Raw genomic sequence first — 72,089 nt, 5'->3', positions numbered from 1 at the left:
CCATAGGATCACACTTCATCTTCTCATGTAACTCGTTCTGCAATTGCTCAACCTCTGAGTTCAGGACATTCTTCTAATCTTGCAGCACATTCTTCTCCCAGTAACCTGCTTCAGTACAAGATTAAAAAAAAAAAGAGTTCATATCAAACTCGATCCTTTTGTCCATAAATTATGTGGGCTGTATCCATTTATTTTTATTTTGATTTTTATTAAGTCTCTCTACGTGAAAGAGATGATAAACTGTGTTCTGGATGATACAATTGTTTTCACCATATAAATACCTAATTCATTTTTTTTTTTAGCTTCCAATTTATCTATTGTTTACCTTTCTATATAGTTCAAAACCATCATTTAAATTGTAAAACTTGCAACTAGTACATGTTAGTTTGACAAGTCTCATAGTCGGAAAATTAGACTTGTTATCTCCTATTGCAACTATAAATAAGGGCTTGGACTTTGAAGTCAGATGCACCACAAGAAAAACTAAGTATTTACTTTGGTTTAAGTCCACATTCAGTTAAATAGTTTGGACTTATACTTTAAATTTTTCTTGTTTAGTATTTTCTGGTGTCTTATGGCCTAGGAACATCTTCCTAAGGCATTTGTAAGTCTCTTTTCATAGTAGTGATTTGCTCCTCTTTCGTCCGTGTATGTAGGTCAAAGTTAATTGACCGAACCATGTAAATATGGTGTTCTTGTCGGTTTTATCTTTTCGTTTTATTGTCTTTGTTGTGTTGCCAAAATTACCTTGTGGTAAATTTCCTAGGGCTAGCTCTAACAAACTAATATCAGAGCCTAGTTTATGGAGGCCATTCTGGTTCAAGACGGAGTTGATTTGGTACTACAGGGAGCCGAGAGCATTCCAGATGATATGTCAAAAGAAGAGCTTGCGGGTATGGATAAGAAGACTCGATCAAGCATCATTCTAAATCTCTCTGACGAGGTTTTACGGGAGGTAGCTACGAAGACTACGGCTAAGAGCATGTGGGACAAGCTTAAAGCCTTGTACATGAAGATGACAGTGGAGAATCGTCTCTACTTGAAACAGAGTCTGTATATGCTTCGGATGATTGAAGGTACATCTATACTCTCGCATCTTGATAAGTTTGATTCTTTGGTTATGGATTTGGAGAATATAGATGCAAAAATTAATAATGAGGATAAAGCTTTGTTACTCTTGTGTTCTCTTCCCCAATCTTTTAAGCATTTCCGTGATACTTTGATTTATGGAAAAGAAATAGTTTTGTATCAAGAAATTAAATCTGCACTGAAATCTAAGGAGCAGATAGACAAGAATATCACTAGGGAAAGTAGAGAGAATCAGGCTGAGGGTCTGGTTGTTAGGGGGAGAATGGATAAAAGAGAATTTGACAGTAGTAGATCTAAATCTAGATCTAAATCCAAACATAGAAATTTGGAATGCAGATATTGTCAAAAAATGGGGCACATTAAATCTGATTGCTTTAAATTAAAAAATAAATTAAAGCAAAAGGAAAATTTTGTTGAAAAAACTACTGAATCCGCTGAAGTTAGTGTAGCAACTAATGAGATTGTTGGAAATATTTTTTCTGCTATTGATGACAGGACGAGGTCTAAAAATGAATGGATTTTAGATTCAGGTTGTTCTTATCACATGTGTCCCAATAGGGATTTGTTTTCCATATATGGATCTTGTAATTGTGGAATTATTTTGATGGGCAATAATGCCGCATGTGATGTTGTTGGTAGAGGTACAATCCGAATTAAAATGCATGATGGTATTGTGAGGACGCTCATTAATGTTAGACATGTTCCTGATTTAAAAAAGAATCTCATCTCTTTAGGCACCCTAGAGGCCCTTGGGTGTAAATACACAACTGAAGGTGGAGTTATGAAAGTTTCTAGAAGTGCCCTTATTGTTATGAAAGCTTGTAGGTCTGATAGCTTGTATATTCTACAGGGAACTACTGTCATAAGTTCGGTTGCAATTTCGTCATCATCATTGTCTGATTCTGACATCACCAAATTATGGCATATGCGTTTGGGTCATATGAGCGAAAAAGGTTTGAGCATATTGAGCAAAAGATGTCTATTTTGCAGACAAAGTACTAGGCCACTGGACTTTTGTGAACACTGCATTTTTGGAAAGCAGAAAAGAGTCAGCTTCACTTCTCCGGCAGTTCACAAAACGAAAGGTACTCTTGACTATATTCATTCAGACCTTTGGGGTCCAGCTCATGTTCAGTCTAAGGGTGGTGCTAGGTATATGTTGACTTTCATTGATGATTATTCCAGGAAAGTTTGGGTTTATTTTTTGAAGCATAAAAATGATGTTTTTCTAACCTTTAAACAATGGAAGCCTTTGATTGAGAAATAAACAGGTAAACAGATTAAGCGGCTTTGATCAGATAATGGCATGGAATTTTGTGAAGGTGACTTTGAAGAATTCTGCAAAAATGAAGGAATCGTTCGGCATCGCACTGTTAGGATAACGCATCAGCAAAATGGTGTGGCCAAACGTATGAACAGAACACTCTTGGAGAGAGCAAGGTGTATGATCTCAAATGCAGGGTTGACAAAGGACTTTTGGGCAGAGGCAATTAATATGGCCTGTTACGTAGTCAACCGTGCTCCTTCTGCAACACTTGACTTTAAAACTCTGGAGGAAGTTTGGTCAGGTACTCCTGCTGATTACTCTGATTTAAAAAATTTTGGGTGTCCAGCATACATGCATGTAAATGAAGGAAAATTAGAGCCTCGGGCTAAAAAGTACATTTTCCTTGGGTATGCTTCTGAGGTGAAAGGATATAAATTATGGTGTTCTGATCCCAAATCCCCAAAATTTATAATCAGTAGAGATGTTACTTTTGATGAATTATCTATGTTATCTTCTAAAGAGGAATCTACTAGTTATACAAATGATAGTGCGCAGAAGTATGTGGAGCTTGAGATTAATAGTTCAGATTATTTTAAGTCGAACTCTTCTACTCAAAGAATGCCAGCAGATGATCCAGAGGAAAAGCAATATTCCATAGCCAAGGATAGACCACGGAGAGATATTCGACCACCACAAAGATATGCAAATTTGGTTGCATATGCTTTGTTTGTTTCAGAAGAGACAAGTGAAGTTGGTGAACCTACTTCCTACTCAGATGCAGTTTCTTGTGATAATTTTGTTAAGTGGTTGATTGCGATAAATAAAGAAATAGAATCTCTCCATCAGAATAGAACTTTGGATCTTGTGAAGCCGCCTTCGGGTAAGAAAATTGTTGGATGCAAATGGGTTACCATTGCTGAGGGGAAAGTCCTTGTTCATAAAATTCATATGAAGGACAATCCAGTTGATATACTTATGAAGTCTCTTCCAGTTTACAAGTTCAAGCAGTGCTTGGACTTGGTTGGTGTTCATTGTGTGATTGCCCGTTGGGTGTTCATTGTGTGATTGCCCGTTGGGGCTTTTATGAAGAAGGTGGAGCAAGTTTTGTTGGGACATGCCAAGGTGGATATTTGTTAGTTTGGCAAGTCCCATAGTCCCACATCGGAAAAATCAGACTTGTTATCTCCTATTGCAACTATAAATAAGGGTCTGGGCTTTGAAGTCAGATGCACCACAAGAAAAATTAAGTATTTACTTTGGTTTAAGTCCACACTCAGTTAAATAGTTTGGACTTATACTTTGAGTTTTTTTTGTTTAGTATTTTCGGGTGTCTTATAGCATAGGAACATCTTCCTAAGGCATTTATAAGTCTCTTTTCATAGTAATGATTTGCTCTTCTTTCGTCCGTGGATGTAAGTCAAAGTTAATTGACCGAACCACGTAAATCTGGTGTTCTTGTCGGTTTTATCTTTTCATTTTATTGTCTTTGTTGTGTTGCCAAAATTACCTTGTGGTAAATTTCCTAGAGCTAGTTCTAACATTACATCATACAGTTTTTTAAAATATTGACATTACCATGACAGTAACCTAAGAAATATCAGAAAATGAAGTATTCCAAAATAAACAGAGAAAACAAAGCATTTATTAAGCGCAATTCATCTTTCCAAAAAGGTCGGAGGGAACCACACTAAACATAAACATGCCCCAAATCCAAAAGAATTGAGATTAAAAGAGAAAATTAAGCTTCAATGCACAATCTGAAGATAATTCTCCTATCCCTGATAAATCAAATAGCACGGAAGATTGACTTTTGGTTTGCACATGCTACGAAAGCTATCTACACAAACTTTAAACTACTCGACTAGAATTCAGTTTGGCACAATATATCCTTCTGAAAACAATATTATAACTATAAAATAGATCAGAACAACTTGAATTATTTTACACGCTTCTAAATTTGGATTAATTCCATAAACCAAAGTAAAGTGATTGCATGAAATAATTATTTTAACTACAAGAGTATAAATTTTGATTTTCAATTAGAAGTACTTACACATAGCGAGATTTATTCACCAAAGCAACATTTTCCTTTCTAAGGGCTTCTACTTGTGCAAGGAGATGCCGCAATAACCGAGCGATAGAGGCTTTTCCATTATCTTTGAATTGAGACAGAAACACATAACAGGTGGTGTGGTCTTTCTTGGTTACTGGGAGTTTGTGGCTGAGTGTGTTTATTTATTACCAGCTTACAGGGAAAGAGAGGAGAAAGAAATATTACATGGAGCTCCACTACAAGGTTATTCGACACTCTTGTACATTCAGTGTTCTGTTTCTCCGTTTGCTACAACTATGCAAGGAAAAGCAGTTCTCTTTAGCCAACTTACCAGGTGCTTTTCTACATTAGTGTTGATTAAATGTCCACTCCATGGCAACTTACCAAGTGACAGACCCAACTCCAGAAATAGCTCATTGGTCTCGTTTCATCTTCTCTCTCGTAGCCTCCTTGTCTTTCTTTGGAACTTTCCTTGAACTTTTTGAGCTTGGAAAGACGGCAGAATGAAAAGTCCCTTAATATGTAGAAAGGTTTAAAAGAGTTATCATGAAAAGATCAAATAGACCAAAAATGAAGAAAAAAACCTCCAATAAATATAATGCAGAGTTAGACTCGTACCGATGGCCAACTATTATCAATGTCCTATGAGAATTGACACATATATATATGGGAAGAGAATCTGATTGAGAAGCTTCTTCCTATAAGTTCCTCGTCCGAAGGAAATTGATTTTTGATATTTTGTGGAGATTTTAGCAGCTTCATTTGACATGGTTTTTGGCCCAATATCAAATAGATTCCATAATGTGGAATTTGTTGCATATACATCATAATATTGATTCTGCATACATACCATATGCTCGATGGGTGAGGCTAAGGTATGCATTTCACAGGAATAAAATAAGTGATCATGACAAAGAAGATAAACATGGAACTAGTTGTCTTTTGGTCATATCAACTTTTTAGCTCTTGGGGCTGGTTGTGATAGATTACAAAACCTTGTTTGTGCATCCTATGTAAGGACAAGATTATGCATGTTGATAATATTACCACATTTGCTGGACTCTTAGGTTTTCATACTTATCAAAAATGACAAACTAATTATATATATATATATATATATATATATATATATATATATATATATATATATATATATATATATATATATATATATATATATATATATATATATATATATATATATATATATATATGCGTGCGCGTGTGTGTGTGTGCACACACATTTCTCCGAGATCAAGATAGTTAAAATTTGACAATACTATATGGTTATTCTTTGAAACAAAATTTCATAGAAATATCCAGATAACACATTTAATTTATCTATTGTACCCAAATTTGAACGATTGGATAAAACTTGATGGATGTTGTAAACACCGTAATAGGTAATTCAAGGAAGGAGACAAGCTTTGTCCAACCTAAGTGAGTTTATGTATCAAAATCTGAAAAATTTATATAGGCCAACAAAATCCATTTACATATTTGGGAATGGAATCTAGTAAACGCTAGTATTTGAGTTGGACATTTCATACATATTATTCACCAATTGAATCTGAATCTGTATCAAATTCGCCATACCACACTGTCTCAATCTTTAACTACAAATTGATTAAATTATATCAATGACATTCTTCATTCTTCATACAAGGACAACTGTTAATTGTGCATAAAAGGTTTGGAAACATCCAACTAGCCTAAGCTCCCATCAGATCTCTAAATTTAAGGCAGCAGTTTTCACAAATATCCATGAACATAAAAGAGGGCCTTACCCACAAAGATGATATCGTCAAGGTTTCGTTGATTATTTGACATCCACGGTACAAAAATTGTCAAGGTAGGTTGTACTCAATTCAGGGGTAAAGATTCAAAATTCTTGATCTTGACAGAAAGGTAGGCAATGGATGTATCAAGTAAGATTCCTTGATCCAAATGTTCTTCAAACACCAAGCCAAAATGTCATACGACAGAATGCATTACAGCGACATACGTTCCCAATCAGAAAACAGAATGCAGCATGATTTCAATCAAAGGTTTCATATAGCAGAACAAGCATACTTTAGTTCAGATTTAAAAGTCGAATATAATCACAAGCACTTCAGGCTCATCTCCTTCAAAAAATATAACCATCTCCATCATCTATCTTCCAGCAGATTGCGCAGCTACAGCACTTGCGCCGTTGGCAATGGAAGAGGGAGGAATCGCTACCATGATGCGGTTAGGTAATCTGCAAAGAACAGAACTCTTCTATCAGAATTTAACTACTTTCTTTCTGAATCTCTGACCGATCAAGCGAAAAGAAATTAACTTTTACTGAAAGAAGAAGAAGAAGGGGATTGCAATTACAAGACCAAACTAGCGACGATCTTTTTGATTCGTCCTCATACTTCCTCAAAATGGAAAATAAAATTAAGAAAACTCGAGATTTACGGAAAAAATAATCTAATCCGAGGATAAAAGATGATGATTAAATTTACTCGTTTCATCTAACTATAACTGACCAATCAAAAGGATGTCAAGAATCAACAAGAATAGAGGGTAAAACATTAACAAGATTATCAAAATAGATAGAGAAAATAAAGAAAGTCATATATCAGTCTTCACCGGAGCTCTAATTGCAATCCAAAAATGAACATATTTTATAAGACGATCTACAACCATAAAGATGATGGTTTGAGATGGTAGAAGTCTATCGATAAAATCCATAGATACATCAGTCAAAGAATTATCAAGAATAGAAAGATGCTGAAGCAAACTAGCAATAGCAACTATCTCACCTTTGTGGCATTAGTAAACATCATATTCTACAACAAACTTCTTGATAGTTTTCTTTATACCCTTCTAATAAAAAAGTTGCTAGATGCATTTATATATATGAAAAAAATCCAAAATGACTCATAGTTGGTATGAAACTCTTCCAAAATTATGTTCTAATAAGAAGAATTTAGTCTAAGATAATTCTGCTCTTATAGTGCAAATCTATGAGATCTTAGCTGTAATTAGGAATAGAAGTTGGGTCTTCTTCTAGCTTTTTAGTAACATCTTGAATTTTAGGATCATCAACAATTCACTCCTAATAAGTTATAATGTTTTGCAAGTAGAAATAGAAATAGTCACTAGCTTGCTCTAGAAGACAAGAAAGTGTATCTCCAAATTCTCACTCTCATTCTTATAAATAATCTCATAGTCAAAACTCAATAGTTAGTAATCCATTTTTGTTGCTCTAAAGAAAAAAATCCTTACTCAATAAAATATTTTAAGCTTTTGTGATCCGTGTGTATTTGAAATCGTCAACCAATTAAGGCATCCACTTAGTAACTACATGAACAATGACTACCATATCCTTAGCGGAAACACAAACTCAAATAAGATAGGGAAAGTAACCTATTAGTATAAGCAATTGGACGACCTTCTTGCATTAGTATAGCTCCAATACTCACTTTAAAAGCATCATTTTCAATTATAAATAACTTGTTAAAATATGAAAAAAAAATGAGAATTAGCATAGTAGTTATTACATACTTAAGAGAAATAAAAGCTTGAGTAGCTTCTCCTATCCACTTGAATGCATCTTTCTTTAAAAGTGATGTCAAAGAAGCACTAATTTTGTCCTAGTTCTTCACAAACTTTCAATAATAGTTAGTGAGTCTCAAGAATCCTCTAAGAGCCTTAATTGAATTTAGAATTAGCTAATCTTTCATTGCCCAAATTTTGGAATGATCAACTATAACACCCTCTCGGGAACGACCAAGATACTTCACCTTAGATTATGCAAAGCTGCATTTTTATTTCTTGACAAAAAGATAATGCTCACGAAGAAAGGTAAAAACAATCCATAAATATAATAAATGACTTTTTGATGATGGGTTATAAATCAAAATAGCATCAAAGAAAATTAAAACAAACTTACAACTCAAAAGACATCATTAATTAAACTTTAAAAAGTAGAATGTGCATTGGTTAACCCAAAAAGGATTATCAAAAATTTATAATAATCATCATGCATTCTAAAAGCATTTTTTGAATGTCATCTTCATGTACACGAGTTTGGCAATAGCTAAACATAAATCCAGTTTAGCGAAAACTTGTGCACCTCCTAATTTATTAAGTAACTCATCCACTACTGGAATAGGATACTTGTCTTTTCCTATAATATTATTGAGTACTTGATAATCTACACACATCTGCCAAGAATCATCCTTCTTCCTTACCAATAAGATTAGAGAGAAATATGGACTAACACTAACTCTTATGACCCTTGCTTCAAGCATCTTCTTAATGATTTTCTCTATCTCTATCTTTTGAAAGTGTGAATATTAATAAGGCTGAACATTAATTGGTGTACTCCCAAGTAAAAAATGAACCTAGTGATCATGTGATTAAAGAGGTGGAAGTCCTTGTGATTCTACAAATACATCCATTAATTCTTCGAGCAATGATTGAATATGTTCATCTTGTTTGAGTATTGTAGTTTCCTCTTTAATACTTTATAATTATACGAAAAATCGATGGTGTGCCTTTAGAAGAACTCTCTTCATTTTATGGCTAGTAATAATTGTGACCTTACTGTCACACTTACTCTTTCGGATCAATTGCTTTCCATTGATAAAAAAATTTATAATTAATTTAACTTATAATATTATTATGAAGATTGTCATGAAGTCCAGGAGCTTACCGGGAGTTCGCTGGAACATTACCGAGAGATCGTCGGAAGTTCGCCGGAAGATCGCCGGAAGCTCATTGGAAGAAACCTAGACTTACGAACTTTATTTAGCTTAGTAAATATCTTAAAATTTATAGTTAGTATATAATTAGGATTAGAATTAGGTCAACCCAATTAGGGGATAGTTGGGCCAAGTTTGGGTAATGTTGGGCCAAGAGAAAAGCTCAAACAATGACCAAACAGGTGAAACCGTTGTGGCATAATCTTTGAGACTGTGCCAGGCGGTGGTACCACTAGTCTGGGCGATGGTACCACTTAAATACAGTCTTCTAGGTGGTGGTACCGCCAGACTAGGAAGTGGTACTGCCTAGTGTCAAACTACAGTCGGTGATACTGCTCGTACCTTGAAATTTTAGGGATTTGAATTTTGGCTCGATTTTTTAAGCCATTTGGGGTCTATAAATACCCTAGCTATTCATGCATAGAGAAGCAAGAAAAGTAAATAAAAAATCTATGTTTCTAGAGTTGAAAACCTTTGTAAACTATAGAGTTTATCTTCCTAAAATTTAGAGACCATTCTAAGGAAGAGTGTAAGAGAAGATTTATAAAAAGGGGGTATAAAGGTTCTCTCCTAAGCTTGTGAAAGGAGAATAGAGTTATAAGAAGGAGGTTGATCTTTGTCTATTAAAGAAAGATCATTAGTGGATGCTGATGCCTCGATGGAAGGGGAATCGGCGGAGTGGATGTAGGTCACGACGACCGAACCATTATGAAAACATGGTTTGCATTTCTATTCGTGCTATTTACCTTCACTGCAAACTACTTATTTGCTTTCTAGAGTTGAAAACCCTTGTAGAGTATAGAGTCCCTCCTCCTAAAGTTTAGAGATCATTCTAAGGGAGAGTGCGAGGGAAGCTTTGTAAAAAGAGGGTGTAAAGGTTCTCTCCTAAGCCTCCAAAAGGAGAATAGAGTTGTAAGAAGAAGGTTGATCTTTGCCTATTAAAGGAAGATCATTAGTGGATGCCGATGGCCTTGATGGAAGGAGAATCGGCGGAGTGGATGTAGGTCATGGCGACCAAACCACTATAAAAACTTGGTTTGCATTTCTATTCTTGCTATTTATCTTCACTACAAACTACTTACTTGCTTTACTTCCATTACGCTTACGAATATGATTTCAAAGTTAACATCTCTCCGAAACTATTTTCCTCGAAATCGGTTTTAATCGAACAATAATTTTTTAAACCGATGTAATCTTTTTACTACACTAATTTACCCCCCCTCTTAATGCCGATTCGTTCCGAACAAATACAAACCGAGTTTATAGTGGTTCGATCATCATGACCTATATCCACTCCCGATTCCTCTTTATTCGAGGCCATCGGCTTCCACTACCAATCTTCTTTCAATGGGCAAAGATCAACTACCCTTATAACTCTTTCTCCTTTTCACATGCTTAGGAGAGAACCTTTACACCTCTCTCTTTTAAACTTAGATCGTTGTTTCTCCATTTAGAAGAACTTCTAAATACTAGAAAAATGTGACTCTACACTGAGAGAGATTTATAATTTTTTTTACAAGGATTCTTTCTCCCTTTCTCTACTCTATTTCTTATTGGTTCAAGTAGGAATAGTTGGGGTATTTATAAACTCCAAATGACTTAAAAAATGGAGCTAAAAATGTCTTATCCTAGGTTTCTAAGGTACTAGTGGTACCACCAGCATTACTAGGTAAGTACCACACCACCATCTACCATACTAACAACTGGTGGTACCATCGTCTATCAGTCTGACATTGATACTGAGCAATACCACCATTAAGTCTAGTAGTATCACCGCTTGACACAGTCTAGAAGATAGTGTTTGGGCAGTACCACCGCCCGATCTAGTGGTACCACTGGTTGACATAGTTTGGAAGACTGTGTTTAGGTGATACCATCGCCTAGTCTAACGGTGCTACCGCCTGGCCCTTTTATGGGTGACCGAATGAGCCTTCCACTTAGTCCAAAATAGCTTCAACTCAGGCCTAATTGACCCCTAATTGAGTTGACATTATATCATCTCAAAATTGACTCAATTAGACCTAAATTAACTTGATATAGATACACAATTACAAGTATGAATCCTATATTGTCCGGTATGTCATTAGTTCATCTAGTGCTTCATCCAATCCTTTGGCGCTTTGTCATCTCCTTCGACATATTGCCTAATCGGCATGTTGAATCCCGCAACTTCTGATTTCCTTAGCGCAATGTCTAATCCTTCAGCCCGATGCCCGAGCTCATGGCACGAAGTCCTTCCGGCACATCGACTATTCCTCCAGCCCGACGTCTAATCTTCTAACATGTTTCACTTTGTCCGAACATTTGATTCATCTTGCTTTAATCGAATTACCTTTCCTTGATCAAGGTTAGTCCTATATCACTCAAACGCACATTAGAACTTAACTTCATCAATTAATTTCATTATTAAAATTCAAGATTCAACATCAAATACCCTTCAACTTTTATATTTTAAGGATTAGAATAACTAGCTAATGCATGAACAACATATGTGATAGATTCCATAATATTATGATAATTACTTTCATGATCGGAGTCTATAACCTTAATCTCTGGTTCTTTAACTAATTTAATCATCAAAAATATTTTTAACTTATAATGATACTCTCTACTCCATTTTTCATCACAATACTAGTACAAACCCTCTATTGATTAAATTTTGAGTTCCTCTTGGGTCAGTCTTCTAGAATAAGGATTTTGATTAGAAATGGTTGGAGTGGTTGACTTGCCAGTCACTTGTTTATTAACACTTCTGGTTTAGTGGTTCTTCATATTAATTTTTTCTTCATGCAATCATATAAAAGAAATTACAACTATTGTAGAGGTTGGCGAGCATTAACTTCATAACAAATATCTAAATTAAGACTTATATTGAATGTTCCCACCAGTTACCTTTCAGAATAATCTTTAACCCAATTTGACTATCATTCAAATCGACTTTGATACTCGAATATAGTAGAAGTTTGACAAATTTTGGCAAGCTACACATCAATATTCTCATATTTAGATGGTTAAAAATGAATAAGAAATCCTTTCTTAAATTGCACCCATGAGGAAACTCTATGACAAGTTTTATATCAATCATACTATTGAATAGCATCTCCATCTAGTTGGATTAACACTATTTCTATTTTAGAATCTTTTAGAGTTTTATGAAAGTAAAAAAAAATTCTCTACTCTAAAAATCCAACCAGTCGGATCTCTATCTTTCTATCTAGGAAATTCTATTTTCATCGAGGGTAGCTATTATCACGCTCTTGGTAACATTTTCCTATGACTTTAGATTGATCTAGTTGTTTACTAGTAGAAGTCAAACTTCTATCTTGTTGAATTTTCCTGAAACACTTAAGCAAACTTTTTTTAAAATCATTAAGAGTTTCTTACAATGTGCTCTCAATTTTTGCTTCTAAGGTTTCAAATTGGGATTCCACATAATTATCAATAGTCATTGCATATAATTATAGATCTATAATTCCTAAATTTTATTTTAAATTTTGAGTTAAGGGCATAAGCACTAGTTATTGGGTGTTGAAGGTGAAGTCGTCATTGGAGATGCGGGCATCAAGGCCAGCGGTGATGTCGAAGAGAAGATTGTGAGAACACTAACGAAATATTGTAAGAACTATAGGAACCCATTGGCAGCAAGCCGTCGGGACCTATGGTGATGTTGAGGAGATTGAGGGAATGTCAAGGTAATACTGTAAGAACTTTAAGAACATTGCTCTGATACCAAATAATAAAACTCTAGGGTTTTATCTAAGAAAAGAGATAGGGATTTGATTACTTTGAGGGGATCAACCTGCTTTTAATCGCTTCGAGGGGATCGACCTCCAAATTAACCAAAGGCTTTGAGTTATATTTAATCCTTAATTAGGACTAGCATTTCTAATAAAAAAATAAATAAATAATCCCTAATTTGCTAGATTAAAAATTTTTATCATAATTAAAAAAATTTAAAATCTCTTACCATAATTAAAAACTAAATAAAAAAATTAATATCAAACTCTCGAATCCTAATATCTTCCTCCTCCCTTAAGGAGAGAGAGAGAGAGAGAGAGAGAGAGCATGACACAAGTGTGTGGTGAGCACTCGACTATTTGATGGTCCAGCTCATGCTATGTTTGATTCCAAGTGGCCTTCCTTCTTCGATCGGACCCCACCTTAGCAGTTACATTTTTATTACCGTGCCTATCACATCTTCTCATGTGTACCTTAAGAAGAAAAGAAGGATCACATGCAAGTGCAACCCTCTCTCAAATAGTAGTAATAAGGTACTATTAGCCCAAGATTAAACCAAATAGAAGAAGAAACAAATGAGAAAAGGAAAAAACTTTATTAAACTTCTTTAAAAAAATATTTATAGACCTTGAACAACTCTTAGACTTGACTTCAATACTTGAGACTTGAATTAATTTACATATAGATGCCACATATTTATATATGTAAAATATAATAGTTCATAATCTCTATAACTCTATCTAATCTTATTTAAAATCTTCTAAAATATATTTTAAACTAAGAATCTCTTTCCTTGAAACTCCATATAATCTTATTAAAAATATAAAATATTAATTTATGATCTTTCAAAATATGCTTTAACTTCTTAACACTCCCCCTTAAAGTATAATTTTGGAGATAAGTCCTAGTTTGATGTGCAACGTCAAACTCATAACTACCACCAAGTATGGGATCACCTTTAGAAATACAACCCCGACCAAAGTGTTCTCCAAAGTGCATGTGAATATTACTATCCAGATCCTTTTTTCTACTACTTGAAAATCTACCTAAATCAAGTTGCTATATTCGAAAACTTTTAGGACTATCTGGAATACCTCTTAACCCAAAGCCTAATTCAAACTAACTCGATGGAAAACTACTAAAATCTCTCACTAGACTTCGTGTAAAAGGCACAACATCCATATGATGATTGAATTCAAGAATAGACTTGTGCAAAGTAGAAATAGTACCAAATTCTTCATAGAAACTAGTAGGTAATGATCTAAATCTTTCATCTGGCAAAGGCCTAAATCTATCTTTCGGCAATCCATGAGCAAAAGTTGAATCATGCATGCCACCAACTTGAACTTTTCTTGTAATCCCATTAGCCTTAACACCTTTGGCTTCATCAAAACAAGTAGGCTCAAGATCATCAATTGATTCAAAAAATAAACAATGACATAAGTTTATATTGTCTCCATCTATGTAACGTGTTGGTTTGATAATTATTTCTTTTTATCATCTTAATATTAGAAATTTCTCTTTATGAGTATCATTACTCCCCTTATCACTTTGCTCCAACATTGGTAATAAAGAAATAACAAGAGTAGATACCGATGAGGAAGGATGTGAGCCAAAATCCATATGAGCATTAGATGATAAAGGAATCTCAACCACAAGTTTTGAACATGTATTACTTTCATTATTAGGACTGATATTTACAAAAGAAATTACTTGTGAAGGATAATAACAAGAAATTTCATCAAATACAACATCTCAAGATATCACATAACTGTGTTTATGGATCCATGCATTTTTTAACCTTCTTCCTTTTATCATAGCTAATAAAGATGTATGTTTTAGCCTTAGCATCAAGCTTACTTATCTTTGAATCTAGTATGTGAACATAGCATGGAGAACCAAATACTTTGAAATATTTAACATTTGGATTCTCACCAAACATGAGCTCATATAGATGTTGAATCTCGTATTTTGATGATGATACTACTTTATATGTGTTTATGATTTAATCTACATTTTTGAGTGATGCAGGATGCTTCGATCAGGATGAGACAATTAAAGCAGGAAAATCATGTGGTGCTGGAGGAACATGTCAGAAGATTGGACGTCGGGCCGGTGGATCAGTCGACGTATCGACAGAAAGCTTCGGGCCGTGGATTCGAGCATCGAGCCAAGAAGAGTAAAGATTGTGCCAAGGATATCAAAGTTGCGGAGTCAACTAGCCGATTAGGCAATAGGCCACAAGAGAGGACGATGTGCCGAAGAATCGGACGAAGCGTCGAGGGACCAATGACATGTCGGACAACTTGATTAATTGCTTAGGATTAATTGTCTCGATCGAAGTGTTGTTTTAAGTGTGCAGGATTAACTACGATAGCTTGAAGACATAAAGCAAGCCTACAGGAGTCAACTTCGATAGGTGTTCGAGAGTCCGTTGAGAGTCCGAAGATTCGTCGGAAGTGCTACCGGAACCAACCGAGAAGAAATCGGAGACTTGCCGAAGTTTTCAGAAGTTTTCCAGAGAGATCGTCGGAGGTTTGCAGAGATCACTAAGAAGGTTCGGCTACTTGCCAAAGACTCGCTGAACTCGCCACAAGACCAAGAGCCTGCTGGGAGTCCGTCGGAAAAAATCCGAGGGTGTATCGGAAGTCCGCTAAAAGATCGTCGGAATGCTCGTCGGAAGGAAACTCGACATTGCCAGTTAAAAACTTACTTAGGACTATGTCTTAATTTCATAGTTTACATGTAATTAGGGTTAGGATTAAGGGTTAATCCTATAACCCTATTGGGGGCCAATTGGGCCCAAGTTCGGACTAGTTTGAGCCAAGTTTGGAGCCCAACCAGTGAGCTGAAATAGTCTAGGCGGTGGCACCGCCAGACTAGGTGGTGGCACCGCTAGAGCCCGAAGGAGCAAGCGGTGGTACCGTCAGACTAGGCAGTGGCACCACCCAGCACCCCAAAGATTGGGCGGTGGCACCGCCCAGAACCCGAGAGTTCTGGTGGTGGCACCGCCAGTACACTGTCAGTGTCAGACACTGACAGGCGGTGCCACCACTAGCACCAGGAAACCCAAAAGCAATTCAAATTTGGAGCCCAAATTTGAATCCTCTTAGGGCCTATAAATACCCCTCAATTCTTAGTAGAGATAACAACCTTTGAGAAGTTAGAGATTGAGAAAAAGTATTTAGCAAGTCTTGTTTTCAATAGCTTAAGTGTTCACCTCCCTCTTTCTCTTTGAAAAATTTGTAAGAGTGTGAACCACTTGTAAAAGGTTGTAAGAGGGGTATTTGTCCTTCTCCTTCAAAGTGATTTGCTAGTAGAAGTTGGGAGCCTCATCGAAGAAGGCTTCGCAAGTGGATGTAGGTCATTTGACCGAACCACTTTAAATTGGTGTGTTCCTTGAATGTGTGAGTGTTTACCTTTCTGAAACCTTTATTTATATAGCAGCAAGATTTTGGTTTTCATCTCCTTACTTTACTCGAGCTACTTTTACCAAGTTATTCTTTGTCGAATCGAAACCTCTACGCATTTACGAAATCATTTTCAAACTTATGAGTTTTAATCCGCTGCACTAATTCACCCCCCCCCCCCCCCCCCCCCTCTTAGTGTCGCTCCGATCCTAACAATTGGTATTAGAGCCTCGTTATTTTTTAGTTGGTTTAATACCTAAGAGAAATGACTCTTTACATCCTTCAAGAGGGGCACTCTCTCATTCGTCCTCCCTTTTTCAATGGGATAGACTACACTTATTGAAAAACTTGAATGAAAGTTTTTTTACTTTCTTTGGATTTAAATTTATAGGACATAGTCGAAAATGGATTTGAAATGTCTTCTCTTCCAATGAACCATTGGAATGATTTGAAGAAGAAGAAGTTTTCTCTAAATGCAAAGGCTATGAATGCCTTATATTATGCACTTGACAAAAATGAATTTAATCGCGTTTCAATTTATGATTCAACTTTTGATATTTGGAGAACTCTTGAGGTCACTCATGAAGACACTAGCCGAGTGAAAGAGTCCAAAATCAACATTCTTGTGCATTCTTACAAAACCAAGAACTTTTGATATTTGATATATATCTGTTTCACGGATATCATCAATGGACTCAAAGCTCTTGGTAAATATTTTTCTAACTTTGAACTAGTAACTAAAATTTTAAGATCCCTTCCAAAGAGTTGGGATCCAAAAGTTACGATTATTCAATATGCCAAGGATCTTAAAATATTTTCACTCGAAGAACTAATTGGGTCTTTAATGACTAACAAGATGAACAATGTAACAAAAAGGGAACTCAAGAATAACCTTCCAAAAGACAGGAAGGATTTGGGACATAGAATACATGAAGACCACTCGAGCATAAGCTCAAGTGGTGGTGTACTTAAACTACAAATGAAACAAAAATTAAAAAGCAAAAAAGAATGAAACTACTTGCTTTGAACGTAAGAAGAAGAACAAAAATTGGGATGAATTAAGCTCCTCCGAAGACGAGGAGAAAATCAAGAAAGGCGAGGTGGCAAACTACGCCTCAACGGCATTCAACAATGAGGTAATCGAAACCCCCTTAATTTATTTTGAAATTACTTGATGTTTTTCATGATGTATTTTCTTTATTTGAATAATCATTTTTCTTGAAAAGTGCATATTTTATGTTAATGGAATAAAATGTTAGATTTAAATCTAATGATCATATGTATGTTTTTCTTAAGAAGAAAAAACGTGTATCTTGATGATTTTCGATTTTGATTGAACCCATGCTTGATGTCTTAATGAAAATATTAAGAAGTTTAATATCATGCTTAATGATGATGCATGGCTTTTGTATGGAAAACTAAGCATGAAAAGATAGATTCACCTAAAAAGAAAAATGCATAACTACAACAAATAACAAAATGATTTTGGTTGAAAATACCTTATGCTCATTGAAACAATGATTGATGAATATGCTTTATAATTTCTTTGCCTTGAATGTCCTCATGATGAATATTTTGAAAAGAAATAAAATCATGTTTGATTTGAAGTAATGCATAATAATCATGCTTAATGAGTTTTCTTTCGAAATAATGTATAATGATTTTTATGATTTATGGATTATCAATTTTCATGATAATAAAAGTGATTTTTTGGTTTAAAAAATGATGCATGTTTTGATTTAATATAAATGAAATATGCATACTTATATGAAATAGTGTAAGTGTTATGCTTGATGATTGTATACTTAATGATGCATAAAGTTGTAATGAAAATATTGAAATTTTGATACCATGATTTGATGATTTTATGCATGATGATTTTTGTGGTTTATTGATCTTGATAGTTTTCATGACGAAATTTATTTTTCGATCCTAAACGTTGATGCATGGTTTTAACATAAGAACAAATATTTGAGCATGCTAATATAAAATCAATCACATAAATTGAAACAACTAAAAAGAGAAAAGTATTTTTCTTAAAAATTTGTTTTATCTATCTTATTGACTTTAATGAATTTATTTGATTATCTTAAAAGTGTTTTTGATGATTTTGATGATTTGAATGAGTTTCATCTAACCACGATTTTTATCTTGATTTCTGAAAATTATAACTTGAAAATTTATTTTATAAATCAAGATTTTCTATTATGATTCTTTATTTTCACTATTTGAGTTATTAAAAAATAATCATAATATGTCTCTTGATATTCAAAATTTATGTTCATTATTTATGCATCTCATCACCAAAATTCTTTTTGATATTCTTCATGTGATGATATAAATGCATGAAACACTCATGATATGATTTTTATACAATTTCATGTATTCATGAAATATTTATCTCATCACCCAATTAATTCTTCTTGATGTTCCTAATGTAATGAAATGATTATTATGATAAATCTATATATACCATTTTGAATCTCTTAAAAGTAATGTTGAGATTTGATGAATTTGATGATTTAAATTTGAATGAGTTTGTATTCAAATCATGATCTTGATTTCTTGGATTTACTACTTAAGATTTTTTTTTAATCACGATCTCTTCTTTGTACACCTACGATTTTTGTTATTTATAAAAAGAAGAGATTTGATAAAATGAATCATTTCTTTTGTAATTCAAGAGATCTTATCTTTCATGATGCCATGGATTTATGGCTTGTATGCCTTGAAATAATTGAAATATTTTATACTATTTTATTCTTCCCTTATTCTTTCTTATTTATAATGATAAAATGAGGAAAAGTTATGATCATGCATGGTAGGATGCAATTTGATAGATTAATACTATGATGATTTGAAATATTTATGATTTGGAATGATGCATATGCTTTTTATTATGATGATGTATGTGATGTATTGCAGATGATGTGTATCATGAATGCTTTAAATGATAAATATTTAGTACCAACAATCATAAAGTGATAAATACTCAAAAATATTGATAAATACTCAAAAATTATCATACATGAAAATAGTGATACATATTTTGAAAATAAATGTTTGTATCATGTTAAATGATTTTACATTTTGAGCATGATGAGTTATAGTGATGATTGAAACAATGATTGAAATAATATGAATGATGATTTGGAATCATGCAAATAATGATAAGTTTATATGTTGATTTGGTATTATGCATGTAATACTTTAACGTATGATAATGATGCACGCAATGATGAAATATTCATGATAAAATAATTGTTTTAACATTCAAGACTTGAATTTTCATCTATGCTATTTACCTTTATCATAATTTAGAAATTAACGTAAAGGGTCTTCCCTTCTTTTTGACAATAACAAAGGGGAGCAAAACATACTAGAAAGCCAATTTACTAATTCGTACAATTTAAGGAAAAAACAAAAATTACACTTCTCAAAAGAGAAAAAATTGCTATCTTGAACATCACCAGGGAATGCTATCTTGCCTATCTCAAGAAGCAAAAAGTTAACTTGCATATCTAGCAAAACTTATATTTCAAGAAGCAAGAGTTGCTTTCTTGAACATCTCAAAATTGCTAACTTGCGTGTCTTAAAATGTTGAAAAAATTTTGCTAGCTTGTATATTGTAAACTTGCTATCGTACTACCATGTATATCTATGATGATAGCAAACATGCATAATAATAAAAATGGATATTATGTTTTTCATGCAATGAGTTGAACTTATATCACAAACACTTGATTATGGTACTTCTCCTTTTTGTTGATGACAAAAGGGGAGAAGTATGTTGATTATATGTCATGATTTTATCATGACATGTTGCTTGGATTTTTGAATCCAAGAGTTTCTATCAATATGGTATATTGATAGGGGGAATTTGTTTAAACTCTGGGAGTTAAGGTTAACTCCATCATCAAGTGGTTGTCATCATCAAAAAGGGGGAGATTGTTGAATCTCGTATTTTGATGATGAAACCACTTGATATATGTTTATGATTTAATCTGCATTTTTTAGTGACGCGGGATGCTTCGATCAGGATGAGACAATTAAAGCAAGAAAATCATATTGTGCCGGAGGAACATGTTAGAAGATTGGACATCGGGCCGGTGGATCGGTCGACGTATCGATAGAAGGCTTCGGGCCATGGATTCGGGCATCGGACCAAGAAGAGCGGAGATTGTGCCAAGGATATTGAAGTTGTGGAGTCAACTGGTCGATTGGGTAATAGGCCGCAAGAGAGGACGATGTGCCGAAGAATCGGACGAAGCATCGAGGGACCAATGACATGCCGGACAACTTGATTAATTGCTTATGATTAATTGTCTCAAACGAAGTTTTGTTTTAAGTGTGTAGGATTAACTATGATAGCTTGAATACATAAAGCAAGTCTACTGGAGTCAAGTTCGATGGGTGTTTGAGAGTCCGCAGATTCGTTGGAAGTGCTATCGGAACCAACCGAAAAGAAATCGGGGACTTGCTGAAGTTTTCGGAAGTCCACCGGAGAGATCGTTGGAGGTTCACGGAGAATACCGAGAAGGTTCAGCTACTTGCCAAAGACTCGCTGAACTCGTCACAAGACCGGGAGCCTATTGGGAGTTTGTTGGAAAAAATCCGAGGGTGTATCGAAAGTCCACCGGAAGATCGTTGGAACGCTCGCCGGAAGGAAACTCGATGTTGCCAGTTAAAAACTTGCTTAGGACTATGTCTTAATTTCATAGTTTACATGTAATTAGGGTTATGATTAAGGGTTAATCCTATAACCCGATTAGGGGCCAATTGGGCTCAAGTTCGGACTGGTTTGAGCCAAGTTTGGAGCCCAACCAGTGAGCTGAAATAGTCTAGGTGGTGGCACTGCCCAGAGCCTGAAGGAGCAAGTTGTGGCACCACCCAGCACCCGAAAGATTGGGCGCTGGCACCGCCCAGAACCCGAGAGTTCCGACGGTGGCACCGCTAGTACACTGTCAGTGTCAAACACTAACAGGCGATGGCACCACCACTAACAGGCGGTGGCACCGCCAGCACCGGGAAACCCAAAAGCAATTCAAATTTGGAGCCCAAATTTAAATCCTCTTGGGGCCTATAAATACCCCTCAATTTTCAGCAAAGATAACAACCTTTGAGAAGTTAGAGATTGAGAAAAAGCCTTAGTAAAGCCTTTAGCAAGTTTTATTTTCAATAGCTTAAGTGTTCACCTCCCTCTTTTTCTTTGAAAAATCTGTAAGAATGTGAACCACTTGTAAAAGGTTGTAAGAGGGGTATTTGTCCTTCCCCTTCAAAGTGATTTGCTAGTGAAAGTTGGGAGCCTCATCGAAGAAGGCTTTGCAAGTGGATGTAGGTCATTTGACCGAACTACTTTAAATTGGTGTGTTCCTTGAATGTATGAGTGTTTACCTTTCTGAAACCTTTATTTACATAGCAGCAAGCTTTTGGTTTTCATCTCCTTACTTTACTCGAGCTACTTTTACTAAGTCATTCTTTGTCGAATCGAAATCTCTACGTATTTATGAAATCATTTTTAAACTTACAAGTTTTAATCCACTGTACTAATTCACCCCCTCCCCCCCCCCTCTTAGTGCCGCCCTGATCCTAACAATATATACTTCAGATTGATTAGACTAAGAGGAGTTCGATTAATAATATAAGTTGGCATGCCAAACCTTTTGCCTATAAGGCTTTAGATAAATTCTTTACATGAAGCCAACATTTATAAGTCGATGAAATGTCAAATCTTTCATTCAATCACACCATTTTGTTTTGGTGTATTGCACATATGTTCTTCATACTTTTTACAAAAAGAGAAGAATCTATTAGAAGTGAACTCTCTATTATTATCAATGCACAATCTTTTAATTTTTCTTTCAAGAGCACTTTCAACTATTAACTTGAACTCTTAAAATTTTAAAAAAACTTTTTATTTTTTCTTCACAAAATAGACCAATTGAATCTTATAAAATCATCAATAAAGAGAAGCATATAATGAGAACCTGAACAAGATAGTACTTGCTTATTAGATTGCTTTGAATAAGTTGCAAGGGAAATTTACATCTTGAAAGTGATTTATCAAAAGATTGCCTATGTGTTTTATTATATTGACACCCTTCACAAATTTCATTACTACTAAAAGTAGTAAGTTTGGAAAGACCATTCACTAAACTTCTATACATCATAATCTTTAATTTAATAAAATCTATATGATCAAGTCTAGCATACTAGATTGATGCAGCATCATTTGTACTCATCTTATTAACATAAGAGGTTGATGTTAACAAAATATATAAACTTTTTTATCGGTATGTACTATATCTACATTTAATTTTTTTATATTATAAAAAAAAGACTTCATTAGGACCAAAAAGAATATAATTTTCAGCATTAATTGTATTTACAAAAAAAAATATTTTGCTTCATACCTGAAACATAGTACATACTCTTAAATGCAATATGATCATTATCTTTATGTGAGATTATAATAATGTCTTTCTTTTTTGCTTAGTGAACAGTATTATCTACCGTGATAATTGCATCATTACCTTTATATTAGTGAAGATCGGTGAATTTGGTACCATCACTAGTGAGATGATGACCACATCTTGAATCAAAAATCTAGTTATTTTTAAAATTTATAGATATCATAGCCTTAGTAGTTTTTGTTAGGAACGAGTCGGTACTAGGGGGGAGGGTGAATTAGTGCAGCGGAAAGATTACGTCGGTTTAAAAATCTTCGTTCGATTAAACCTAATTTTGACGAAAATTATTTCGGAGAGATGTTAACTTTAAAATTGTATTCATAAGTATAACGGAAGTAAAGTAAGTAAGTAGTTTGCAGTGAAGGTAAATAGCAAGAATAAAAATGCAAACCAAGTTTTTATAGTGGTTCGATCGTCGTGACCTATATCCACTTTGTCGATTCCCCTTCCCTCAAGGCCACCGGCATCCACTAACGATCTTCCTTTAATAGGCGAAGATCAACCTCCTTATAACTCTATTCTCCTTTTGTAGGTTTAGGAGAAAACCTTTACACCCCCTTTTTATAAAGCTTATCTCACACTCTCCCTTAGAATGGTCTATAAACTTTAGGAAGAGGGACTCTATACTTTACAAGGGTTTTCAACTCTAGAAACATATAGTTTTTGTTTACTTTTCTTACTTCTCTATGTAGGAATAGCTAGGGTATTTATAGACCCCAAATGGCTTCAAAAATAGAGCCAAAATTTAAATCCCCTAAAATTTCAAGGTACGGGCAGTACCATCGCCTGCACTGGGCGGTACCACTGTCGGCAGCCTGACATTGGGTGGTACCACAACCCAGTCTAGTGGTACTACCGCCTAGAATATTGTGTAGGTGGTACAACCCCCAAACTTGTAGTACCACCGCTTGACACAATCTTGGAGACTATGCCACGATGGTTTCTCTTGGCCCAACATAGCCTAAACTTGGGCCCAACTATCCCCTAATTGGGTTGGCCCAATTTTAATCTCAATTATATGCTAACTATGAATTTTATGATATTTAATACGCTAAACAAAGTCCGTAATTCTAGGTTTCTTCCGGTAATCTTCCGGTGAACTTCCAATGATCTCTCAGCAATGTTCCGACGGACTCCCAACAAGCTCCTGGACTTCACGATGATCTTCTTAATAAGTTTTGATGAGCTTCTTTAGCAAGCTCTAGGACTTCTCGGTCAATTCCGGCAGAACTTCTAAAGAACGTAAGGACTTCCGACGAACTCTCGAACTCCCAACGAAATCACGTTCTTGACTCCGGGACTTCATTTTGCTTTATGTCTTACTATCGAAGTTAATCATGTGCACATAAAAATCAACTTCAATCTAGAAAATTATTACAAAGCTTGAATCATGTTGTCCGACATGTTATTGGTTCATCGATGCTTTGTTTGATTCTTCGACGCATCGTCTTCTCTTGTGGCCTATTACCCAATCGGTCAGTTGACCTCCACAACTCTGATATCCTTAGCGCAATATCTGCTCTTCTTGGCTTGATGCCTGAATTCATGGCCCGAAGCCTTCTACCGATACATCAACCGATCCTCCGGCCCGACGTCCAATCTTTTGACATGTTTGCTCCAGCCCAACATGATTCTTCCTACTTCAATTGTCTCTCCTTGATCGAAGCTTCCTACGTCACTCAAAACACAGATTAAATCATAAACACTATCAATTGGTTTCATCATCAAAATCCAAGATTCAACAATCTCTCCCTTTTTTATGATGACAACCAATTGATGACGGAGTTAACATTAACTCCCGAAGTTTAAACAAACTCCCCCTATCAATATGTCATATTGATAGAACTCTTGGATTTAAAAATCCAAGCAACATGTTATCATAAACTTATGCATAACATCATCATACTTCTCTCCCTTTGTCATCAATAAAAAAGAGAAGTGTAACTATCAATTGTTTGATATATTAGTTCAAATCATTGCATAATAAATATAATCTTCAGTTTCATGCAAGCTAACAAAAATTTAGCAAGTGCTATATCATATTAGAACATGTAAGCTATCATGTTTTAGATATGTAAGGTAGTAAGATAGCATGTTCTACAACATATAAGCTAGCAAAAAAAAATTTCATTATTTTAGAAAGTGTAAGCTAGCAATATTTCGAAAGCAAATGCAAGATAGCTTTCTTGTTAAAGTGTGCAAGCTAGCGATTCTTGCTTCCTTTTGCAATGTGCAAGTTGCAAGTTTTGCTTCTTGAGATAGGCAAGATAGCACTTTTGCAAGATAGGATTTCTTGCTTTTGAGATGAGCAAACTAATAAGTTTTTGCTTCTTCTTGAAGTATGCAAGCTAACAAAATTTACTCTCCCTATGTCATTGTCAAAGAGAAAGGAAGAGTACAATGTTGTAATTCTTTTCCCTTTTTATCAATCTTCACATCATGACAAAGGTAAAGTATCAAACTTATTTCAATATATTTGTGCATCATTATAGTTTCAATTTACATTATGCATAGTTTTAAAACTTTACATATCATCCTTACTCTATGCATGATACTAAAAATAAATCAATCATCGTATCATACATGATATTTATAAGCTAGCAAATTTATATCATTTTAGAGCATCAAAACAATATCATGAGTATTTCAAGCATTCATATCATCACATGAAGAATATCAAGAAGAATTAGGTGATGAGATATACTTCAAGAATACAAGGAATTATACAAAGACAAAAAATCATATCATGAAAGATGAGATTATGTGAATACCAAAAGACATGATTCATTTTGATAAATTTCCTCTTAAATATTCAAAGAGAAATCTTAGGAGATCAAATAATAAAATATATTCAAATGAAATTTTAAGTCATGAATTTCGAAAAAGATATTCTCTTTAGTAAATCGCAAAAGGAAATGTAGGAGAAAAAGATTTCAATTCATGCATAAGAAATCTTATGATTCATATAGAAAATATCCTCTTTAGTAAAATAACAAAAAAAATCGTAGGAGTACAAAGAAGAAATCTTGATTAAAAAATCTTAAGTAATTCCAAGAAATCAAGATAAAGCTCATTCAAATTCAAATCGTCAAATCAAAATCATTTTCAAGTGATTCTAAAAAAAGATAGATTCATTAGTCTCTCCTTTTTGAAAAATCATAGAGAAATTTTTGAAGGAGAAAGCTTTCTTTTTTTTTTAGTGATTCAATTTATAAGATTGATTTTATAGAAGCATGTCTTTTTTATTTATACCAAATAAAAACATGCATCAAAGTTTAGGATCAAAAAATAAGTTTCGTTATAAAAACCATCCATCTTGTTTATAACCGAAAAAGTAATTTTCATTACAACAAAGATCAATAAGCCATGAATCATAAAAATCATCATGCATAATTTCACATTAAGGATGAAATCAAACCTCTTAATATTTTCGTTAAGACATCAAGCACGGTTTCAATCAAAATCAGAAATCATCAAGATACACATTATTTCTTCTTGAAAAACATACATAGGATTATCATTAGATTTAAATCTAACATTTTATTCCTTTAACATACAACATGCAATTTTCATTATCATTTTTAAAATTACTAGCATGATCCCAATTTTTACATTTTCATTACGTTATTAAACATGTAATTTTCAAGAAAAATAATTTTTCTAAACTAAATTAATAATAACTCATGAAAGGCATTATATAATTTCAAAGTAAACTAAAGGAGTTTCATTTGAGTTGTTTACCTCGTTAACGAGAGTCACCAAAGCAAAGTTCGCCACTTCGTCTTCATTAGTTTGCTCCTCGTCTTCGGATGCACTCATTTCATCCCAAGTCACTTTAAGTGCTCTCTTCTTCTTTAACAACTTATTTTTAAGTTCATTTTTATTCTTTAATTCTTGTTTAATGAACTTTTTAAATTTCATAGTGAGGAGTTCAAGTTCACCATCACTTGAGCTTATGCTCAAGTGGTCTTTGATTGTTCTTAGTCCGAAATCCTTCTTGTTTTTAGTCCGAAATCCTTCTTGTTTTTAGTCCGAAATCCTTCTTGTTCTTTGAAAGGTTGTTCTTAAATTTGTTTTGTACCACATATGTCATAAAACTCATTTCATAGGTCATTAAAGACCTAATTAGTTCTTCGAGTGGAAGCTTGTTTAAATCTTTTGCCTCTTGTATGGCAATTACTTTTGAATCCTAGTTCTTATGAAGAGAACGTAAAATTTTATTTACAAGTTCAAAATCAGAAAAGCATTTATCAAAAGCTTTTAAACCATTGACGAAATCCGTAAAATGGGTGTACATGTCAACAACGGTTTCGCTTGGCTTCATTCGAAAAGGTTCAAAATCATGCATTAAAAGATTGACTTTAGAATCTTTTACTCTACTCGTGCCTTCATGTGTGATTTCGAGAGTGTGCTATATATCGAAAGTCGTTTCGCAAGTAGAAACCCAATTAAATTCAATTTTATCCAAATAGAGCGTTCATAGCTCTTGCATTTAAGGAAAAAGTTTTCTTCTCCAAATCATTCCATTCTTTCATTAGAGTAGAAGACTTTTGAAAACCACTTTCGATAATATTTCATAAATTTAAGTCCAATGAAAGCAAGAAAACTCTCATTCGAGTTTTCCAATATATGTAGCTCGTCCCATTGAACAAGGGAGGATGAATGAGAGAGTGACCCTCTTGAAAGCCAAAAAGAGTCATTTTTCTTTAAGTGTTAAACCAAATGAAAAAAATGAGGCTCTGATACCAACTGTTAGGAACGAGTCGACACTAAGAGGAGGGGGTATGAATTAGTGTAGTAGAAAGATTACGTCGGTTTAAAAATCTTCGTTGGATTAAAACTGATTTCGACGAAAACCATTTCGGAGAGATGTTAACTTTGAAATCGTATTCATAAGCGTAATGAAAGTAAAGCAAGTAAGTAGTTTGCAGTGAAGGTAAATAGCAAGAATAGAAATGTAAACCAAGTTTTTATAGTGGTTCGGTCACCGTGACCTACATCCACTCCACCGATTCCCCTTCCGTTGAGACCACCGGCATCCACTAACGATCTTTCTTTAATAGGTGAAGATTAACCTCCTTCTTACAACTCTATTCTCCTTTTGCAGGCTTAGAAGAGAATCTTTGCACCCCCTTTTTACAATGCTTCCCTCACACTCTCCCTTAGAATGGTCTATAAATTTTAGGAGGAGGGACTTTATACTTTACAAGGGTTTTAAACTCTAGAAATATAGGGTTTTTGTTTAATTTTCTTGTTTCTCTATACAGGAATAGCTAGGGTATTTATAGACCCCAAATGGCTTAAAAAATGGAGCCAAAATTCAAATCCCTTGAAATTTCAGGGTACGGGCGGTACCACCGCCTGCAGTTTGACACTAGGCGGTATCACTTCCGATAATCTCTCGACAATATTTCGGTGGACTCCCGGCAAGCTCCTGGACTTCACGATGATCTTTTTGGTGAGTTTCGACGAGCTTCTTTGGCAAGCTTTAGGACTTCTCGATCAATTCCGATAGAACTTCCGACGAACATCTGGACTTCCGACGAACTCTCGAACTCCCAATGAAATCACGTTCTTGACTCTGAGACTTCATTTTACTTTATGCCTTACTATTGTAGTTAATCCTGCGCACATAAAAACTAACTTTATCTAGACAATTATTACAAAGCTTGAATCATGTTGTCCGGCATGTCATTGGTTCATCGACGCTTCGTCCGATTCTTCGGCGCATCATCCTCTTTTGCGGCCTATTACCCAATCGGCCAGTTGACCTCCGCAACTCCGATATCCTTAGTATAATATCCACTATTCTTGGCCCGAAGCCTTTTGCCGATACGTCGACCGATCCTCCGGCCCGATGTTTAATCTTCTGACATATTTGCTCTGGCCCAACATGATTCTTCCTACTTCAATTGTCTCTCCTTGATCGAAGCTTCTTGTATCACTTAAAACATAGATTAAATCATAAATACTATTAATTTATTTTATCATCAAAATCTAAGATTTAACAGTTTCAACCATAAAGTATTTGTCCCAATCTTTAGCATTAGAACAATCTTTTTTATTTAAAATATTTCCTTCTTTAATCTTGATAGTTTATCTTGATATAGCCTAACTTGCCACACTTATAGCACTTGATTTTCTTTCGATTTGTATCATTATTCAAAGAAGACTCTTACTTGCTATTGGTATCATCCTTATTCTCTTTATCGTTATTATTACCTTTTTTTCTTATTTATAAAAAGAGCATCTCCATCTCCCCTAAAGTAGAAACTCTTATCATTTAAAGAGTTAGGGATTCTTGAGAAGCAAGAATATTTTCCAACTCTATTAAGGATGATTGTTAAACCCATCCTTAAATAAATATAATATAAGAAACGTATTCTTTTCGAAGATCATGAATAATATAACGTTTCGTCCATGTATCAGAAGTAGGCTTATTTGGATCTAGTGATATATCTAAACATACATTTTTAATCTTCAAAAAATACTAAGAAATTAAGAGATCACTTTGATAGTGTTTACTAAATTATTCTCTAAATACTAAAGCCAAGCCATATCATTTTTATTGAGCAATGCATCAAGAGTGATCCAAATATCTGAAGCAAATTTGATTCAAATAATGTGTTCAAAGATATCATGAAAAATGGATCTCTTTAATATAGAAAATCAGTCTTTGTATTTAAAATCTTCCATCTTTTCATAGTGTCTCCATCCGTAGCATCTTGTATTGTTGTTGCATTGCCACCAACCATATTCCACTAATCTTTCCCTATGAGATAAGACTCCAAACAAGTCTTCCAAATCTTATAGTTAGACTGATTCAAATCTACTAATTCGACTATAATATTCTATAGTTAAAAAAGATAATCTTCTTCGTCAAGGAGATCTTAAAAACACAGATGATTATCTTTATGGCTCTCATACCATGTAAAGAATAGGAAAACCACATGCAAGGATAACCCTTTCTCAAATAGTAGTAACAAGGTACTACTAACCAAAATGAAGAAGAAGAAACCTAGAAAAGAAAAACTTTATTGAACTTCTCAAAAAGAAAAACAATTACAGATTTTGAAAGAATCTTAGACTTGATTTGAATACTTTGGCGATTTACAATGCCACCTATTTATAAATGTAAAATACAAGAGTTTATAATCTTTACAACTCTATCTAATCTTATTTGAAATCTTCTAGAATATATTTTAAACTAATAATCCCTTATCCTTAAAAGTTTATTTAATTTTATTTAAAATATAAAATATTAATTTATGATCTTTCAAATTATATTTGAACTTCTTAACGTACCTACCTCGTGATTGTAGAATGCTTGTCAAACCATATGAAACACCTATCGGGCTCCACTATGGTACCTACTAAAGTGGCAGGTACATGAATGTCGGTATAGTTTTTTAGTGCGAACTAGAAAGAATCGAGTTCTTGTGATGAAGGGGTGGTTCTATCTGTCGGTGGGACTTCACTATCTCAAGAAAATAAAAAAAGGATAAAAATTAAGAAAAATCTGAAAAAAAATTATACTATCTAACTTTTTAAAAAAAGTTACGAGTACAGCTTTTAAAAATGATAAAAGTAATCCTCTAATAACCTTTTATCTTTTCCTCTTAAAAATTGGTATTTTTTCTTTCCTTCATATCTACTCTTTTTATCTTTTTAATAAGTCAATCCATGCAATTGAATCAATTCAACTTGAATCAGTTCAAAATAAATTATATTAAATATTTTATTAATTTATATTATTAAAAATAATAAAAATATATGAATATATTAAATTAATTTATCTAGGTAAATTTTTGAAAAAATTAATTTTAAAAAATATATACGGAGCACTCCAATTTTCTAAAATTCTTATACAGAACCCTAACTTTTTAAAATAGCAAAGGTAACTATCCAACAACTTTAATCTTTTTCTCTTAAAAGTTTATTTTCTTCCCTCTCTTATTAAAAGATGTTATCTTCTCTTTTCAACTTTTCAATAAACCAATCCATACAAGTAAATTGATTTAACCAATCTAAAACTTAAACCGATTTAGAAGAAATTATATTAAATAATTTACTAATATATATCAATTTTATAATATTAAAAATAATATTAAATATATATTAAATTATTAAAAATAATAATAATAAGTTTAAAACTAATTTATCTAACTATGGACCAATCAAAATACTATGAAATTTTCATGATATTTTTAATGATATGCAGATCGACATTTATGATATTTTTATTTTATAAATTTTTAATTTTTTTGGATTTTTTAGCATCTTAACAATTAAAATTTTTCATATATTTGTTTAATTACTACAAAAATATGATTTATTCCTGCCATGTTTTTTAACATTTGATCTTTTAAAATGGTAAGAATCCTATTCTAAAAATTTGGTTCAAAAAATCTAAGCCATTTATATTTTATTTTTAATTTTTTAAAATATATAATTATTATTATATTATTCTAAGTCATTTTTTTAAAAATTGATTGATTATACTTTTTGTTTTTATTATTTATATAATTTCTTATATATTTATATATTTATTTGATATGTTTAATAATATAAATTGATATATATCAATAATTTATTTAATATATTTTATTTTTGATATTAAGATGACATTTTTTATGTTTTATATATAAATTTAACTTTTGATGGCTCAAAATTAGCAAATAAATTATTTTAAAAAAAATTAAAAATAAAAATAATGGCCATATAGATATTTAAATTTTATTTTTAAGTTTCTTAAATATTTTAAATTTTTTTACTTTTCCATTTTTAAAAAATAAATAAACAATATTATTATATAATGATTGATTTTATAATTAGATAAATTAGTTTTATGTTTATATTTTATTATACTTTTTAATAATTTAATATATTTTTATATTTTAATATATATATATATATATATATATATATATATATATATATATATATATATTTTAACTGATTAAAATTTTGAACTGGTTGAACCGATTCTATTGTATGAGTTAGTTTATTAAAAAGGTGAAGAGAGATGATAGCAGCTTTGTGGCGGACAGAAGATGGCAGTGTTTACAGAAAAAATAAAATTTATTAAAGGACTCTTTTTTATCGTTTCTGAAATTTAGGATTCTTTATAAAAACTTTTAAAATTTAAGATTGCTATACAAAAATTGTACGGACGCGATGCAAGAATTCGCCCAATTAAAAAGTAAAAGCGTTTGCCCACGAATGTACCCAACGACGTCTTCGCGTGAAAAGTCCTGCGGGCCCTACGTTTCCTTTCCAACGACTGCATGGTACGGTGTGTTAGGCAAACAGCGAATAGGTAAAAACATGCGCGTGTGGGGCATCAGCGGACGCGTGTAATGCGCGTGGAGGCTCCTCACATCATGGAAACCCGTCATTCCATTTGATGTTTATCCTTTGACATCAGATTTATACAACAGAAAAAAAAAAAAAAGTTTATATTGTCTCGATAGCCTCCGTGTGGGGCATTTATTGAGCGTATTTTACGGATCAAAGAATTAGAAAAGTATATTTAAGAGGGATATTTATCATAATTTTGAGTTTATAAATAATCTCCCTTCTTCTTAGGATTACAAAATCCTTCGAGTAGACCACGAGCAATTTCTTTTTGTGTTTGATCGATCAATGGCTCATTGGTATCAACGTAAGTTTAAAAAAGAGTTTAAAGCGTTACCAAAGCATCGAAATGATCTATAATGATCAGATCAATTTTCTTGACATTGATATCCTTTGATCGGTGTTATCTCAAGTTATCTTGATAATAGTTTCAATTGACTTCATCCGAAACAATTCATAAATATAAACTAAAAGATTTATCTTCGACTCCTTTATTTTATTAGTGCCTTCATGACTAATTTCGAGTGTGTATCAAATATCAAAAGTCGTTTCATAAATAGACACTCGATTGAATTCGTTTTCATCTAAAGCACAAAACAAAGTATTCATAGCCTTCGCATTTAAAGCAAAAGTCATTTTCCACAAGATTTTATAACTCAAAATCGATTGAAATTAAAAAATCCTCATTCTAGTTTTCCAATATATATAATTCGTCCAATTGAATATGGGTGGACATATAATTGAATGACCCTCTTGATTATCGGTAAAAGTCATCTCTTTTGGATTTTAAACTAAATCGAAAGTAATCGAGCTCTGATACCAATTGTTAGGATCGAGTTGACACTAAAAGGGGAGGGGGGCGGGTGAATTAGTGCAGCGGATAAAAAATGTCGGTTTAAAAATCTTCGTACGTTAAAAAAATCGATCTCGGAAGATTACTTGAAAGCATGTTTATTTGTAAGAGCAGTGAAAGCCAAGTAAGGAGGAAGTGAAGCAATTGCAAAGTAAGAAAATGACAATAATGGAAATACAAACCAGAATTTATAGTGGTCCGATCTGTATGACCTATATCCACTTCTGATTCCTCCTCCGTCAAGGTCACTGGCGTCTACTAATGGTCTTCCTTCAATAGGCGAAGACCAACCACCTCTTTACAGTGCTTTCTCCTTTTCACGGATTTAGGAAATAACCCATACAAGCCTCACACCTCTCTCGAATTATCACAATACTAGAAAGGGAGAAGGACACTTTTCACTTTTACAATCCTTTTAACACCCCAAAATCTCAAGATATTGTTCACACTTTCGTGCCCTATCATGTAGAAAAGGGTGAAGTATTTATAAGCTCTAATGACTTCAGAATTAGATTCAAAAAGTGTCATATCCTTAGATTTCGAGGTACTGGCAATACCACCGTCATTATTAGGCGGTACTACCACCTACAGATTGACACTGGGTGGTACCACCGGTTGACAAAGTCGGACACCAAGCTCTAGCGATACCATTGCTTGATAGGGGCGATATCACTACCCAGACCACTTGGGAGACTGAGTCACCAAACGGTGCCACCATCGGTCATGACTTCAGGTGCTGAATGGGTTGTTCAACCAACCCATTTCAGCTCTTTTAAGGGCCCAATTGACCCCTAACTGAGTTAGTGGGATTACCTCCTAATTCTAACTCAACTTAGGGTCTAACTATAATAATTTAAGATATTAACTAAGTAGTCTTGGCCTGATATATCAATTGTTCTTCTAGCGAGCTTCCAACGAACTTCCGACAATCTCTCGGTAATATTCCAGCGGACTCCTAGCAAGCTCTTGGACTTTATGACGATCTTCTTGGCGAGTTCCGACAAGCTTCTTTGGCAAGCTCCTAGACTTCTCGGTCAATTTCAACAGAACTTCTGATGAACATCCGGACTTCCGACAAACTCTCGAACTCCTAACGAAATCTTGATCTTGACTCTGGCCTAACATTTGCTTTATGTCTTACTGTTATCGTAGTTAATCCTACACACTTTTCTCAATATATAGATTAGATCAAATAATTTACCAATTAATTTCACCATCAAAATCCGAGATTCAACATAAACATCTATCAGAAATTTTTTTTACAATAAAAGATTCTTTAATATGTCATTAGGCAAATAATTATTTATATATAAATTAATGTGTCTAAAATTATTTGCAATAAAAATATATAATAATTATTAATATTCAAAAGATTATTTAGACAATTCCTATAAAGAATTCTATTGAGTTGAAACATCCACAATAAATCTTTTCGATCTTTTACCATTTAATTTATAAAATTAAGCCCACTCTTTTATTACTTGTGGATGATCCAATAAGAATGAAATTGTTTGCTTAAATTGAGTAAGAAAATAAAAAAAAATCATAAACCTTCTTATATACATAAACTTAGAACATGACAAACACACCTAATATAAAAAAAAAATACCACCAAAAGCATATTGATATACTTCTTGAAATTCCAAAATAGAAGCCATATTTGTCGCTACATAGTCAAAATCAATAAAAAATTTTTAAAAATTAAATAATATTCTTCTAAAATTATTTTTATGATTCTATAAATATTATCGACAGTGTGCCATTTATCAAAAACTCTAAAAATAATAATTTACTTTTGTATAATTTAATCACTGTTAATCCAATAATAAATTATTCTTATGTTAGAGTATATTTATCAGTGATCACTCCAAATATTAGTACAAATAAAAACACAGTCATCAAAAGCTTCAAAAGTTTCTTGTAAATCCTTTTTTTTATAAAAATTATGTAAAGTGGGAATATGAGTGATTGGAGGAACTCGTTGAGCAATGAATTCAAAACCTCTTGACAATAATTAATTTAAACTAACTTTTTCATCAAAATCGAAAGATAAGTGTTCTATAAAAGTTAATATAACTAACGCCTCATGATTTTTTCAATAGAAAAATGAAAAATGGGATTAACATAATTTTCCTTCTTTAAATTTTAAAATATGGTCATAATAGTTACATATCACATAGAATGAGTCATCGATATTTCAAACTTTTTGAAGTAAAACTTAAAAGATGTCCAATTTTACTTTGGCCATCGTATCAATTTCCCTTGCCTCATGTATGACGTTAATATATTGGTTTTTTTGGATTGCCATAATGAGACTTTCGAGAGACATGAAAATTATGGAGCGATCTTAACAATGTTTAACGAGTGCTTATAAATGTGAGAGAAAGAATTAACGATTTGAGGAGGTATTTATAGGATTTTTGAATATATTTCTTTCCTAAAATGCTCCTAAAACTAGTTATTATTTAATTATTGAAAGAGACAAATTTATCTTTTTATTTTTTATAATTTTTATTTATGAAATAATCAAAGTATTTCTAAAAATAACCATTTATATGAATATTGAGAGAGATAAATTGATCATTTGCTTGTTAGGCCAAGAGTGGACCGTTGGACCGATCGTTTGATAAACCCCTACTTCAAGAAAAAAAAATATATCAAACCGATGATTAGAACCAGAACTGGTTTGACTCTTGAACGACTAATTTTGGAACCGACGGTTTCGGTTTCTCAAACCTAGGAACCAGAATCGTACAGCCCTATCTGATTTCAATTTGATTTGAGACCGATTCAATTATAATTCGAACCGAACCGAAACGAAACTAAAACGAAACTGGACCCTGGACAACGCTACTTTACTTGTCTGTCTAACGGTCCCAGGACAGGCTGCCAGTCTCACCAACCTGTCTTGTTGGGAGGCAGAAGGGAGTGTGACAAGCCACAAATTTGTAACGACCACACATGGATGGGTATCAAATTATGGTGTCACTGTATTGAGAGAAAAAAAAGTAGTGAACCTGCACTGCTGCTGGAAACATTGTTGTAAGTTGTGATAATAAAGACTTTTACCATTAAAAAAAGAGAGAAAGGTGGAAAAATAAATTAGCAAATCAGCAAACACACGGGAGGAATTTTCCAATCAGTCATGCACTAAAAATAAATAATTAAGGGGCCTCACTTTCGTTGGACTTAAGCTTGATCATAGCAAGTTTCGGCAATTTCAGGATCAACATGTAGAATGGACTTCCATGTAGAATGGCATCACACAAAGGACAGATTCGACTAAAGGATTTGCCAAACATATCAAGAGAGCTTGAATAGACTGCTACAAATTGCTTTACTACTCGATCTGTGGACTGAACAGTGAACCTCATGATTCTGGGGCTCTTTTTGCTCCCTAACTCTTTTAACTTCTGGGGCATCTGAGACTTTCAAGTACAAGACTTCGATCAATATTTCCCAGTACATCATCTAAACAACTTTCCCTCTTGTAAGTTGCTGGCAACTTTTTTCACAGATGATCCCCATTAAGATAAGCTTCAAGCCTTAACTGCATCATCCAAATATACCTGTGCAAATATAATAGAGATAAAATAGAAGGAACCGACATACAACAACATGACTTAATTGGGAAGAACGAATCTAGGATAAACTAGAATTCAGAAGATTTTGCAAGACTGAAATATAAGGGCACTATAACAGAAGGCAGAAATAGGAGAAGAGATTTCATGGGGATACATGAGCAGGAACTTGCATACCAATTATATGGAAATCAGAGTAAGACCTCCATCCACAGGAAACGTCATATGACATTCAAGCAAGATAGCGATATAATTTTCTGTCCACTTTATCCCTTTCTAAAAACTCACGTTCAATGAGAGACTCAATTCGCTTTTTTATGACAACAGGGTTTGGCAGGAAGCGAGATTGCAATTGTGATGTGACCTCCGTAACAATGGTGTTATGATCTAATACCCTTCTGGATTTCATAATCCTCACAATTGCAGCTTCAATCTGAGGTTTTCTATCTTCTTCCACTCTTTGGCGAGTCTCCTGCTTCTCCGGCTCTGACTCCTTTTGTGCTGCCACAGTTCCTATCTTCACCTTGATAAACTTGCTTGCAAATTTGTCATTGAAGTAGAAAGCATCATCCTCAGCTATATCCTTGCTCATTGGCTCCTTGCGCAGGACATTCTTACCTTTGACACAAGCAAGAGACTGAAGACAACGCTTCAGATCAGAAGGTGGGATTTCTGTGGCCTGTTCTATTTCTCCGTATGTCAACCGATCCACAGAGTTAAATAGCATAAGAATACACATTTGGTAAGTTGAAACATTCAGCTCGTGCCTCTGGCCCTTGCCAAAGGTTGCCTTAATATCAGCTGTACCCATATTTGTTTGCCATGTCAATCTACGCCCAGTACGCGTCCCAAGATAATATGTCCGGAACTTCTCACATATGACAAGAATTTCAGCTGGAAGGTTGCAAGGTGCACTAGGCTGTGTTGGCCATGAACCAGTTGTAAGAACTTGCACAGCAAGGGTGGGGCCATCTCCAATCTCAGAATACTGACTAGTATAGAATCCTTGCATAGTATCTACGGAAGTCTTCATGTCTGTAAACATGCCTTCCAATTTAGAGGTGAACTGATACCCACATTCTGTCTTGAGCTTAACAATCATACTCCTCTCTGTATCATCAGAAACAGATTTTCCTGCAAGAAGCCGCTTTGCCAAGTGTTGTTTGTAATATTTCTCAAATACATCCTTCTCCTGCAAGTACCTAAACAACATCATCACTTTGTCCAGGACTACCTCTACATCCTCTTCACTTACCCCTTTAAGCCCCTTACGAAGCTTATCATCAACATAAAGTGATATGAATTCAGGAGACCTGTTGTTTAGGTTAATAAAGTATTCAAATGAAGAGTTCAAAGCATTCTGGAATGTCTTATCATTGTTGAATGCTTTGGTTATTATCTTATCATACTTATCCTTCTCATCCAAAAGATTTTGTACAAAATCCACTGGGTCCTTTAATTTCTCAGGGTCACTTACTAACTGCTTTCCAGTGTCTCGAAGGTGGGAAGTCATCACATCTTTAATAGTTGAAAGCCCATCGGGAACTCGGCGGAATAAGTTGTACATTCTGCTTAAGTCTTCATACTTGTCATCTACAAGCATACTCACAAGACCAGAATTCTCCATGTGGACCAGCCTCTGCATGTGGTTGGCAATCATCTCTCCCTCCACTACACTAGTTATTTTCACTTCACTTTTTACATCTAAGTAGTGTGAGACCCTCTCTATCTCTTCACTAAGACGTCTCTCAGCTTTCCTGAGGTACTCACCACAATCACAGCACTCAATTAGTTGTTGAGATTCTACACTGTAAAAGCTAGCTGAGACCTCTAGAAATGGTTTCTCAAAATCTTCTTGATACACAGAAGATCCGAGATCCATTAGCATTTTTGTTATATTCCTCATCAACCCTCTATTTATTACCTCGCCTGTTCTCTCCCTATGTATGAGGTCAAGGAGCATATCCAGTAGCCTAGACTGGATTTTGCTGGAATGGATGATATTATCCCTCCAGAGATTAAGACCAAGCTCATGAACAGGTGTCTTGTGACTACTGTGAACAAATGTCCTATCCATGTACATCAGTATGTCTCGGATCATCTGTAATGCCTTGTTGTGGTCTCCCCATTTTACATTAAGCTCCTCTAAAAAGAAACCTCCCTGAGCAGATTCTATTGATCTTGCAATTTCTTTTAGATGTCCTGTCATAGTGTTCACAAGTCCAGTGTAAAGCTTTTCCCCATACTTGTGCAGAACCATATTGTAAGCATTCCTAAACATAGGAGAAACTAAAATATCAAAGATTTGTGTTTTAACACAAAAATTGCAATCAGAAAGGCAATTTGAAAATGGAATAAGAAAAAACTATATCGACTTCATATACTTGCAAATGTATAAATCAGAAAATAGCCAAAACAGAATCAAGAAATGATGTCAGAGGGAAAACATGATCTTTTTAGTAAATATGGTTTACCCAAGAAACATAAGTGTTTCACACCCACAGCAGCAAATAAGTCAATGTAAAAATGAGAATTTTCAAGATTTCTTGCCACCAGAAGGAAATGGTAGATGCAATTTTAATCTTAGACCAACAGCATCTTACGTCAAAAATGATTAGAAACGAATAATATTATAAAACTCTCAGCCAGTCTAACAATGAGATGGTTGATGAATAGATGAATGAACTTCAATCACCTTAAAACAAATTAGCATAGAGACTCATCCATGCCTAGAAATTTAGACCATCATATAAAATCCAAATATTCAAGGCAGATTTATAATCTTCAGTTGGCTCAGTAGCTTGAGGGTGAGCATCCTCTTAACAGCCTAGCTTTACTAGTCATATTGACAGTGATGATTTTCAGTTGTCTCAGCAGCATGATGGTGAGCATCCTCTACTCCCTAGCTTTACAGGTCATATTGACATGTACAAGGGGGAAAACAAATCAAAACAAAAGTTGCAATCCACTTCAATCAGCAACACAACAAACATGTCAAAATGACCACAGATATCATTTAGTAACTTATTTCCACATCATTTTTCATATCCCAAAGTTTGAAGGACAAAGATCAGTTCTAAAATCAGAAAAAATAGAATGATAAGATGTGACTCGAGAAATCAACATTAAGAATAAAGTATAATACCGATCTCAAGAGAAAAAAAGGAAAGAAAAGTAACACCCGACAACCTTACTATTTGAAAGAATCTACGAACCTTGTTTATACACACACAAATGAAAATAGAAGCTAAAACTTTATGAAATTTATGAGGGCCATGAAACAAAACAAGTTTACGACTGTTAAACAATAAAACATCTTGTCTATTAAATGATAGTAGAAAAAACAAAAATAGAAAATCCACTGTTACAAAGTCCATAAAACATGTACAATGTATGATTTTGCCCAATAAATGATTATAAGTACAAACAGTAAGCACACATTATCAATAAGTGGCAATACCACAATATCACAAATCTAAATGAAGGATACAAGATCTAAAGCTTATATTTGAAAGTATTTTTTCACCATAAGAAAAAAGAAGAAGAGATTTTCAGGCTTGAGGTCCAGCAATCAAAACTTAAAAGGTATAGTTTGATCCCTGTTGTTAATTATATAACTTAAATTAACCTAGAATGTGGAATGTTCTGGGACAAGATACGGTAAGTATGCCAATTAGTTTGGTCTTGGTTGGAACATTGAGAGAAATAGAGGTGAGGACATAGGTCTAGTTATTTGCCATGTTAGATCATAGATTCATTATAATCAATGAAACACGAAAGTCGCTCATTAGAAACTACAAGAAGTAAGGTATCTTGTGCTTGCTAAATTATTAGCTTCTTTTTTACCTAGATAAAGAAATTTCATATGCAAAGATGTGAGAGCTCTACAATTGATGATATGGTTATGGTTGTCAATGTTGTTGATTTGGGCTTTTCATAAATGGATTGTATTTTCATGAAAGGATTGTAGAATACAAATGTGTGATACAAACTTTGTTTACCAAAGGTTAGGAAGACCTATGCCAGGCAAATTCCACTTTTTGTCATGCAGCTGATTGATGCAATGCTCAAGACCCACTGGTGGAACTCTTCTCACACAATCGGTTCTTGATAGGGGCCCCCTCTTGTAGCTCATTAACCGCATGAGACATGGTGAACACACCTCATATGGCGCTCCATAGCACCTTTCCTATGTGTATTCCATTCTTTTTATATATCCATGAAAACGTACAGCATTAACAACCTTAGATCTCCCATTTGACCTAAGACACAATTCTATAAGAAAGTTTGTTCATGAAATCCACAGAGTATAACTATCCATGTAACTATCATATAGTGCTACAGCTGGATCAACGTCTGACTAACAAATTCCAAAATCCAAATCTGTCAAAATCATTCTAGTTTAGAAAATATAGACTGCAATCACCTAGCACTTACCAATCTGCATCCATGCTACGATCAGCCATCCAATGGACCCCAAACATCAGAATAGAATGTCCTAAGTTTTAAAAAGACTTTGGAAGAAGGTCCAGCAACATGTATTAAGATTGGCCAATTTTCAACCAAACCAAGATATGAACATAGAACTTGAAGACCCTAGTTGAACTTAGCTCTGTTATTTAAGAAACAAAGCCATAAAGATCTTGGACTGCTATCGTGGCTCAAAAAAAAAAAACCAGTTGACAAGAATCAAATAGATTCTTATTATAGTGTGAACTAAGATCCAAATGCATGATACTAATGGCAGCCAACAATAACTTTAGAAGTCTGCATGAATTAGAAAATAAAATTCACCAGAACCTAATACGGCTCAAAACTATACATAAACTATAGCTGCACCTAATATGTGTTAAATACTAGACCAAAACTAGATCGACTCAACTTGACCAAACCTAATCCTCAGCTAAATAGTAAATACTGTGCTACATCGGTGAATCAGAATCAACAGCTAATTGTGGTCAGAGCTAGGATGCATCCAAGTAATAAATTAATTGAGGTGTAAGAAATTCTAGATTGTGCAGTCACCATAAATCTGTTGTCTTACTCAAAAATCTTTTGGACAAATTCAGTCATTTAACATGGACTAGCATATCCAAGTAATAAATTAATTATTCGACAAAGAAATTTTTTATTGTTCTCTATCTAGCCAATCTCGATCTAAAAGCCATTGACCTAAGTGGGATAAATTTGAGGACAAAGAAATTTTTTATTGTTCTCTATTACGTTAAGTGAACTTTCTAATTTGCGACTGAAAAATAAGACAGAAATATCTATAATGCCTTTAACTCATGAATCTGAGGAACATCCAGTTTAAATATCTCACATCAATGTCATTGACGAGAGAAGAGACAGAAGGGGGTACAGTAACAGAATGTGAAGTCTTGGGAAGAACAAAATCAAGAAGCGAGGCAATGGGTTGCACCTATAGAGCTCCTCGAAGGAGAGGCCGCTGGCGTTGTGGTTGTAAATCTCGTGGATCGCGTGCTCCAACACCCTCCATGTCCTCTCGGCGTAGTTGGGGTCGAGCTCGACCCGGTGCTTGAACGCCTCGATCTTAAAGTTGCGCTTCTTCTGGGCGCTCATCCTTGCCGCCGCGGCCGGACGGAAGTACCGATCCTTTTCTCCAAATCGGGCGACGGAATCGGCACCTTCAGCAGACTCGATCGATCACCGGCGTAGAAACCAAGCAGAAACGGGAACGGCACCGCTCCGATCGCGAGTTAGGGCTTCACGGGAAAGATGGCGAGGGGTTAGGAGGGGAAGAGAGAGAAGGGGGTGGAGGAAAGCAGAGGGAAATGGACGGAAGGTAATGAAGCGGGTCTATTTACTGGCAAAATTGCTAAAAAATTCCTGTAAACCAACTAATTTTCATATTTAATCCGCTAAACTTTGATTTAACACATGCCTCGTGATCCAAAAATTTATCTTATACATACTCCTTATCGTTAATCACATTAATTTTTTTCTTTTGGTTAAAATTATAATTAATATTATTTAAAAATATTAAAAATATTTTGGTACTTTTATGTATACGATACGAGTTTATTATTATTTAAATCTTCCTTTTGTCACAGACAAAATTGTAAATGGGGTGTTTGACGTAATGCTTATGTATGTCCATGTCTTTTGGTTTGTTCATACTTTGCACAGCATGTAAAAGGCTAGTAGTAGGCTTAGTAGTCCTATTTTCTATCGGTCTATAGTGGACCATTTTGGATCCTTTATTGTGCGACCGTTTAGAGCTTGTGAAGTTTGTTTGTAATTTGCATCGGTTATGAAGTGTTTTCTGAAATTTTACTTATGGATCTCGAGTGAGGCGTTTTCTCTAACTCGTTTTCTCTTTTGTAGGTCCTAAGGGACCATTGGAGGTTTCAGGGAAGTTGACCTTTGCAGACAGACATGCAAGGGTGCACTTAGACAAAACCAGCTAAGTCCGTGACAAATGGTATCAGAGCGGGAAAAGCACTCATAGAAACATTTTGCATGCAAATGTGGGAGACTTGGCTAGGCTGCGTTGAGAACAGCAAGCATGCACGACCGTTTGGGGGGAAGCGGGCATGGAGATGTAGGGAAAAATAGTTGCTCAGAGGAGCGGGCATCTGAGATTGACATTCAGAGGAATGGCCAACCCTTCGCACAAGAGGCACCACGAGGACAAGTAAGATGGGAAGAATGCATAGCGCACAAAGGTTGGGATGGCTAAGTTTGAGCTATGGCTTAACGTTAGCAACCATACTTGATGGTGCTCAAGGCAAGCGAGGCGCTTGGTAAAGAATGAGACCATGTAAGTTGGAATGGGTTGTTTAATGACCGAAAGAGTTATGCAAAACTCATAGAGGTGAGGGGAATTGCTAACTCGAAGAATTCGGTACTCATGCAAAGGCTTGTATGCCAACGATGGAGTGTTCATGGCCATCCCAAGGCGACCAAAACTCGGCGCCATGGAGCATTGAAACTTTCTCTTCGACAAGAGAAGGATATGTCCGTAGGAGGCTGAAGTGTGAAGCAAGTTCAGCATGTTGCTAGGCCTTGAGGGATGCAGCAGGGATTGTATTGACGTTGAGTCGCAATCTAGCAAGTGCGTTTGCGGGAGGCAGAACAATGCATAGTTTGTTCAGCAAGGTGGAGTAGTCCAAGGGGATGGTGGTCTCCGAAACTTTCAGAGAGAAGGAAGCGAAGAGAGGAGATAAGTCTCAGCTCCCTAGAGGGAGAATCATGTGCAATGGACCTCACATGTTGAGGAGAAGTACCTCAAAACAACTCCACAAAGCTCAACATGCAGAGCAAGCGACGAGGAGTCATCGCATGATCTCGCTTGAGATAATGTATTGAGGGATGCATTACGAGATTAAGTGGGGGAGCGATCCAAGGCAATACTAATGAAGGCACACTTCAAGTCAATATAAAAATCAGATTCAATGAAAGGTTGACCCATGGAATGGTGGGCGCGAGAGCCACCATCAACTCAATGCAAAACGAGGAGCGGAGCAACTTAGGTGTAACTTGGCGAAGTACCCAAGCTGCATAAAGTGATTCTGTTAGGATCGAGAGCACTAAGAGGGGGGGGGGGGGGGTGAATTAGTGCAGCGGAAAACTTTCTGCGATTAAAATCGAAAGCTGCGTTCGACCGATAAAAACAACTTCTGTATGAAAGTTGATACTAATCAATGTTAATGTCAAACTAAGCAGGCAGTTTGCAACTATGATGAAAACCAGAATATCGGCGCAAACTAAAATCCGAAGTTCGTACGAAGAAACTGATTTACGTCTAAATGCTGATTCGTAAATCACTTGATTAAATAAAACGCAGTTTAAACAGGAGTATAAAGGCAGTGTGCAGTATTAGTAAAGCTCAAAGCGTAAATGCAATCTGCAATATGATGATCATACGAAAAAGTAGATTTACGTCTAAACGCAGATTTACGTCTAAACGTTGAAACCTGTTTGTAAAATCGCAGAGGGCAGTAACTATTGAGAAGTTTGCAGTGAAGGTAAAATGCTTAAAGGAAATGCAAACCGAGATTTAGAGTGGTTCGGTCAATCTTGACCTACTCCACTTTTGGCTTCTTCCACCGATGAGGTCACCGACGTCAACTAGAGGCCTTCCTTCAATAGGCGAAGGCCAACCACCTTCTTATAGATTCACTCCTTTTGACGGGCTTAGGAGACAACCCTTACAGAAGTTTTCTCTCCTCTCTTTACAACTCAAACTTTGAAGAACAGAAAGAGGAGAACTAGCAGTTTTGAGCTCTAAGAACCACAGAAAGACAGCAAGATTTCGAGTGTATGTTCTATGCTTTCAGTGCTGAATGGGTGGGGTATTTATAGGCCCCAACCCAGTTCAAATTTGGAGCTCAATTCTGTCAATTCCCGGAATTCCGGGATCAGGCGGTTGCACCTCCTGACTGGGGCGGTTTCACCGCCTAGCAGAGCTCGAAGACTGAGCCTCTAGGCGGTGCCACCTCTGTCAGGGGTGGTTGCACCTCTCTGCCAGAGCTCGAAGACCGAGCTCAGGCGGTTGCACCGCCTGACTGGGGAGGTTGCACCGCCTGGCAAAGCTCGAAACTTGAGCTCTGGCGGTGCTACCTCTTGGCAGAAGAGGTTACACCGCCCAGTCTCGCTCGGAGACTGAGCCCGGGGCGGTGCCACCTCTTGGCTGGGGCGGTTGCACCGCCCAGTCTCGCTGGGAGACATAGTCTGGGCGGTGCTACCTCCTGGCTTGGGTAGTTGCACCTCCCACAGCAATCAGGGTCCGAATGGGTTAATCCATTCGGCCCAATTTGATTCTTTCAGGGGCCCAATTACCCCAAGATTAAGCTAATGGGATCACCTCCCATTTCTAACTTAATCAATGTGCTAACTACGATTATTTCCTAAGACATATTCTGCAGCTTGCTCCGGTGCGTCAATTGCTTCTTCCGGCAAGTTTCCGGCGAACTTCCGTCGATCATCCGACGAACCCTCGGTGATCCTCCTGCGGACTTCCGGCAAACTCCTGGACTTGCGACGATCCACTTGGCAAGTTCCGACGAGCTCCTTTGGCAAGCTTCTGGACTTCTCGGATTTGTTCCCGTAGAACCTCCGACGACTGTCCGAACTTCCGTCGAGCTCTTGAACTCCCAACGTGATCATTGTCATGACTCCGGCGCAACTCCTGCTGCATGTCTTACTTTCATCGTAGTTAATCCTGCACACTTATCTCAATACACAGATTAGACAAACAATTGACAATTGATTTCATCATCAAAATCCGAGATTCAACAGATTCGACATAGAAGATGGAATATGGAGTGGAGGCACAGAGCTTTCCTTGGATAGAGGTCAAGGACATAAACTCTTGCAGAGGTAAGAGCGGGATCATGTCGTTCCATGGGTCCTTCATTCTGATGGAGCGGGCTCATCCTACATGGTGCCAAAGACAAAGAGAGCTTCGAGGCACATGCACCTTACCTTAGAGAAGCATTTGATAGAGAAACTGAGACGACTCAACATGCGGAGGCGAAGTTGGGTTCAAAAGGCCTTGGCACAAGGCAAGAGTGTTGAATCTCGCATTTTGATAATGAAACCACTTGATATGTGTTTATGTTTTAATCTGCGTTTTGAGTGACGTAGGATACTCCGATCAGGATGAGACAATTAAAGCAGGAAAAATCATGTTGTGTCGGAGGAACATGTCAGAAGATTGGACGTCGGGTCGGTGGATCGGTCGACGTATCGACAGAAGGCTTCGGGTCGTGGACTCGGGCATCGGGCCAAGAAGAACGGGTATTGTGCCAAGGATATCGGAGTTGCGGAGTCAATTGGCCGATTGGGCAATAGGCCACAGGAGAGGACGATGCGCCGAAGAATCAAACAAAGCGTCGAGGGACCAATGACATGCCGGACAACTTGGTTAATTGCTTAGGATTAATTATCTCGATCGAAGTTTTGTTTTACATTTGTAGGATTAACTACGATGAAAGTAAGACATGCAGCAGGAGTTGCGCCGGAGTCAAGACTATGATCACATTGGGAGTTCGAGAGCTCGACGGAAGTCCGGACGGTCGTCGGAAGTTCTACGGGAACAAATCCGAGAAGTCCAGGAGCTTGCCAAAAGAAGCTCGTCGGAACTCGCCAAGTGGATCGTCGCAAGTCCAGGAGTTTGCCGGAAGTCCGTCAGAGCATCGCCGGAGGTTCGTCGGATATTCGCCGGAAGTTTGCCGGAAGAAGCGATTGACGTACCGGAAGAAAGCTGTAGTAAATGTCTTAAGAAATTCGTAGTTTGAACGATGATTAAGTTAGAAATGAGAGGTGATCCCATTAACTTAACCTTAGGGCAATTGGGCCCTTGATAGACCCAAATTGGGCCGAATGGATCAGCCCATTCAGACCCAGATTTCTTGGCCAGAGGTGGCACTGCCTGGGTCGGCGGTGGCACCGCCTAGGGCTCAGTCTCCAAGCTCTGGTTGGGCGGTGCAACTGCCATTGATAGAGGTGCAACCGCCTGAGCTCGGTCTCCGAGCTCTGGCAGGAGGTGCAACTGCCCCTGACAAGAGGTGGCACCGCCTAGAGGCTCTGTCTTCGAGCTCTGCCAGGCGATGCAACCACCCCAGTCAGGCGATGCAACCGCCAGACCCCGGAATTCCGGGAGATGACAGTTTTGAGCTCGAAATTCAAATTGGGTTGGGGCCTATAAATACCCCACCCTTTCAGCAATGAAAAGGTAACCCAAAAGGCACCGAAAGCTTGATCTTTCTCTTTGATTTTAGAGCTCAAAAGTGTTGTAAAGTCTAGAAATTCTCCTCCCTCTTTTCTTCCAAGTTTTGATCTTTCAAGAGAGGAGAGAAAAGTTTGTAAGGGTTGTCTCCTAAGCCCGTTAAAAGGAGTGAAACTGTAAAAGGATGGTTGGCCTTCGCCTATTGAAGGAAGGCCTCTAGTGGACGTCGGTGACCTCGTCGGTGGAGGAAGCCAAAAGTGGATGTAGGTCAAGATTGATCGAACCACTCTAAAATCGCGGGGCTCTTTGGTTTGCATTTACTTTGAGCATATTATCTTTACTGCAAACCTCCTTAATAGCTTACTGCCTTCTACGAATTTACGATCATGTTTCAAAGTTCAGTATTTTTCGAATCGGTGTTTAGACGTAAATCAATTTTATCGTACGAATATCATATTTCAGTTTACGCTTACATTCTGATTTCCATCATAATTGCAAATTGCCCTTATAGATTCGCTTTAACTGCATCTTGCTTGATCACAAGTTAAAGTGATTTATGAATCGGTTTTTCTACCGAAATCGCTCTTATTGTACGAACGCAGTTTTAATCGTCGAAAGTTTTCCGCTGCACTAATTCACCCCCCCCCCCCCCCCTTCTTAGTGCTCTTGATCCTAACAATTGGTATCAGAACCCAGTATTTCTCATTTCGGATTTACACCTGAGAGAAATGACTCTTCATGGCTTTCAAGAGGGCTTATCGGTTGTTCGTCCACCGTTGTTTAACGGATTGGACTACACTTACTAGAAAACTTGAATGAGAGTTTTCTTGATTTCTATGAATTTGGAGTTATGGAATATTGTTGAAAACGGTTTTCATCTTCCTTCTAAACCGATGAACGAATGGTCGGATTTGGAGAAGAAGTATTTTTCTTTAAACGCAAAGGCTATGAATGCCTTATTTTGCGCTTTGGACAAAAATGAGTTCAATCGGATTTCTATGTTCGAAACGGCTTTTGATATTTGGCGAACACTTGAAATCATGCATGAGGGAACTAGTAGAGTCAAAGACTCGAAAGTTAACATTTTATTACATGATTTTGAGCTTTTTCGAATGCAACCAAGCGAGACTATAGGCGACATGTACACCCGTTTCACGGATGTCGTCAATAATCTAAGAGTTCTTAGTAATTTTTTTTCGAATTTTGATCTCATAAGCAAGATCTTAAGATCCCTTTCAAAAAGGTGGGATCCTAAAATAACGGCAATACAAGAAACAAAAGATTTAAATATTTTTCCACTTGAAGAACTTATCGGTTCATTGATGACATATGAAATAGTGCACAATGCACATGATGAACAAAACAACCTTCCAAAGAACAGGAAGGATTTTAGACATAGAACATTTGAAGACCACTCGAGCATAAGCTCAAGTGATGATGAACTTAAACTACAAATGAAACAAAAATTAAAAAGCAAAAAGAACGGAACTACTTGTTTTGAACGCAAGAAGAAGAACACAAAGTGGGATGAATCGAGCTCCTCCGAAGACGAGGAGAAAATCAAGAAAGGCGAGGTGGCAAACTACGCCTTAATGACATTCAACGATGAGGTAATCGAAACTCCCTTAATTTATTTTAAAATTACTTGATGTTTTTCATGATGTATTTTCTTTTTAATTATTTTTCTTAAAAATTACATATTAAATTTTTTTTTTGAAAATGCAAGAATATGATCATGCTCGTAATTTGAAAATAATAATGAAAAGTATATGTTTCATGTCAATGAAATAAAATGTTAGATTTAAATCTAATGATCATATGTATGTTTTTCTTAAGAAGAAAAAATGTGTATTTTGATTATTTCTGATTTTGATTAAAACCATGCTTAATGTCTTAATGAAAATATTAAGAAGATTAATATCATGCTATATGTGGTTAAGAAGTAATAATGTGTATCATGTTGATTTCCATTGTTATTTCTCGATTTTGATTAAATAAAATCATGCTTGAAGAAATGCATAATGATGTAATATTAAATATTTTGATACTATGATTGATAATTTTATGCATGAAATTTTAAGTTATACATGATGATAAGCATGTGTTATTTTCATGAGTGTATTTGAAAAACATATGGTAAAAATGTGTCCGAATGTATGAACTTATTAAAATCATTTTTCGGACGTCCTTAATTCACTCTCTAAATTGCTATAATGAGAACTTTACACTATTACATGCCTTAATAACATGTTGAAAATTATGTGTTTTGTATATAAAAATTTCCATGATCATGAGCATGTTTTATCTTCATGATTGAACTTGAAAATCTATAGCAAAACCTTGTCCGAATGCATGAAAGTGTTAAATTTCATTTTCGGATTTTCTTGATCATAACAATTCATTTTTGAGAATATGTTGATCTTGATGGTTTTATGACGAAATTCATTTTTTGATCCTAAACGTTGATACATGTTTTTATTTAACATAAATGAAAAAGTATGCTAACATGAAATCCATCACTTAAAATGAAATACTTAAAAAAGGGGGAGGAAAATATATTATCAATGAAATCATGAATCTACCTATATTATGAATTTTGTGAACCATAAAAGTGATTTTGATGATTTAAATTTGAAATGAGTTTTATCAAAATCATGATATTAATTTGTTGGAATAACATGAGATTACCTTTGATGATCATTTTGATTTATGGAATTTTAGATTCATGACTTGGTCTTACATTTGTTTATGAGATAGGTTGAAATCTTTGTACCTTTGAATTATTCCCTTTTCCTTTTAATTTTTGAATTTATGCATGTTATATGTCAAACATTTGAAACCATGTTTTGGGATCATGCATATCTAAGAAATGTTGATTTGATAAATTGAATGAGTTGAAAATGAATGATGATTTTTCTCTTGAATATAACTTGTGATATTTTTTTATATAAATCATCATTTTGATTTCTCGACATTCGATACATGAGATTTTATTATGAATCAAAATTTCTCATTAATGGAACTCCTATTATTCTACTTGATATTTTCATAAGAGGAGATTTTCTAAATGAATCATGATTTTTCCTTGTGAGTTCTTGGATTTATTACTTGATTTTCTTTTAAAACAAGATCTCTTCTTTGTACTCCTATAATTTTTCTTGATATTTATTTAAAGAATATATTTACTATATGAATCATGTTTTTTGGTATTCAAATGATTTTATCCTTCATTACATGATTTCTTTGTATTTATGGCTTGCATGGCTTGAAATGTTTTGGAATGATAATGCAACACTATGATTTTTCCCTTAGATAAAAAGGCATGCAATACTTTGATTTTTTTTTGAAATAATATGAAAATCAATAATAGAATGATGATTTGGAATCATGCATGTAATGATGATGTTATATTTTATATACATGATGATTTGGCATAATCCATACAATACTTATGCCTTTTATTATGATGTATATGATGTATTGTATATGATGTGAATCATGATTAAAATTACCTTAATTTGAATTCAAGGTTTATCTCAATTATGAAATTTTGAAATAAGAATGATTACTCACCTTTATCATGATTTAGAAATTGACGCAAAGGGTCTTCCCTTCTTTTTAACATTGACAAAGGGGGAGAAATATCGTTAGCTCATCTTGCAAAATTTAGAAACATGCACTTTGCAAAGCTAGCAAATATTTGCTAGCTTACATATTGCAAGGAAAAGAACTTGACATCTTGAACATCACAAAAATTTGCTACTTTGCATGATGTAAAATTTGCTAGAATTGCTAGCTTGTGATCTAAAGAGAAGCAAAAAGTTGCTATCTCAAAAGAGCCAAACTAGCTAGCTTGCACAATTCAAGAAGAAAGCAAAATTTGCACTTCTCAAAAGAGAACAAATTGCTATCTTGAACATCGCCGATAATTGCTAGCTTGAAATCTCAAGAAAATGTAAAAATGTTCTATCTTGCCTATATCAAGATGCTAAACATACTAAACTTGCACTTTGCAACGGAAACAAAATTGCGAGCTCAAACATTGCAAAGGAAGCAAAATTTGCTAGCTTGCAAACTTGCATATTTCAAGAAGCAAGAGTTGCTTTCTTGATTATCTCTAAATTGCTAGCTTGCTAGATTGCATGATGATAAAAAAATTTAATATTATGTTTTTCATGCAATGAGTTGAACTTATATCACAAACACAAGAATAGTTGTACTTCTCCTTTTTGTTGATGACAAAGGGGGAGAAGTATGTTGATGACTTGACATGTTATGCATAAGTTTATGATGACATGTTGCTTGGATTTTCGAATCCAAGAGTTTATATCAATATGGCATATTGATAAGGGGAGTTTTTTTAAACTCCGGGAGTTAAGGTTAACTCCGTCATCAAGTGGTTATCATCATCAAAAAGGGGGAGATTGTTGAATCTCATATTTTGATGATAAAACCACTTGATATATGTTTATGTTTTGATCTGCGTATTGAGTGACGCATGATACTTCGATCAGGATGAGACAATTAAAGCAGGAAAAATCATGTTGTGTCGGAGGAACATGTCAGAAGATTAGACGTCGGGCTAGTGGATCCATCGACGTATCGACAGAAGGCTTCGGGTCGTGGACTCGGGCATTGGGCATTGGGCCAAGAAGAGCGGGTATTGTGCCAAGGATATCGGAGTTGCGGAGTCAACTGGCCGATTGGGCAATAGGCCGCATGAGAGGACGATACGCCGAAGAATCAGACGAAGCGTCGAGGGACCAATGACATACCGAACAACTTGGTTAATTGCTTAGGATTAATTGTCTCGATCGAAGTTTTGTTTTACATGGGCAGGATTAACTACGATGAAAGTAAGACATGTAGTAGGAGTTACGCCGGAGTCAAGACTATGATCACGTTGGGAGTTCGAGAGCTCGACGGAAGTCCGGACGGTCGTCGAAGGTTCTACGGGAACAAATCCGAGAAGTCCAGGAGCTTGCCAAAAGAAGCTCGTCGGAACTCGCTAAGTGGATCGTCGTAAGTCCAGGAGTTTGCCGAAAGTCCGTCGGAGCATCGTCGGAGGTTCGTCGGATGTTCGCCGGAAGTTCGCTGGAAGCTCGCCGGAAGAAGCGATTGACGCACCGGAAGCAAGCTGTAGTAAATGTCTTAAGAAATTCGTAGTTAACACGATGATTAAGTTAGAAATGGGAGGTGATCCCATTAACTTAACCTTCGGGCAATTGGGCCCTTGATAGACCCAAATTGGGCCGAATGGTTCAGCCCATTTAGACCCAGATTTCTTGGCTAGAGGTGGCACCGCCTGGGTCGGCGGTGGCACCACCCAGGCTCAGTCTCCGAGCTCTGGCTGAGTGGTGCAACCGCCTCTGATAGAGGTGCAACCGCCTGAGCTTGGTCTCTGAGCTTTGGCTGGGCGGTGCAACCGCCCCAATCAGGCGGTGCCACCGCCTGAGCTCGGTCTCCGAGCTTTGGCAGGAGGTGCAACCGCCCCTGACAGGAGGTGGCACCGCCCAGAGGCTCAGTCTTCGAGCTCTGCTAAGCGGTGCAACAGCCCCAGTCAGGTGGTGCAACCGCCAGACCCCGAAATTCCGGGAGATGACAGTTTTGAGCTCGAAATTCAAATTGGGTTGGGGCCTATAAATACCCCACCCTTTCAGCAATGAAAGGGCAACCCAAAAGGCACCGAAAGCTTGATCTTTCTCTATGATTTTAGAGCTCAAAAGTGTTGTAAAGTCTAGAAGTTCTCCTCCCTCTTTTCTTCCAAGTTTTGATCTTTCAAGAGAGGAGAGAAAAGTTTGTAAGGATTGTCTGTCACGCCCTTCAAAATATCCATGATATTAAAAATTTTCATCGCAAATCCATCCAGGATCCAAACACAATTTGAGGACACTGAAAAATATTCTATCAAATTCACAACTATAAAACCTGTGCAGTTTATAATCATATATCACATAACTCGATAATTCACATTTATGGCCACCCAAGCCAACTTGACAAACATGAACAACATTTATAAATCCACAAGCTAAATAAATTATACAATCAGAACTCCAACTATTCACCACAAGTTCATATCATCATAAATTAGACTTAACATTCCGAAATTTCAAATAAGAGAGATCGTCTAACACTTTTATAAGATATATCCATTTCGATTAATCGACAACATTTCATTAGATACAAAATATACTTATACAACAATAACATAATAACTAACAAGACTTGCCCATAATTCTGAATAGCTCTCCACTACCTTAGCCCAATTCAAACATCTCAAAGAGTGACAAGCTGACCTGAAAGATTTTATATAACGGAGTGAGCTAAAAACAGCTCAGCAAGTGACAAAGCATATTCAGAACAAAAGGAATGATTTTAAACAAGGTATCATAATGTAAGTCAGAATATAAGAATTTTCAAGATACCATATCATTAGATACAAAATCATATGTGTCATGTCATTCAAAACCTATTTGGTTCATAACAAATGGAGCATAGAGTAATTGGAGCATATCAATAGCGTATGAAATGTTCCGGAGCATATCAATTACATATGGAACATTTCGAAGTATAACAATAGCAAATGAAACATTTCGGAGCATATCAAAAGCGTATGAAATGTTTCGGAGCATATCAATAATAAATGAAACATTTCAGAACATATCAATGGCGTATGGACCATTTCGGAACATTTCAAAAAACGAATACGAAATAGAAGCTCAAACGTCGAATCGAAGTTGCATTCATTTCATTCTTATCCAAAGCATGTATAGAAACACATAACCAAAGCTCTGGATATCATATCAAACATACAGAAGGTGAAGTGGGACCATAACATAATATGGTACATCCATTTTTGAATTACCACCAAACATAAGTCTCTCACGTCTGGGAGCTCCATCCACCCACGTCTAAGTGAAGTCATAGGGGCCGACAGAGCATCACAGGCTCTATGCATAACTCCCTTCACCATTTCTGGCAAAGGTTCACAATATCCCACAAACACCAGAGTATAAAGGGACAGAAAGAACAATAAATAGCACATATCGGAAGCACAAGCGGAACAACAAAACGTACATGTGCCTTTACGAGTCAATACGAAGTAAGCAATAATCTTTCACAATTGTATTCAGATTTGAAAGGAAATGAAAGCAAGAGCATTCAAGGATTCCAAGCAATCACATATAACTAAATTCAAATAAGAAGGTTAGATAAATTCAATGTCCAAAGGAATGAAACTGGAATAGGCACATATCGAAAGCAAATGTGGAACAATGAGATATACATATGCCTATATGAGTCAATACGATATAGCATAAACGTTACACAATAATTTTCAAGAATGCAAATAACTTTAAGGACAACAGCATACAAGAATTCAAAGCAGCAATATAAAGCTCAATTGAATAAGAAAGCTAAAGGATATCAATTTCCAAAGGAATGAAACCAGAATATGCGAAATCGATCAAAGCTCGATTTCTGGTAGAATTCAAGAGGAACATTGAACAAATGATTCAAACTATCAATTATGCTCCAATATACTCAAGAAAGCTATTGTGGAAAGATATTTCAATCTAGTTTATGATGAAACAAGTTTCATATGAATTGAACTGTCCAACAGAGAGAGTTACAAATAATTTGGTAAACAAGGGTCGCAGAACAAAATCTCTGTTTGGCAGAATTCATAAGGTCAGATTCAACAGATAACTGGGCAGGTGTTTAGATTCTAAATCTTTCAATCCATATATCAAAAGAAAGATCTACGAGTCTAGTTTCCAATGAAATCAGGTTTGAACAAATCGGAGTTTCCAACAGACTTATAGGCAACTCGGTATCAAAAGGTCAAAATCTCAGAAGTTGCACAGATTCGAATCGTTACGTCTAAACAAGAGATATATCAAATGCAAGGCTAGAACAATTCAAAGTTCCTCATATTCAAAGCAAATGTAGAGATAAAATTGCAGTAAGGAAAGATCAGGACACTTGCAATAGGAAAGATTAGAAAGCTTGCAATAGAAAGGATCAGAACACTTGCAATAGAAAGGATCGAAACACTTGCACTAGGAAAATCATAATACTTGCAATAAGAAAAATTAGAGCAATTATAGGAGAAACGATCGGGAAACTTGCCTTTTGAAGGTTTTGATCTAAAGATTCGAAGAAGGTGTCAGCCCAAATCTTTCTACTTTTCCTCCGTGTCCTCTCCTTGTTTCGTGTTATACATATGTCTTCTCTTTTTCCTCCACAACTGCAGCTCATGCAGAACATAGAGGTATAATCACCTGCTCTCTCTTACTCTCATTCCTTCGTTTTCTTTTTTTCAAACGCAGCTATCGCAGCCATCGCCGCTGCCACTACCACAGTCGTAGCCACGACCGCCCCTTCCATCACAACCGCAGCCCCTTCCACTGTACTACTTCCTTCCTCCCTTCTCTCGTTCCTACTTTTTTCTTTCCCAAACACAACTGCCGCAGACGCAGCCGCCACCACCGCAACCACAACCTCTTCTTCTTTCCCTTTCCTTTCTTTCTCTTTCCCAAAAGTAGCTGTTGCAGCCACCACCGTTGCCGCAGCTACCGCAGCCAACGTCGCAGCCACGACCGCCGCCACCACAGCCGTAGCCTCTTCTTCCTCCCCTGGTCTGTTTCCTCTCCTTCTCTTCCAGCTGCAGCTGCCACTGCCGCAGCTGCCTCCCCTTCTCCTCTTCCTCTCTTCTTCCCTTTTCCTTTCTCTTCTTCTTCCTTTCCTTCTCTTCTTTCCCAGCTGCACTGCTGCAGTCGCAGCCTCAGCCTCAGCCACGGTCGGAGCCTCTTCTTCCTCCCCTGCTCATCTTCCTCTCCTTCTTCTCTTCCAGCTGCAGCTGCCATCGCCGCAGCCGCAGCCCCTTCTTCCCCTTCTCTTCTTCCTCTCCTTCCCTTCTTCCTTCCTCTTCTTCTTTCCCTGCCACAGCTGCAACTGCCACAGCCGCAGCCGCAGCTGCTTCTTTCCTTTCTCCTCTTTCTTCTCCTTCCTTTCTTCTTCTTCTCTTCTTCCTCACCTTCTCTTCCTCTCCTTCTCTTCCAGCTACAGCTGCCATCGCCGCAGCCGCAGCCCCTTCTTCCCCTTCTCTTCTTCCTCTCCTTCCCTTCTTCCTTCCTTTTCTTCTTTCCCTGCCACAGCCGCAGCCGCAGCTGCTTCTTTCCTTTCTCCTCTTTCTTCTCCTTCCTTTCTTCTTCTTCTCTTCTTCCTCACCTTCTCTTCCTCTCCTTCTCTTCCAGCTACAGCTGCCACCGCCGCAGCCGCAGCTCCTCCTTTCCCTTCTCTTCTTCTTCTCCTCTTCTTCTTCCCTCCTCCTCCCCGGCGTCACACACACCCTCTCCTCTGTTTCCTCTGCAGGAAACAGAGGTATCACAACCTCTTCTCCTGCGTCCTCTTCTTCTTCTCTTCCTCTTCTTCTTCTTCTCCTCTTCGAACGCCCCACACCTCTCCTCTGTTTCCACCTGCAGGAAACAGAGGTGCTGCAGCCCTAGCTGCTGCCACCTCTCGCTCCTCTCCCTCTTCCCTCTCTTTTCCCTCTTCCTCTTCTTCTTCTTCCTTCTCCTTCCTTTCTTCTTCTTCTCTTCTTCCTCACCTTCTCTTCCAGCTGCTGCTGCCACCGCCGCAGCCGTAGCTCCTCCTTTCCCTCCTCTTCTTCTCCTCTTCTTCTTCCCTCCTCCTCCCCGGCATCACACACACCCTCTCCTCTATTTCCTCTGCAGGAAACACAGGTATTACAACCTCTTCTTCTTCTTCTCCTCTTCGAACGCCCCACACCTCTCCTCTGTTTCCACCTGCAGGAAACAGAGGTGCAGTAGCCCTAGCTGCTTCCACCTCTCGCTCCTCTCCCTCTTCCCTCTCTTCTCCCTCTTCTTCTCCTCTTCCCTTTTCCTCCCCAACGCCACACACCTCCTCGCTGCAGCCTTGCCGCAGCTATCCTCCTCTCTTCTTCTTCTTCTTCTTCTTCTTCTTCTTCTCTTCTTCTCCCCACGCCCCACCGCTCAACAGAGAGAGCGTGGGAGGCGGTGGGATAAAACCGAAATTTTTGGTTTTCTTTATTTTTTTCTTTTTGCAACTTAACAGTTTAGTCCTTGAAATTTCTATATTTACATATAGGTCCTCCAATTTACATATAAATCCTTATTAGTAAATTTTCAAAAGTGAGGGATATTACATTGTCTTTAAGCTCGTCAAAAGGAGTAAAACTGTAAAAGGGTGGTTGGCCTTCGCCTATTGAAGGAAAGCCTTTAGTGAACGTCGGTGACCTCGTCAGTGGAGGAAGCCAAAAGTGGATATAGATCAAATTGACCGAACCACTCTAAAATCGTGGTGCTCTCTGGTTTGCATTTACTTTGAGCATATTATCTTTACTGCAAACCTCCTCAATAGCTTACTGCCTTCTGCGAATTTATGATTGTGTTTCAAAGTTCAGTATTTTCTGAATCGATGTTTAGACGTAAATCAGTTTTATCTTACGAACATCATATTTCAGTTTGCGCTTACATTCTGATTTCCATCATAACTGCAAACTGCCCTTATATATTCACTTTAATTGCATTTTGCTTGATCACAAGTTAAAGTGATTTACGAATCGACTTTTCTATCGAAATCGCTCGTATCGTACGAACGCAGTTTTAATCGTCGAAAGTTTTCCGCTGCACTAATTAACCCCCCCCCCCCCTTCTTAGTGCTTTTGATCCTAACAAAGAGGATGTGGAGGCGGGTACTCTTGAAGAATATGTCACAGTGCTGCCATTCAAGTTGCCATAAAGGGAGCGGTGCGCAGTAGAGATTATGCTGGTAGGGGTAGAGGCCCAGGATCCAAACAATGGTGCACCAATTTCAGCAAAGTCAGTGGACTTCGGGAGCTACTAGGTGATGGACTATCCTAGACCGGTGCTTCGTCTAGGTGTGACCCAAGAGCGGGTGGATGAAGGTCGATTGCCAAAAGGAGCGAACACAATCGAAGGTGAAAGAGGCCCTGCGATGTGTTAATAGAGGACATATATAGAGGAATCACAATATGATTTCATCCCACAAGGATCAAAATACAATAGAGATGTCACTAGGAGACGACATGGTGCAGCAGATCATGGTGGAATAGTTCGAGGCGATGCGATACACACGAATCTAGTCCCGTGAGGGACTATATCATACAGAGATATAATCAGGTTCTACTAGGAGCTCCACTTTAGTGAACAACACGATGACAAGATGGGCTATGGATTCAAGAAGTGAAAGCCACGGTCCCGTAGAGGCAGATCTTCCGTGCGTGCATCGAATTTTACATCAGATGAAAGCCTTGGTCATCAGCATATGGGGGCTATGTACCACTAAGAGAAAAGTTCGAATGCAAGTGCTAGCGAGTCCTAAGGGAGGGACTTGATCATGCAAAGGTATGATCAGAGCGGTTGGAGAGTTGGACTGCTCGAGAGCCCATATTCGCTTAAGGGAGCCTAACAAGTCAGAGAACAAGGTCGAGTAAGCGAACGTTGCTACCAAGGAAGCTAAGGAGAACAAAATCAGTGCGAACCCTGCAACATGATGGTAGAGGCCATACATGAGAGTTGTAATTTATCTTTCCATCGACCAAAGGGGAACTGCTTGGAGAACACAAAGGTGTTGAAGCAGGGGGTCAAAAGGGGCGAGGAAGTGACGATGAGTCCAAAGGGACTTAGCTACCCAAAATCAAGCATTGGTTAAAAAGGAGGTGGACTCGGAGGAGTGCCACAATGCTATAGAGGCAGATCTACCAACCGTGAAGAAAGGGATGTAGATGTGAGGCGACAGATAGTAGAGCCACGGGCATGGCAGCACCATGGTACTATAGAGGCGGGACTTCCATGAAGTCATCGATCCCTTGCTCTCATGGAGGGAGAGGCTTGGTCACGAAAGGGACCGAGGAGGTGGAGTATGCAGAGGCAAACTCCAAGTACCAAGACAAGGCTGAAGGGCAGAGGCCAAGGAACTACGTAAGACCAGTGTCAACGAGCTTCTCATCAAGATAGCCAAAAGTGAAGGACTTCGGGTCGTACAAGAGTGCACAACTAAGGAATGAAGCTGGCAGTATGCGATGCTGTACCTTTGCTACTCTATGGAGTAGGCGGCAGGGTTGATGGAGAAGACGGTACAATCCTAGAGGTGACCAAAACTATTAAAGACTTACTTTAAGTTAGGGTGAAAACATCCTGCATTCTAGAAGTTTGATGGTATTGAGAATGTGAATCACAGTAGCAAACTTAACGTAAGGAGTGCAAACACTTCAAGTGCTTCAAAAGTGTGAGCAAAGAGTAGGCGAAGGCTAATAACCAGTTCGATGCATAGAGTACAACCCTCGAGGAGGCGGGCGAAATCAAGTAACCTTTACCTTCTCAACTCTTAAGAGAATAGGTAAAACCGAATACCTCAATTCTTTTATCTATCCAGTAGAGGAGCTCTGCACATATTCAAAGACCCTTTGAAGAAATAAAATGGAAGACAATAGTTATCAAATCCTCACAAATGGTGATCAGTGATACTGAGAGTAGATTATCTGCTTTATTTCCCAACATAATGCTAATTGAAAGCGAAAGTGATGCGAATCTACTTGGAAGTAATAACTAGGTGAAAGAAGAGTCGATGGGCAAATTTTGTAGAGGAAGGACCCAAAAACTTTAAAAGTTTACGAAGCGATGCTCGTTAAAAGTCCAACAAGCATCTACCCAATTCAAGCATCATGAGGCATTTGAGAGACTAAAGCATATTAAGGATGGTCTTTTCCTTTATATGAAGGATCTGCAGGAACTAACAGGGATCAACATAACTCAACCAACCCCACATAAGAGTCAAAAGTCATTGACGAGTTAAAACAGTATGGGAGATCAAAAGTTTGACTACTCAAAATTTTACTAAATATAACTCATTGATTATCAATTATACTGTTATTTTTTGTAACCCATCAATTATCATATTCTATGACATTTTTTGAGTTGATGCTGATTGACCCAGAAGATAACATCTTTCGAGTTGTTGCAAACAAATCTAAAATATCATCTTTCGAGTTTGTAACTTGACATATTAAATCTTAAAAATGTTAAATCGATCTAACAAATATAAAAAAATATTTTTTACCTCGTTCTCTTTAATCTTTATATCGTTCCATTTGATTTTTTAATTTATTATTAATGGTAAGATTGCTCTTCTAATGTGAACTTTGATATAATCATAAAATTATTCCTTTGCGACATGAGAGATCAAAGTTTGAGTCATAATTTTTTTATAAAAATATTAAAGGTAAGGCTATATATATTAACTTCATATTGGCGATATTTAGTAGGAGAAGAAGAATAGTAAGAATGGGAACAAAAAAAGATTATGTGAAAAAAGCTAAAAGAATTTATTAAAATTAAGTGATAAATTGAAGGTATTTATATCTATTGGTTAAGGGGTTTATTAGGAATATTATAGGGTTGTAAAGGAGATTATTATTATTTTTTATTATTTATAATCTAATGTTGAGAACTTTGAATATTCTTAAGTTATCCTTTTGTAAACTGGATGTTTGATGCAATACTTATATATGTCTATGTCTTTTGGTTTATTCATGTTTTACACAGCATATAGAGGGATGATCGAAGGCTTAAAAGCCCCATTTTAGTTGGGTTTGGTGGCCTTCTTAGGCTTGTAAATAAATGTTGTATCATGTGGACACTTGTGAGAGATATTCGGTCTGTAGTGGATCATTTTGGCCCTTTGTTATGCAATCGTTCAGAGCTTGTAAAGTATGTTTGTAATTTGCATTGTCTATGAAGTGTTTTCAGAAATGTTTACTTGTGGATCCCGAGTGAGGTATTTTCTCTAACCCGTTTTCTCTTTTGTAGGTCCTAAGGGACCATGGGAGGTTTCGGGGAGGCTGACCTTTGCAGACGGATACGCAAGGGTGCCGCACGACTTAGGCAAAACTAGCTAAGTCCGTGACAGTTCGTCAGAAGTTCTGTCGGAATTGACCGAGAAGTCTAGGAGCTTGCCAAAGAAGCTTATTGGATCTTGCTAAGAATATCGTTATAAAGTCCAAAAGCTTAGTGGGAGTCCGCTGAAACATTGCTGAGAGATCGTTGGAAGTTCGCTGGAAGAATCGTCGGAAGCTCGCCAAAAGAAACTAGACTTATGGACTTGTTTAGCTTAGTAAATATCTTAGAATTCGTAGTTAGTACATAATTGGGATTGAAATTGGGCCAACCCAATTAGGGGCCAGTTGGGACCATGCATGAATTGTGTTGGGCCCAATGAAAAGGCCCAAATAGTGACCCAAGAGGTGACATCGTCATGGCACAGTCTTCGAGACTATGTCAAGCGGTGGTACTGCCTAAACATAGTGTTTGAGAGGCTACAAGCGGTGGTACCGCCTAGTGGTAGGATGCCAGGTGGTGGCACCACCCCTGTCAAGCGGTGGTACCGCCCAACACAAGCGATGGTACCGCCCATATCCAGGAAACCTAGGATGGGATATTTTTAGGCTCCAAGTTTGAATAAATTTGATGCCTCTAAATATCCCTCACATCCCTAGTTAAGATACATAAATATTGAGAGTAAAAAAGGAAAGAAATGCTGCTGTAATCTTGGGTGAACTCCTCTCCTTCTAAGTATTAGAATAGTTTGAGAGAGGAGTAAGTGAGGGTGTAAGGGTTATCTCCTAAACCTGGTAAAAAGAGAATCGAGTTGTAAAAGGTGGTTGGTTTTCGCCTATTAAAGGAAGACCGATAGTGGATACCGGTGGCCTCGACGGAAGAGGAATCGATAGAGTGGATGTAAGTCATGACGACCAACCCACTATAAAATCTAGTTTGCATTTTGTCTTGAGTAATTTATTTTAATTGCAAACCACTTTACTTGCTTACTGCTTTCAATATATTTACGAACATGTTCAAGTTAATATATTTATAAAATGGTTTTAGTCGGAATCGGTTTTAATCAAAATGAAACGATTTGAATATGTGATTTTACCGCTGCACTAATTCAACCCCCCCCCTCTTAATGCCGACTCGTCCCTAACAAAGAGAATATTTATGAATTATGATTTTTCTCTTAATTTCTTAAAATTCATGACTTAAAATTTCCTTTGAAATTGCCTATTATTTGATCTCTTAAGATTTTTTTTACTATTTATAAAAGAAGAGATTTGTCAAAATAAATGATGACTTGATCCCTGATGATCTTTAATATTAATATCTTTCATGTCATGATTTTCATATGTACAATTCTTTTGTATTTATGGTTGTATATCTTATGTCATGTTTGAAAATTGATATAGAGGAAAAATATTTATAATATTGTATTATTCCCTTCCTTTTGATAATAAAAAAAGGGGAGAAAGTCTTGCTTGCACACCATAAAGAAAAGAAAACTTGCTAGCTTACATATTTCAAAAGAGAAGTAAAGATTGCTAGCTTATATATTTTAAAGAGGAGAAAAACTTGCTAGCTTGCATATCTTAAATGAGAAGCAAAGTTTGTTAGCTTGCACATCTCAAAAGAGAAGCAAGAATTGCTAGCTTGCACATCTCAAGAGAAGCAAAATTGCTAGCTTACACATCTCCAAAATTGCTAAACTTGCACATCTTTAAAATATTACTAAGCTTGCATATTTCAATAACTTGTTAGATGTACTTTTCTCCTTTTTGTTGATGATAAAGGGGGAGAAGTAATGATGATTTGAAACGTTTCATATTTTGATATCATGCATTCCCAAGTAAAGATGATTTCAAAATTAATCATTTTGGTATCATGCCCAAAGTGATGATGATTTGTAATGTTTTGGAATTGTACATGTTATACCTTGATGACTTGAAACTATGTTTAAATGATGATGCATAATGTATGAAATTTTGATATAATATGTTACATATGATCAAAATTCTTTCACTTGAATTCAAAGGTTATTATTTCTTTTGAATTTAAGTTTGCTTTATTTTGATATGGCATATAGATAGGGGGAGTTAAGATTAACTCCGTCATCAATTGATTGTCTTCATCAAAAGGGGGAGATTGTTGAATCTTGGATTTTAATGATAAAATCAATTGATGAATTTACGATCTAATCCTTGTTTTGAGAAAAATAACGTAAGACTATCTTCGATCATGTAAAGGTAAATTAATTGAAGAAGGAATAATCAAAAGTTAGGCTAGAGTAAAACATGTTAGAAGATTGGATGTCGGAACGGAGGATTGATCAACGTGCCGACAGAAGGACTTCGTGCCATGAGTTCGAGCATCGGGTTGAAGGATCAAACATTACGCCAAGGAAATCGAAAATTGTAGAAGGTCAACATGCCGATTGTATGAGTTCGGACATCGAGCCAAAGGATTAGACATTGTGCCAAGGAAATAAAAAATTACGGAATGTCAACATGCCGATGGAGCAATACGCTGAAGGAGATGATGATGCGTTGAAGGATCGGATGAAGCATCAGTTGAACTAATGACATGCCAGATAAAAGATTTATGGTTTGTAATCATTTGTCTAGATCAAAGTAGTCTAGGGGGCTAACTGAGTTAGCTTTTGGTGTAACTATATTAACTTAATTAAGGGTCAATTAAGCCTAAATTGGGACTGATTTGAGCTAATTGGGAGACCCATTTAATGACCCAAAAGTTGGGTCAGGCGGTGGCACCGCCAAACTAGCGGTGGAATTGTCTATGAGTTGGAAAAGTTAAGAATACACTTTTTCAGTCTATCAGACAATGTTATTGCCAGATTGGGCGGTGGTACCATCAAATGTCAATTTGCCAAGCGGTAGTATTACCAAGACTAGATGATAGTACCACCCAATGTTAGTGTATCAAGCGGTGGTATCACTAGACTGGGCGGTGGTATCGCTTAGTGTTAGACTGACAAGCTGTGGTACCCACCCAGCATTAGTGGTGGTACCGCCAGTGTTAGGATCGAGAGCACTAAGAGGGGGGGGGGGGTGAATTAGTGCAACGGAAAACTTTCTGTGATTAAAATCAAAAGCTGCGTTCGACTGATAAAAACAACTTATGTATGAAAGTTGATACTAATCAATGTTAATGTCAAACTAAGCAGGCAGTTTGCAGCTATGATGAAAACCAGAATATCGGCGCAAACTGAAATCCAAAGTTCGTACGAAGAAACTGATTTACGTCTAAATGCTGATTCGTAAATCACTTGATTAGATAAAACACAGTTTAAGCAGGAGTATAAAGGCAGTGTGCAGTATTGGTAAAGCTCAAAGCGTAAATGCAATCTGCAATATGATGATCATACGAAAAAGCAGATTTACGTCTAAACGCAGATTTACGTCTAAACGTTGAAACTTGTTTGTAAAATCGCAGAGGGCAGTAACTATTGAGAAGTTTGCAGTGAAGGTAAAATGCTTAAAGGAAATGCAAACCGAGATTTAGAGTGGTTCGGTCAATCTTGACCTACTCCACTTTTGGCTTCCTCCACCGATGAGGTCACCGACGTCAACTAGAGGCCTTCCTTCAATAGGCGAAGGCCAACCACCTTCTTACAGATTCACTCCTTTTGACGGGCTTAGGAGACAACCCTTACAGAAGTTTTCTCTCCTCTCTTTACTGTTGAATCTCGTATTTTGATGATGAAACTCCTTGATATATGTTTATGATTTAATCTGCGTTTTGAGTGACGCAGGGTGCTTCAATTAGGATGAGACAATTAAAGCAGGAACATCATGTTGTGCCGGAGGAACATGTCAGAAGATTGGACGTCGGGCCGGTGGATCGGTTGACGTATCGATAGAAGGCTTCGGGTCGTGGACTCGGGCATCGGGCCAAGAAGAGCGGGTATTGTGCCAAGGATATCGGAGTTGCGGAGTCAACTGGCCGATTGGGCAATAGGCTGCAGGAAAGGACGATGCGCCGAAGAATCGGACGAAGCGTCGAGGGACCAATGACATGCCGGACAACTTGGTTAATTGCTTAGGATTAATTGTCTCGATCGAAGTTTTTGTTTTAAGTGTGCAGGATTAACTACGATGAAAGTTAGACAAGCAGCAGGAGTTGCGCCGGAGTCAAGTTCATGATCACGTTGGGAGTTCGAGAGTTCGACGGAAGTTCAGACGGTCGTCGGAGGTTCTGCGAGAACAGATCCAAGAAGTCCAGAAGCTTGCCAAGCGAAGCTCGTCGGAACTCGCCAAGTGGATCATCGCAAAGTCCAGGAGTTTGCCGGAAGTCCGCAGGAGCATCACCGAGGGTTCATCGGATGATCGACGGAAGTTCGCCGGAAACTCGTCGGAAGAAGCGATTGACGCACCGAAGCAAAGCTGCAGAAATTGTCTTAGATCTAATCGTAGTTAGCACGTTGATTAAGTTGGAAAATGGGAGGTGATCCCATTAGCTTAATCTTGGGGCAATTGGGCCCCTGAAAAACTCAAATTGGGCCGAATGGATCAACCCATTCGGACCCAGGTTGCTGTGGGAGGTGCAACCGCCCCAGCCAAGAGGTGGCACCGCCCCGGGCTCAGTCTCCGAGCGAGACTGGGCGGTGCAACCTCTTCTGCCAAGAGGTAGCACCGCCAGAGCTCAAGTTCGAGCTTTGCCAGGCGGTGCAACCTCCCCAGTCAGGCGGTGCAACCGCCTGAGCTCGGTCTTCGAGCTCTGGCAGAGAGGTGCAACCGCCCCTGACAAAGGTGGCACCGCCTGAGCTCAGTCTTCGAGCTCTGGCAGAGAGGTGCAACCGCCTCAGTCAAGAGGTGGCACCGCCTGGGGCTCAGTCTCCGAGCCAGACTCAGGAGGTGCAACCGCCCCTGACACAAAGGTGCAACCGCCTGGGCTCAGTCTTCGAGCTCTGCCAGGCGGTGCAACCTCTCCAGTCAGGAGGTGCAACCGCCTGATCCCGGAATTCCGGGATTTGATCGTTTTGAGCTCCAAATTTGAATTAGGTTGGGGCCTATAAATACCCCACCCATTCAGCACTGAAAAGATACAGACCTACACCGAATTCTTGATCTTTTCTATGATTCTAAGAGCTCAAATTTGTGTAAAGTCCTAAAGTTCTCCTCTTTCTGTTCTTCAAGTCTTGAGTTGTAAAGAGAGGAGAGAAAGGTCCTGTAAGGGTTGTCTCCTGAGCCCATCAAAAGGAGTGAATCTATAAAAGGGCAGTTGGCCTTCGCCTATTGAAGGAAGGCCTCTAGTTGACGTCGGTGACCTCGTCGGTGGAGGAAGCCAAAAGTGGAGTAGGTCAAGACTGACCGAACCACTCTAAATCTCCGGTTTGCATTTATTTTGAGCACTTTATCATTACTGCAAACTTCCTACATAGCTACTGCTCTCTGCGCCTTTACGAACAAGTTTTTAAGTGCTGATCTTTCCGAATCTGCATTCAGACGTAAATCGGTGTTTTCATACATTACAGTTTACGATTACGTTTTGTAACTGCAAACTGTATTCTGCGCTTTTACGAACGAGTTTCTTTGCAGTTTACATTTACGTTTTGATTCTATTTATAACTGCAAACTGTCTTCTGCAATTTTACGAACGAGTTTCAAGGTTTAGACAAAAATCTGCATTCAGACGTAAAACTGCATTTAGACATAAATCGGCTTTCCTCGTACAATCATCAGATTTCAGTTTACGTTTACGTCTTGATTTCAACTGCATACTGCCTTCTACGAGTCTACAAACGAGTTTCAAAGTTCAGACGTAAATCTGCGTTTAGACATAAATCTGCGTTTAGACGTAAATCTGCGTTTAGACGTAAATCTGCGTTTAGACGTAAATCTGCTTTTTGCAGATTACTTTTTGAGCTGTACAATAGCAGCACACTGTCTTTATACTTCTGCTTAAACTGCTTTTGATCTAAACAAGTGATTTACGCAATCTGAGCTTAGACGTAAACTGCGCTTAGACGCAAACTGTGTTTAGACGCAAACTGCGCTTAGACGCAATCTGCATTTAGACGCAAACTGCGTTTAGACGCAAACTGTGTTTAGACGTAAACTGCACTTAATCATAAGTAATCTTAGAATCGGCTTTTGCATCAAAATAGTTTTTATCGAACGAACGCAGCTTTCGTTTTTAATCGCTGAAAGATTTCCGCTGCACTAATTCACCCCCCCCCCTCTTAGTGCTCTTGATCCTAACATTTACAACTCAAACTTTGAAGAACAGAAAGAGGAGAACTAGCAGTTTTGAGCTCTAAGAACCACAGAAAGATAGCAAGATTTCGAGTGTATGTTCTGTGTTTTCAGTGCTGAATGGGTGGGGTATTTATAGGCCCCAACCCAGTTCAAATTTGGAGCTCAAATCTATCAATTCCCGGAATTCCGGGATCAGGCGGTTGCACCTCCTGACTGGGGCGGTTGCACCGCCTAGCAGAGCTCGAAGACTGAGCCTCTGGGCGGTGCCACCTCTGTCAGGGGCGGTTGCACCTCTCTGCCAGAGCTCGAAGACCGAGCTCAGGCGGTTGCACCGCCTGACTGGGGAGGTTGCACCGCCTGGCAAAGCTCGAACTTGAGCTCTGGCGGTGCTACCTCTTGGCAGAAGAGGTTGCACCGCCCAGTCTCGCTCGGAGACTGAGCCCGGGGCGGTGCCACCTCTTGGCTGGGGCGGTTGCACCTCCCACAGCAACCTGGGTCCGAATGGGTTGATCCATTCGGCCCAATTTGAGTTTTTCAGGGGCCCAATTGCCCCAAGATTAAGCTAATGGGATCACCTCCCATTTCTAACTTAATCAATGTGTTAACTATGATTATTTCCTAAGACAAATTCTACAGCTTGCTCCGGTGCGTCAATCGCTTCTTCCGGCGAGTTTCCGGCGAACTTCCGTCGATCATCCGACGAACCCTCGGTGATGCTCCTGCGGACTTCCGACAAACTCCTGGACTTGCGACGATCCACTTGGCAAGTTCCGACCAGCTCCTTTGGCAAGCTTCTGGACTTCTCGGATTTGTTCCCGCAGAACCTCCGACGACTGTCCGAACTTCCGTCGAGCTCTCGAACTCCCAACGTGATCATTGTCATGACTCCGGCGCAACTCCTGCTGCATGTCTTACTTTCATCGTAGTTAATCCTGCACACTTATCTCAACACATACATTAGACAACAAATGACAATTGACTTCATCATCAAAATCCGAGATTCAACAATCTCCCCCTTTTTGATGATGACAATCAATTGATAATGGAGTTAACCTTAACTCCCCCTGTCTATATGCCATACTTCTTGAATTTAAAAATTTTATAAATTCAAGAGACATATTCCTATCATGATTCCTATCATGATGTTTCTCTTTGAAGATAATGTCAAGGCTTGACATTCATTTTCAAATATAACAAGTTTGAATGATGGTAATTGTAGCAATTCATCATATTGTAAGATATCGACATGTAAAGCTATGAAGCAAGATTTTGATATCATTACATGATATGAATATTTAGCAAGTGTAGCATTGCATCGCATGGTAAGATATCAGTTCGTACGATGCAAATTTTTGTTTGATATCTTGATACAGGGCATATAGCAATGATAGCAATCATATATTTCTTAGTGATGCAAGTATGGCCTAATCATAGCATCAGTGATAGCAACCATATCAACATCAGTGATAGCAAACATATCAGCATCAGTGATAGCAACCATATCAATTCATATATTTCTCCCCCTTTGTCATCAACAAAAAAAAAAAAAACATGGTAGATGTGATTCCAGGAGAACAATATAAGCAGGTTATCAAGCACATAAAGGAAGGCATGACACGTATAATGCTTTGAATACCTCTTCTCCTTGTATGTTATAATTCTTTGTGCATGAAGGAGGAAACTCATTTTTCCAAAAAAAAATTTACATAAGAGTGTACAGGAAAATCCGAGTTTTAGCATTCAAATTGTTAAGCAAATCCGAAAATGAAAATGAACTCTTCCATGCATTCGGACATAAGTAAGTTATTTGATCAAGTGATACCAAGGCATGTAATAGTAATCAAGTGATTTGATCATTCAATAAAGTCCGAAAAATAATTTTAACTGGTTTAAGTATTCGGACACATCAACATTCCTAATTCTCTTCTTATGAAATCAAATTGTTCTTCACTTAAAGGTTTTGTAAAGATATCAGCTAGTTGATGTTTAGTATCAATGAACTCTATGATTACATCATGATTCGTAACATGATCTCGTATAAAGTGATGTCTGATATCAATATGTTTTGTTCTTGAGTGTTGTATAGGGTTCTTTGTTAAGCATATTGCACTTGTGTTATCACATTTAATTGGAATATTTTTAAGATGAACTTTATAATCTTCTAAGGTGTTTTTCATCCATACAACTTACGCATAGCATGCACTTGCTGCAATATATTCAGCTTCGGTTGTTGATAGTGTAACCGAGTTTTGTTTCTTAGATGATCAGGAAACAAGGGCATGTCCTAAGAATTGACATGTTCCTGATGTGCTTTTTCTATCTAATCTACAGCCAGCAAAGTCCGCATCAGCATAAGCAATTAACTCAAGATTCTCTGATTTTGGGTACCATAATCCTAGATTTGTGGTACCATTAAGATATCTGAGTATTCTTTTAACTGCTTTGAGATGAGATATCTTAGGGTTTGATTGAAATCTAGCACAAAGTCCTACACTGAACATGATGTCTGGTCTTGTTGCAGTGAGGTAAAGTAAACTTCCTATCATACCCCTATAAGTTTTTTGATCAAAGCTTTCTCCACTTTCATCAATTTCTAACTTAGTGGAGGTGCTCATAGGAGTGTTAATGGCTTTTTAGTTCTTCATATTAAACTTCTTTAGTAAATTCATAGCATATTTAGTTTGACTAATAAAGATGCCATTGCTTAGTTGTTTGATTTGTAAACCTAAGAAGAATGTTAACTCTCCCATTAAACTCATTTCGAATTCAAGACTCATAGTTTTAGCAAAAGATTCACAGAGAGATTCATTCGTAGAACCAAAGATAATATCATCAACATAAATTTGAACAATGAGAAAATTATTTTCAAAATTCTTGATGAATAATGTAGTATCAACCTTGCCTTTTATGAAATTATTTTCAATGAGAAAAGAACTAAATCTCTCATACCAAGCCCTTGGAGCTTGTTTTAAACCATAGAGAGCTTTAGTTAATCTAAACACATGATTAGGGAGACTATTATTTTCAAATCTAGGAGGTTGTTCAACATAGACTTCTTCGGAAATAAAGCCATTAAGAAAAGCGCTTTTAACATCCATTTGAAACAACTTAAAATTATTACTACTAGCGTAGGCAAGGAGCATCCTTATGGCTTCTAATCGAGCCACAGGAGCGAAGGTTTCTTCATAATCGATACCTTCTTCTTGGTTGAAACCTTTGGCCACTAATCTAGCCTTGTTTCTAACCACGATACCATTTTCATCTTGCTTGTTTCTAAAGACCCATTTAGTACCAATAACTAAATGGTCATTTGGCCTAGGAACAAGCGTCCACACCTTATTTCTCTCAAATTGATTCAATTCATCTTGCATTGCGATAATCCATGAATCATCTTTCATGGCTTTATCAACACATTTGGGTTCAATTTGGGAGAGAAAGATGGCGTTGGCACAAAAATTTTTAAAAGAAGAACGTTTTTGAACCCCCTTTGATGTGTCCCCTAAGATTAGCTCCTTAGGATGAGCATCTACATACTTCCAATCCTTGGGTAAGGAAATCTGGGAAGTGGATGCATCCAAGTTGCCAGTTGGAGATGGGGTTTCATTTAAATTTAAGGAATCAAAATTAACATCATCATCAAGATCATTTTTCCTAATTTCGAAAATCTCATTGAAAACAACATGAATGGATTCTTCAATAATTAAAGTTCTTTTATTGAAGATACGAAAAGCTTTAGAAACCGAAGAATAACCAAGAAAGATTCCTTCATCGGATTTAGCATCAAATTTTCCTAAGTTATCCTTTTCATTCAAGATAAAACACTTACACCCAAAGACTTTAAAATATGAAACATTGGGTTTTTTGTTATTCCATAACTCATAAGGAGTTTTGGTGAGTAGGGGTCTTACTAGAACTCTGTTCAAAATATAGCATGCAGTGTTTACGGCTTCGACCCAAAAATATTTGGGTAGGCTATGTTCATTCAACATGGTTCTTGCCATTTCTTGTAAATTTCGATTTTTTCTTTCTACTACCCCATTTTGTTGAGGATTTCTTGGAGTTGAGAAATTATGGTTGTATCCATTGAGTTCATAGAATTCTTGGAAATCATGGTTTTGAAATTCTCCACCATGATCACTTCTAATTGACGAAATCATAGAACCCTTCTCATTTTGAACAAGTTTACAAAACTTGGTAAAATATCTAAAGCATTCATTTTTCTGTTTTAAGAAGTAGGTTCATGTATATCTGCTATAGTCATCAACAATGACAAAGGCGTATTTGCTACCTCCTAGACTCGATGTAGAGATTGGTCCGAACAAGTCCATATGGATCAATTGTAAGGGCCTAGAGGTGCTTATTTGATTCTTAGTCTTGAAACTACCCTTAATTTGTTTACCTAATTGGCAAGCATCACATACATTATCTTTGATGAACTTGATATGAGGAATTCCTCTTATAAGTTCTTTAGATGATATTTGAGTGATTAGTTTCATGCTAGCATGACCTAATCTTCTATGCCATAGCCAAGCATCCTCATTCAAAACCGAAAAACACATTTCATTACACAAATCATTTATGTCAATAGTGTATACGTTATTTTGTTTTAATGCAATCATGGACATGTTTTTATGTGGTTTTTCAATGATGCAAGCATTAGATTCGAATTTGACAGTGTATCCTTTATCACATAATTGACTAATGCTCAAGAGGTTATGTTTTAAAT

The 72,089-nt window shown here is 36.8% G+C and overlaps 1 protein-coding gene and 1 long non-coding RNA gene across 2 annotated transcripts; both read right to left on the bottom strand.

Annotated features, from left to right (window-relative positions):
• Positions 1 to 36,133: 36,133 nt before the first annotated feature.
• LOC135646098 (cullin-3B-like) lies at positions 36,134 to 42,335 on the bottom strand. Its single transcript, XM_065165249.1, has 3 exons — positions 41,980 to 42,335; positions 36,735 to 38,830; positions 36,134 to 36,545 (listed from the first exon to the last, which is right to left on the bottom strand). The coding sequence occupies exons 1-2, from the start codon at positions 42,138 to 42,140 to the stop codon at positions 36,790 to 36,792; spliced, it is 2,202 nt and encodes a 733-aa protein (XP_065021321.1). The 5' UTR covers positions 42,141 to 42,335; the 3' UTR covers positions 36,134 to 36,545; positions 36,735 to 36,789.
• A 10,993-nt stretch (positions 42,336 to 53,328) lies between these two features.
• On the bottom strand, positions 53,329 to 57,255 carry LOC135645259 (uncharacterized). Its single transcript, XR_010498707.1, has 2 exons — positions 55,384 to 57,255; positions 53,329 to 53,549 (listed from the first exon to the last, which is right to left on the bottom strand). It is a non-coding gene; the product is annotated as an uncharacterized LOC135645259 (long non-coding RNA).
• Positions 57,256 to 72,089: the final 14,834 nt, after the last annotated feature.

The sequence above is a fragment of the Musa acuminata genome, chromosome BXJ3-8, assembly GCF_036884655.1.
Source record: "Musa acuminata AAA Group cultivar baxijiao chromosome BXJ3-8, Cavendish_Baxijiao_AAA, whole genome shotgun sequence".
In the NCBI taxonomy this organism is placed as follows: Eukaryota; Viridiplantae; Streptophyta; class Magnoliopsida; order Zingiberales; family Musaceae; genus Musa; species Musa acuminata.
Note: the sequence above shows the minus strand (reverse complement) of the source record. Positions and strands in the feature narration are given on the sequence as shown.

Excerpts from the sequence above, each read along its gene's own strand:
- LOC135646098 (XM_065165249.1), bottom strand. The coding sequence starts at position 42,140 with ATGAGCGCCCAGAAGAAGCGCAACTTTAAGATCGAGGCGTTCAAGCAC. Across the intron at positions 38,831-41,979 it reads TCCTTCGAGGAGCTCTATAG|GAATGCTTACAATATGGTTC; the intron begins GTGCAACCCATT and ends TCCTATGTTTAG.